Genomic DNA, 72,089 nt, shown 5'->3' with positions numbered 1-72,089 from the left:
TGGGGATAGGAAAATAAGAGAACAAAAACCAACTGAATTTAGCTTTATCTCCAGCGTTAAATCCCTTAAACTAATCATGGTCAGTTTTCTCTTCATAGACAATAATCAATCTAGCAGAAGTTATCTGTAATATAAAAGCTTTCAGAAAATTAGGACTGAAAGAAGTCATTAACATCATCTCTAGTACAATTTTTCTCTTGAGAAGTGATATCCAAAGGGTAAGGCCACACTGGTGACTGTGAGGTGCAATGAGGCTAACACCAGGTCTCCCTCCCTCTGCACTAACCTGGAGGAGGGGAGTGCTAATTCAAGAGCATGGCAAGTGATTCAGAGTGCTGATGATTATCCTGGTAGCAGTATCCTCGAGTGATAAGATTAAGGATGATTATTTCTGCTATCTGTACATTTCAATTTTTTAATTACCAAAAATTAATTATTAATTTTAATATTGGCAAAATACAATAGATTTTATTAAAAATTGATTTTAAAAATTTTTTGCTCTCTTTAATATTTAAAATTCATTTGAGAAAAAGTAATTTTTCCTTTTTAGGCTGTCATTTTTAGTCCACAAAAATAAATTAAGACAAATTTTCAGCAAGTTGTATAATTCTGATGTGACTTCATTGTTAGGCTCATTTGTTTTATATTCAGAATAATTGTTGAGAGAGAAAGTTTGTGTGTGTGTGTGTGTGTGTGTGTGTGTGTGTAAAGATAGCTCAGAATTTTTCATTTATTCAGCCTCAGGTTTTCATGTACTGTGTATCCATGTGGTAGAAATACCTGGTGGCATAGGGTCTTTCCTTTGGGGTTCTTTAGTCAATTCAACTAGCCATCATAACTCTAAGATTGATAGACAGATAGTGGTAGATAGATAGATAGATAGATAGATAGATAGATGGATAGATAGAAGTGTAGATTTGGACATTTCTCATTGGATCTTGTTTTCTGAAGATCCCCAACACAGCGGTTTATCTCATTTTCTCCAAATTTCCAAAACTGTGAAAGGTAGCTCTTAAAAACAATAATTTCCAAATTAAACTGTAAAACACATTTCTAGCTAGTCATAAAATTAGAAATTAGATTATAAATTTATTTCTAGCTAGAAATAAAATTATTGGCCTACAAAAGTTAGCAGAAGAGGTTAATATTAAAAAAATATTCAGTGTAAATAGAATATTCTCAGAATAGACAAAAACTGAATACACTAAAAAAGTACAAATCTTAAAATAAACAAGTATTTTTATTGAAATGGTATAAGTGAGTATAAACCAAGGAGTGGGATAGCTGGGTCAAATGGTTGTTTCAGTCCAAGTTTTTCAATGAACCTCCATACTGCTTTCCAGATTGGCTGCACCAATTTGCAGTGCCACCAGTAAGGTATGAGTGTGCCTTTTCCCCACATCCTCGCCAACTCTTATTGTAGTTTGTATTCTTAATAGCTGCCATTTTGACTAGAGTGAGATAAAAATCTTACAGTAGTTTTGATTTGCATTTCTCTAATTGCTAGAGATGTTGAACATTTTTTCAAATATTTGTTGATTGAGTGTATATCATCTTCTGAGAAGTATCTGATCAGTTCCTTGGCCCATTTATTGATTGATTTATTTTTTTGGTGTTAAGATTTTTTAGTTCTTTATATATCCTAGAGATTAGTGCTCTGATGTGCATGTGGTAAAAAAATTGTTCCCATTCTGTAGGCTCTCTTTTCACCTCCCTAATTGTTTCTTTTGCTGAGAAGAAGCTTTTTAGTTTGGATCTATCCCATTTATTGATTCTCCATTTTATTTCTTGCACTATAGGAGTCTTATTAAGGAAGTCAGGGCCTAATCTGACATGATGGAGATTTGGGCCTACATTTCTTACTATTAGGTGCAGGGTGTCTGGTTTAAATCCTAGGTTCTTCATCTACTTTGAGTTGAGTTTTGTGCATGGTGAGAGATAGGGGTTTAATTTCATTTTGTTGCATATGGATTTCCAGTTTCCCAGCACATTTATTGAAGAGGTTTTCTTTTCTTCAATGTATGTTTTTGGTGCTTTTGTCTAATATGAGGTAACTATAATCATGTGGATTTGTCTCTGTGTCCTCTATTCTGTACCATTGGTCTACAAATCTATTTTGGTGCTAATACCATGCTGTTTTTCTTAGTTGAAGCTTGAAAATGTCAAATGATTAGAAGACAAGTTGAGTGAATCTCCTAGAAAATAGAATAAAAACAAAGTGACATCAAGTAAAAGAAGAAGCTTGCCTCGATTGTGTCCTTTTTTTCTCCCTTCCCAGCTCTGTCCTTGTAACTCTGTGCATCTTTCATACTTGGCTCAAAGGCACTAATCCCACTTATGAGGACTTGTCCTTCAAAGTCCAGAAGCTTTCCCTTCAGCACCTTTCCAGTTCCCCTCAGAGTAGAATAGTGTTCTCTCTCCTTCCACATAGGCTGTTCATGCTCAGCAGTGCCCCTTAAGAGTGTTCTATTATGACCTGTTCATGTGTCTCACCCCCAATACAAAGGCCTTGAAAATAGAGAACGTGTCATATTTGCCACTGTATCATCCATCTATTACCTTGCCTGGTAAACAGGAGACACATAATATATCTGTCATATGAAGACATTAGGAAGTTTAAAGTTGTTCTTCTATCTTCATTGGAAAACATGGAGAGTAATACCAAAACTGTACACATTGTAAGGATTAAAGATAACATCACAAACTATCCAGCAAGGATTGGCCCATATAGTAAGTGCCCAATGAATTGCAGTTGGCTGAGTGATCATGCTAGTGGAACTGGCTATGACAGTGAAATTGAGCATAAAAAAATGTTGGTTAAATAAGATGTGTGTGTGTGTGTGTGTGTGTGTGTGTGTGTGTGTGTATAATCTTCATGCATGTATGTGTAAGAATGAAAATAGTGCCTGTCATGTGGTAAGTATATTCCTTAAGTGGGAGTTCTAGAAGAGAGACAATAAAAGAAAGGAAAATTATCATCTCCAAGTCTGCCTGTATTTCTTGAGTGTGTGGACCTGTTACTTGCAGATATAAATTATATTATATCCTTCCCACCAGACTCCCCAGTTACTCCTTTCTGGAGTCCATGATAACACATCTTGCTCTTACAATGATATATTGGCAGAGGAAACTGAGAAGCTGTGTTCTGTATCTAGTAAGAATCTACATTAAGCAGGTAACTCTTTCTAGTTTGTACTAATTTTTGGTGCTGGTTAAACTTTCATTATTTACCCTATTCTGCAACAGGTAACTAGACACACACACACACACACACACACACACACACACACACACACTGAATAATTGAATTACTCTTGATATTTTATCTAAGATAAATATTTTATCTATTTGACTTAGCTCAGATGCCTTCTCTATAAAATTGTGCCTACATTTAAATGTTGGTATTCTTTCTTCTAAATTCTTGGTCTCTGTCCTAATTTCTTTTCAGGGGGACTGGCCCATTTCCACCCTGTGTTCATGCATATGCCTTTGTTTGAAAACTCTCTTGTATCATAGTAAGGACTTTTTAAAGTAACACAGCTATCATTGTCATATAATTAAAGAAAGAACATGTTATCTCTATTATGGAAAAAGAAAACTATAACTAAATAAAAATTTTAAAGACCAGGGTGTTTTTTTTCCTCACTGGAATTGATTTAGCTTGTGAAATACTCTATTGATCTTAATTTTATTTTGAATTCATATTGAAATGTAAAACGTGGCTAATTCCTACAGTTTTGGGGAAGGCTATATGGCCTATAATTCCCACCTAGAATATTCTTTCAAAGTAATATGATAAATCTGACATCATGTGTGGTTTTTATAACATTTTAACTAATTTCTTTGTATTGAAAATGTTAATTTTTAATTTCTTATTTAAAAAATAAAGCTGTTTACTGACATCTGAAACAATCTGTCTAGTCAGCTGGTGACCACTGCTGCCTGTCTCATGGCTATATATAAAGAGAAACCTCCCATACATTTGAAATGTGTTGTCTATTCTCTGGGAATAGGAGGCAGGCCCCACAGGCAAAGTTGTGGGGAGGAAGTAGGCAGAGATAGATGCCTCTGTATGTGAGTACTCACAGTTCCATTACAAAATACCTCTGAATGGTCTCTTGAACAACACAAACTTGTTTTCTCACAGTTTTGGAGACTGGAAGTAAAAGATAAAGAAGCCATCAGGGGATCTCAAGCCTTAGCCCAGGACTGCCCTCGACACCTGTGAGGGAGCCCAGGCCCAGTTTGGGGCCAGGTCTGCCCCAACGTGGGAGCCCAGGCCTAACCTTCCTCCAACTTGGGACCCTGCAGCCATTGCCATAGCCCATTCCTCAACAGTAGCCTCCATCTTGGACAACAGACAAGGCCTAGAAGTTGCTACATCTGGGAACAAGCATCCTAAAGCCAGTGTGAGGCCCACTGTTTCAGCCCCATCTCAGAAAGAGGTTGCATCCATCTTGGGACATCACCACTGCTATCTCAAATTACCTCTGCTATTGCTGCCACCACCTTTAGTTGCAAATAGCATCCATCCTGGGACACTGGCAGGGTCTGGAAGCCCAACGCCAAGGTGAGGTACAGAAAATCTGCATGGATACTACAAGAATATAGGGTAAAACAGTAATGCCTCAGATCCAAACTACAAGAAATGAAGATACATAGACAACATGAAAAAAAAAAACAAGGGAGAAAAGTGCCCCAAACAAACAAGGGTACTACAATAATAGAATCCATGGAAAGTGTAGTTGATGAAATGTCAGAGAAGGAGTTCAGAATAAACATAATTAAAATGGTCTATTAATTAAATAATGACCTAAATGAGCAAATATAGGCAAGCATTTATCACACCAACAAAGAGATAAGGGAGCAAATACAGGTAGCAAAAGATTACTTCAAAAAAGAGATAGAGATTCTGAAAAAAACTCAATAGAAAGCATCACCAATGGACTAAATCATTTGGAAGACAGAACACTAGATAATGAAGACAAAGTACATAATCTGGAAAATAAAGTTGACCACACAGTGAAGATTGTAAGAAACCATGACCAGAACATCCAAGAATTATGGGATAGCATCAAAATACCAAATATAAAAGTTATTGGGATAGAGGAAGGCACAGAGATTCAAGCCAAAGGAATGCATAATCTCTTCAATGAGATAATAGCAGAAAATTTCCCAAACATGAAGAATTGGAAAATAAAATACATGAGGCTTACAGGACACCAAATGTACAAAATTACAACAAATCTACACCAAGATACATTATAATGAAAATGCATAGCATGCAGAATAAGGATAGAATCTTAAAGGCCACAAGAGAGAGGAATCAGATCACATACAGGGGGAGACCAATTCATATCTCAGCAGATTTTTCAATCCAAACAATTAAAGCCAGGATATCCTGGAACAACATATACCAAGCTCTAAAAGAAAATAGACTAACAAAGAATCTTATATTCAGCAAAATTAAGCTTCAGATTTGATGAGAAAATAAAAACCTTTCATGATAACCAAAAGTTAAAAGAATTTACAGTGAGAAAGCCTGGACTATAGAGCATGCTCAGCAAAATATTCCAGGAGGAGGAAATGAAAAACAACAATGAAAATCAGCAAAGGGAGAAACTAATCTAAAGGAAAGGCCAATCCAAGGAGAAATCAAGTCAAGTAAAAAAAGAAAAATAAAGCAAATATAAAGGAATACAAATCCTATTTCAATAATAACCCTGAATATGAATGGCCTAAATTCATCAATAAAAAGACATAGACTTAGAGACTGGATTTTAAAAAAAGAGACACAACAATATGTTGCCTTCAAGAGACTCATCTCAGGAAAAGATATCCACAGACTGAAGGTGAAAGGGTGAGGAAATAAGTCCCACTCACATGGACCATGTAAGCAAGCAGGGCTTTCCAACCTTATATCAGATAAAGTGGACTTCAAACCAAAAGGTAGTGAAAAGTGATGAAGAAGGATACTTCATACTACTTAAGAGGTTCATACATCAACAAGACATAACAACCATAAATATCTATGCTGCAAACAATGGGGCATCTACATGTCAAACAAACCCTTCTCAAATACAAGAACCAAATAGACCATAACACAATAATGCTGGGTGACTTTAATACACCTCTCTTACCACTGGATAGATCTTCCAAACAAAAACTAAACAAAGAAACTAGAGAACTCAATAATACAATCAATAATTTTGATTTAACAGACATGTATAGAATATTCTATCCATCAACAAGTGAATACACTTTCTTCTCAGCAGCACATGGAAACTTTTCCAAAATCGACCATATGTTTTGCCAAAAAGCAACTGTTAGCAAATACAAAAAAAACAGAGATACTATCCTGCATTCTATCAGACCATAATGGACTAAAATTAGAAATCAATAATAAAATTAAAAAGAGAAGCTGCACCAAAACCTGGAGACTAAACATTTTGCTATTGAATGACGCATGTATAACAGAAGATACCAGAGAGCAGAGAAAAAATTCTTAGATGTAAAATGAGAACTCCGATATAACTTGGAAGCATTCTGTCTAAAAACTAAAACAAGATAGAGATGCCCTCTTTCACCACTTGTATTCAACATAGTCCTTGAAACTATAGCCAGGGCAATTAGACAGATGAAAATTAAAGGGATATAAATAGGAAAAGAAATCAAACTATCATTATTTGCTGAAAACGTGATTCTACACTTAGAGTATCCAGAAAACTTCTAGAATTAATTAATAAATTCAGCAAAGTAGCAGGATATAAAATCAATACCCATGAATCAAATGCATTTCTATACATCAGTGATGAATCCTCTGAAAGAGAAATTAGGAAAACTACCACATTCACAATGGCCTCAAAAAAATGTGAATTAATTTAACAAAAGAAGTGAAAGACCTCTACAATGAAAACTACAGAACACTAAAGAAAGAAATTGAAAAAGATCTTAAAAGATGGAAGATCTCCCATGCTCTTGGATAGGCAAAATTAATATTGTCAAAATGGCCAAAGTACCCAAAGTGCTATCCACATTCAATGTGTCTATGAAAATCCCAACATCATTACTTATAGAAATAGAAAAGGTAATCATGAAATTTATTTGGAGAAAAGATAACTCTTCAACAAATGGTATTGGGAAAACTGGGAAATCCATATGCAGCAAAATAAAAATAAACCTCTATCTCTCACCATGCAGAAAAAAATCAACTCAAAGTGAATCAAGTCCAGAGACGCTGTGCCTAATAGAAGAAAAAGTAAGCGCAAATTTTCATCATGTTGGATTAGACCTCAAATTCCTTAACAAGACTACTAAAAGCACAAGAAATAAAATTAATAATCAATGAATGTGATGTATTTAAATTAAGAAGCTTCTTCTCAGCAAAAGAAACAATCAATGAGATGAACAGAGAGCCTACATTTTGGTAGCAAATTTTTGCCAGATATATGTCAGATAGAGCACTAATCTCCAGGATATATAAAGTACTCAAAAATATTAACACCAAAAAAAAACCCCAATCAATAAATGGGCTAAGGAGCTGAACAGACACTTCTCAGCAGAAAATATACATTTAATCAACAAATATATGAAAAAAATGTTCAACATATCTAGTAATTAGAGAAATGCAAATCAAAACTACTCTAAGATTTCATCTCACTCCAGTTAGAATGGCAGCTATGAAGAATAGAGAAAACAATAAATGTTAGCAAGGATATGAGGGGAAAGGCACAATCATACATTGCTGGTGAGACTGAAAGTTGGTACAACCAATCAAGAAAGCAGTGAAAACTTGGAATGGATCCACCATTTTATCAAACTATTCCACTCCTTGGTCTATACCCAAAGGACTTAAAATCAGCACACTATAGTAATGCAGTCACATCAATGTTCATAGCAGCTCAATTCACAATTGCTAAACTGTGGAAGCAACCTAGATGCCCTTCAATAGATGAATGTATAAAGAAACTGTAGTATATGTACACAATGGAATATTACTCAGCATTAAAATTGAATAAAATTATGGTGTTTGCTGGTAAATGGATGGAGTTGGAATATATCATGCTAAGTGAAATACCCAAAATCAAAGGCTGATTCTCCTCTCTGATAAGTGGATGCTGATCCATAATGGGGGGATGGGAATAATGGAGGAACTTTGATTGGGCAAAGGGGAGGAAGGGATGGAGAGGGCATATGGGGCAGGAAAGATAATGGAATGAGATGGACATCATTACCCTAGATATGGTGCGATGCTACATCATGTACAACCAGAGAAATGAAAAGTTGTGCTGTAATTGTGTACTACGAATTAAAATACATTCTGCTGTCATATACACCTCATTAAAATAAATAAATTTATTTTAAAAAAGAAGCCATCAGGGTCAGAGTCTGGTGAGGGCTCTCTCCTTGGGGTACAGATAGCCACCTTATTACTATGTTCTCAATAAGAGATAGTGAACTCTGGTGTCTCTTGTCACAAGGGTGCCAGCCTCATTTAGATTAGAGCCCCACACTTATAACCATTTAATACATATCATCTCAAAGACCCTACCTCTAAATGCAGTCACATTGGAGGTTAGTGCTTTAAAATGACTTTGTGGAGGGACAAAATTCAGAAAGGGTAAAATATCATACTGAAGACTTCTACAACAATAAATAAGACTATATGGTTTATGTAAAAAAAAAATCCTGTAAAAATAGTGAAACAATTCAGGTTTAGTCACTATTAGTTGAAAGAAAACTATTAAGTTATATAAAAGAATATAAAAGTTTCCCACTGTGGCTAAGATGCATATAAGCTGCAAATGACAACATGCTATATTTGAAAGATCCTGATGCCTAGCAATTTCCTCTTAGGGTTGCAAGGTAGTTTACAGGTTATAATTCACTATCCACTAGCCAGCTATTAATACAGAAAACACAAGACTACGTAGATCTGCATACATACAATCCTTCAGCACACATATCTTCATCTTGTAAGAGGGCTTAGAAGAGTAAAGAGCAAATGTGGGAGGAGGAAGAAAGGAGAAAATAGAGATATTACCTCCATGGTATCCTTTGACTCCCAGAACCCAAAACAATGTAATTTTCTAAAGGAGACAGAATTATTTAAGATTATTGACTGATGGAAAGGTGACCTTAGAGAATCAGAATACATCTATGGTGACATTTATTCAATACTGGTGAGAAAGATCTATGTATCTTAGCCAAATATGAAAGTCAGTTTCACTTTCTCCTTCCCCCATATTCTTTTCTTAAAGATGAAGACCTCAAAATCAACAACTCTGGGCTAATTTCCCTTTCTGAATATTCAAAGGCTTATCAATTTGCTGGGTTTTTATTTATATCTGCCCTTTAAAAAATGCCTCAATTTCCTTTCAATCTCATTCAATTTATTTATTTGTTCTAATCAGTTTTACATGATAGCAGAATGCTCTCCATTTCATTGTACACAAATGGAGCACAATTTTTCACTTCCTTGATTGTACATGAAGTAGAGTCATACCATTTGTGCAATCATACAGGTACCTAGGGTAATGATGACTGTCTCATTCCACAATTTTTCCTATCCACATTCCCCCTCCCATACCCTCTCCCATAGCCCCTCCCATGCCCCCCATCCTCTTTATCCCATCTAAAGTTCCTCCACACATCCTCCCCATTATGGATTAGTATTCACTTATCAGAGAAAACATTCTGCCTTTGTTTTTTTTAGTATTAGCTTAATTTGCTTAGCATAATATTCTCTAACTCCATTCATTTACCTGTGAATGCCATAATTTTATTCTCTTTTATTGCTGAGTAATATTTCATTGTGTATATATTCCACAGTTTCTTTAACCTTTTAACTATTGAAGGGCATCTAGCTAGGTTGTTTCCAAGGCTTGGCTATTGTGAATTGTGCTGCTATAAACATTGATGTGGCTGTGTCACTATAGTATGCTGTTTTTAAGTCCTTCGAGTATAGACCAAGGATTAGTCTCATTCTTATGGCAAAAGCAAGTAGAGGAAAATATCTTTTTTTCCTGTCCCAGGTTTTTGCTGGTCCATGAAATAGGAACCTCTGACTTCTTGTATGTAATGATTGGAAGCATAAGCATCCAAACTTTCTTCTATTTCTCCCTTGTTTTCCTACCTGAAATGTGGTTAGGCACATTGGGCAGTGTGGCATCTGTGCCCAAGAATGGAGGGTAGAATTTTTGAAGAAAAGGAAGCCACAAAGGGGCGGGGGGAGGGGCAGGGCAGTGGACTGAGGCTAAAGTGACAACTTAATACCAACATATTTTTTCCTAGGAAGAGATCTCATTTGAAACCATGATTCAAGCACAGGTTTCTCAGTCAGTTTCTAACATCCTCTCCTCTATAGCATAATATACCACTGTCTGCCTTTTTTTTTTTTTTTAATTTTTTTTATTGGTTGTTCAAAGCCCTACAAAGCTCTTGACATATCATATTTCATACATTAGCATACATTAGCTTCAAGTGAGTTATGAACTCCCTTTTTTACCCCAAGTACAGATTGCAGAATCACATGGGTTACACATCCACATTTTTACATAATACCATAATAGTAACTGTTGTATTCTGCTACCTTTCCTATCCTCTACTATCCCCCCTCCCCTCCCCTCCCATCTTCTCTCTCTACCCCCTCTACTGTAATTCATTTCTCACCTTGTTTATTTTCCCATTCCACTTACAACCTCTTATATGTAATTTAGTATAACAATGAGGGTCTCCCTCCGTTTCCATGCAATTCCCCTTTTCTCTCCCTTTCCCTCCCACCTCATGTCTCTGTTTAAAGTTAATCTTTTCTTCCTGCTCTTCCTCCCTGCTTTATTCTTAGTTGCTCTCATTATATCAAAGATGACATTTGGTATTTGTTTTTTAGAGATTGGCTAGCTTCACTAAGCATAATCTGCTCTAGTGCCATCCATTTCCCTGCAAATTCCAAGATTTTGTCATTTTTTAGTGCTGCGTAATACTCCATGGTGTATAGATGCCACATTTTTTTAATCCATTCATCCATTGAAGGGCATCTGGGTTGGTTCCACAATCTAGCTATTGTAAATTGTGCTGCTATGAACATCGATGTGGCAGTATCCCTGTAATACGCTCTTTTAAGGTCTTCAGGGAATAGTCCGAGAAGGGCAATAGCTGGGTCAAATGGTGGTTCCATTCCCAGCTTTCCCAGGAATCTCCATACTGCTTTCCAAATTGGCCGCACCAATTTGCAGCCCCACCAGCAATGTACAAGAGAACCCTTTTCCCCACATCCTCGCCAGCACTTGTTGTTGTTTGATTTCATAATGGCTGCCAATCTTACTGGAGTGAGATGGTATCTTAGGGTGGTTTTGATTTGCATTTCTCTGACTGCTAGAGATGATGAGCACTTTTTCATGTACTTGTTGATTGATTGTATGTCCTCCTCTGAGAAGTTTCTGTTCAGGTCCTTGGCCCATTTGTTGACTGGGTTATTTGTTATCTTATTGTCTAATTTTTTGAGTTCTTTGTATATTCTGGATATTAGGGCTCTATCTGATGTGTGAGGAGTAAATATTTGTTCCCATGATGTAGGCTCCCTATTTACTTCTCTTATTGTTTCTCTTGCTGTGAAAAAACTTTTTAGTTTAAGTAAGTCCCATTTGTTGATTCTTGCTATTAACTCTTGTGCTATGGGTGTCCTATTAAGGAATTTGGAGCCCGACCCCACTATATGTAGATCGTAGCCAACTCTTTCTTCTATCAGACGCAGAGTCTCTGATTTGATATCAAGGTCTTTGATCCATTTTGAGTTAACTTTTGTGCATGGTGAGAGGAGGGGGTTCAGTTTCATTTTGTTGCATATGGATTTCCAGTTTTCCCAACACCATTTGTTGAAGATGCTATCCTTCCTCCATTGCATGTTTTTAGCCCCTTTATCAAATATAAGATAGTTGTAACTTTGTGGATTGGTCTCTGTGTCCTCTATTCTGTACCATTGGTCCACCCGCCTGTTTTGGTACCAGTACCATGCTGTCTTTGTTACTATTGCTCTGTAGTATAGTTTGAAGTCTGGTATCGCTATACCGCCTGATTCACACTTCCTGCTTAGAATTGCTTTTGCTATTCTGGGTCTTTTATTTTTCCATATGAATTTCATGATTGCTTTATCTATTTCTACAAGCAATGCCTTTGGGATTTTGATTGGCATTGCATTAAACCTATATAGAACTTTTGGTAATATCGCCATTTTGATGATGTTAGTTCTGCCTATCCATGAACAGGGTATATTTTTCCATCTTCTAAGATCTTCTTCTACTTCTCTCTTTAGGGTTCTGTAGTTTTCATTGTATAAATCTTTCACCTCTTTTGTTAGGTTGATTCCCAAGTATTTTATTTTTTTTGAGGATATTGTGAATGGAGTGGTTTTCCTCATTTCCATTTCAGAAGTTTTGTTGCTGATATACAGGAATACCTTTGATTTATGTGTGTTGATTTTATAACCTGCTACTTTGCTGAATTCATTTATTAGTTCTAGTAGTTTTTTTGTAGACTCTTTTGGGTCTTCTAGGTATAAAATCATGTCATCCGCAAATAATGATAATTTAAGTTCTTCTTTTCCAATTTTTATGCCTTTAATTTCTTTTGTCTGTCTAATTGCTCTGGCCAGTGTTTCGAGAACTATGTTGAATAGAAGTGGTGATAGAGGGCATCCCTGTCTTGTTCCAGATTTTAGAGGGAATGCCTTCAATTTTTCTCCATTCAGAATGATGCTAGCCTGAGGCTTAGCATAGATAGCTTTTACAATGTTGAGGTAAGTTCCTGTTATCCCTAGTTTTTCTAATGTTTTGAACATAAAGGGATGCTGTATTTTGTCGAATGCTTTTTCTGCGTCTATCGAGATGATCATATGGTTCTTATCTTTAAGTCTATTGATGTGGTGAATAACATTTATTGATTTCCGTATATTGAACCATCCTTGCATCCCAGGGATGAATCCTACTTGATCATGGTGCACAATTTTTTTGATGTGCCTTTGTATTCGATTCGCCAGAATTTTATTGAGGATTTTTGCGTCTAGGTTCATCAGGGATATTGGTCTGTAATTTTCTTTCTTTGAGGTGTCTTTGTCTGGTTTCGGAATCAACGTGATGTTGGCCTCATAGAATGAATTTGGAAGAGCTCCCTCTTTTTCTATTTCCTGAAATAACTTGAAAAGTATTGGTATTAATTCTTCTTTAAAAGTTTTGTAAAACTCCGCTGTATACCCATCCGGTCCTGGGCTTTTCTTGGTGGGTAGTCTCTTGATTGCTTCTTCAATTTCCTCCATTGATATTGGTCTGTTCAAATTGTGTGTATCCTCCTGACTCAGTCTGGGCAAATCATATGTCTTAAGAAATTTATCGATGTCTTCACTATCTTCTATTTTATTGGAATATAGGTTTTCAAAATAATTTCTAATTGTCTTCTGTATTTCTGTAGCATCTGTTGTGATATTGCCTTTTTCATCCCGTATGTTAGTAATTTGAGTTCTCTCTCTTCTTCTCTTCGTTAGCATGGCTAAGGGTCTGTCAATCTTGTTTATTTTTTCGAAGAACCAACTTTTAGTTTTGTTGATTTTTTCAATAGTTTCTTTTGTTTCAATTTCGTTGATTTCCGCTCTGATTTTAATTATTTCTTGCCTTCTGCTGCATTTGCTGTTGTTTTGTTCTTCCTTTTCCAGGGCTTTGAGATGAAGTGTGAGCTCATTTATTTGTTGGTTTTTCTTTTTTTTGAGGAATGACCTCCAGGCGATGAATTTCCCTCTTAAAACTGCTTTCATTGTGTCCCATAGATTCCGATAAGTTGTGTCTGTATTTTCATTTATCTCTAAGAATTTTTTGATTTCCTCCTTTATGTCTTCTGTAACCCATTGATCATTCAGTAACATATTGTTCATTTTCCATGTGATATAGGATTTTTCCATCCTTCTTTTATCATTGATTTCCAGTTTCATTCCATTATGATCAGATAAAATGCATGGTATTATCTCCACCCCTTTATATTTACTGAGGTTTGCCCTATGGCATAATATATGGTCTATTTTTGAGAAGGATCCATGTGCTGCTGAGAAAAAAGTATATCCACTTGATGATGGTTGATATATTCTATATACATCAGTTAAGTCTAGGTTATTGATTGTGTTATTTAGATCTATAGTTTCTTTATTCAACTTTTGTTTGGAGGATCTGTCCAATGGTGAGAGAGGTGTGTTGAAGTCACCCATAATTATTGTATTGTGGTCTATTTGATTCTTGAACTTGAGGAGAATTTGTTTTATGAACGTCGCAGCACCATTATTTGGTGCATAAATATTGATAATTGTTATGTCTTGTTGGTGAATGGTTCCTTTTAACAGTATATAATGGCCTTCCTTATCCCTTTGGATTAACTTAGTCTTGAAGTCGGTTTTGTTCGATATGAGGATGGCCACACCTGCTTGTTTGCGAGGACCGTGTGCATGGTATATTTTTTCCCAACCTTTCACCTTCAGCCTGTGTATGTCTTTTCCTGTCAGATGTGTCTCCTGGAGGCAGCATATTGTTGGATTTGTTTTTTTAATCCATGTTACCAGTCTATGTCGCTTTATTGGAGAGTTTAAACCATTAATGTTTAGAGTTACTATTGCTATATGGTTTGTACTTCCATCCATGTTTGATTATTTGTCTCTCTCTTTTTTTTTTTTTTTAAATTTAGTTTATTTCTCCATGATTAGCTTTCCCCCCTCCGTCAGTCTTTACTGGGGCACTTCCCACTGTTGGCTTTGGTTATTGTTTCTCATTTCTTCCTCGTGTAGTGTTTTGCCCAAGATATTCTGCAATGCTGGTTTTCTGGCTGCAAATTCTTTTAGCTTTTGTTTATCATGAAAGATTTTTATTTCGTTGTCGTACCTGAAGCTTAATTTTGCTGGATACAGAATTCTTGGTTGGCATCCATTGTCTTTCAGTGTTTGAAATACATTGTTCCAGGATCTTCTCGCTTTCAGTGTCTGAGATGAAAAATCTGCTGTTAACCTTATTGGTTTACCCCTGAATGTAATCTGCCTCCTTTCTCTTGTAGCTTTTAATATTTTCTCTTTGTTCTGTATATTGGATATCTTCATAACAATGTGTCTTGGCGTTGGTCTACTTTGATTTTGTATGCTCGGTGTTCTGTATGCATCTACAATTTGTATATCTGTTTCCTTTTTTATTTCTGGAAAGTTTTCTGTAATTATTTCATGTAGTAGATTACACATTCCCTTGGTTTGAATCTCTGTGCCTTCCTCTATCCCGATCACTCTTAAATTTGGTTTTTTAATGTTATCACATATCTCTTGGATGCTTCTCTCATGATTTTTGACCAGCCTATCAGAGTTGGCTAGACTCTTTTCAAGATGATATATTTTGTCTTCATTATCTGACGTTCTGGCTTCTACTTGCTCCACTCTGTTAGTGATACTCTCATTTGAGTTTTTAATTTGGTTTATAAGTTCCTTCATTTCTAAGATTATTGTCTGATTCTTTTTTATAATCTCTATCTCCTGATAAAGATGCTTAACTTCTTCTTTTATCTGTTTTTGTAATTCGTTCTCAATGTGTTCTTTTGCTGCTTGAATTTGCTGTCTCGTATCCTCTTTAAGGTTCCATTCCATCTGTCTAAGGTATTCCTTGAGGTCTTTATATGACCATTTTTCTGATGAATCTATATTCTCCTGGGTATTTAGGCCTTCCTGCATTGTTTGTACTCCTTTCCTTCCTTGCTTTTTCATATTGCTTCTTGTTCTGTTTGACTACTGAGTTGTTGATTACTCCTATAAATTTATTTGCTGCTTGGGAGGAAAGGTATTATAGGGGGAGGGAATAAGTCACCAAGGAGAATGAGAGTAAGCAGGCAGAATTCAAGGAAGGGGGAATATGAGAATTGAAAATAAATGCAAAGACAGAAGAAAAGAAGAGGGAGAGAAAGGAAACAGAAAATTAAAAAGAATTAAAAAGAAATCATAATTGCAATAATAAAAATGAAAATTAGTATTAAAAAATAAGATAAAATGAATTAATAAAAATTTGGGGAAAACAACAACAAAAACAAAACAAAACCAAAAAAAAAAAATTTTAATACATGCAGTCTTTTAGACTCATCAATTCAGATTGTTAACTACAATTCTGGTATGAGAGAGATCATCCATAGTGTGAATAAAACAGGAGTCCAGAGAAAAGAAAAAAAAAAAAACTGCAGTCTTAGAGTTCGATTCACTATTCTTCCAGTAGGTGGAGCTGTGCCCACCGGGCCACGCTTCTCCTCTCAGTAGGCGGGAGCCAATTGCTGTGCATCAGCTCTTCCTCCTGGACTGGGCGGGTCTCTAATCCTGAGTGCACCGGTGAAGCTCACCACAATATTGGCTACACACCAAGTCTGCTGTTCCTGTGAGCCCTGTTTTCAAAAACGCCTGGGCACATTCTCCCTGTTTGCCATTCCCTTGGACCCTAAGTTTGTAGAGCTTGGGGCTGAGAACCCCCAGCGAATTTGCTTGCCCTCTGGTAGCCACGCCCCTGGAAGCTGGTGCAAGAGACCTCAGTTGTCAGCACTGGTGATAGCGGTAGCCGGAATTCCGCGCCGCGGGTCACGCGCCACTCCTGATTCCCCCGTGCAAGAGCCGGGCGGGCGGGGCCTTTAGCAGCGCCCAGCAGGCGGGGACTGTCCACACGAGCACGGGGTTGGGGGTTGGGGTGGTTGTTTCCAGTGCCGAACCGCCAAAGGCGGCTCACAGAGCTGGGAAGGCAGGACCCAGCCTTCCGTATGCTCGCTGCAATGTGTGAGCAGCGGTTTTTCGGCTGAGCCGGTGGGACCGCGCCCCAGTGGGAGCTGTTTACACGAGCGCGGCGGGGCAGGGGTGGGGGGTGGGGGTCGTTGTTCACAGCGCCGAGCCGGCGGGGGGGGGGGGGGGGGAGGGGGGAGGGGGTGATCGGAGGGGGTGGTCGTTTGCAGCGCCGAACCGCCTCTGCGCTAGGCCGGCTGGGGCCCAAGCAGGCTGTGGCCGTTTGTAAGTACGCTGCAAAGTGTGGGCGGCAGCAGGAGTTCGACGTTGGCCGTGAGTTTCTGCTGAGTTTCACTCGCTGAGATTCACTCGTCTGGGACAAAGTGACCCCTCTAATAGACTTACTAATTCCCGGCAGGTCTCCTTTCAGCGGAATTTTGCTAGAAGTCCCTCAGCAGGCTGTATGCAGGTGAATTAATGGTCCTCTCTGCTCCCGTTCCTGCAGAGGCATTGAAAGTGCTGCCTCCTTGCCGGCAGCCATGTTGGGTCCCCCACTGTCTGCCTTTAACACTTAATTGCCACTGCTTGTCTTCTGAATTTGCAGAAGTTGCTAATTCATCTTAAAAAACATGCATGATCTGTCCCAGACCTTCTGTGGAACGAGGAACATCCTGGAACATGAAGCATTTAAACTAAAGAGGCTGACAAGGATTATTGAGACCACTGAAAAATTGCCTAACAGTGAGCATCATAGGATTCTCTGCCTTGGTCCTGGATGAGGCCTCATGTAGAGGGTGTCACCACTTTCCCCTTACATTCCCACACATCCCAAAGTGAAGTGTTCAGCCTCCTTGCAGGATGTGCAGGAGAGGAGACCAAAAATTGGTTTTGCCATTCTTGCTCCCTGATGTATCTATCTCAAGGTTATTAAGAAGTTGAAATTGAAGACACCCTTAGAAGTGGGAGACTTTATTTGGATAAAATTGCTCTTGATTTGGGGGGATTGTCTTATTTTGCTTATCTTGATAGTCTCCAGCTCCATCCATTTACTGGCAAATGCCATAATTTCAATCTTCTTTAAAGTTGAGTAATATTCCATTGAATATATACCACATTTTCTTTATCCATTCATCTACTGAAGGATACCTAGGTTGGTTCTATAGTTTAGCTATTGTAAATTGGGCTGCTATGAATGTTGATATGGCTGCATTACTGTAGTATGCAGATTTTAAGTCCTTAGGGCATAAACCAAGGAGTGGGATAGCTGGGTCAAATGATGATTCCATTCCAAGTTTTCTGAGGAATCTCCATATTGCTTTCCAGATTGGTTGAACCAATTTGCAGTCCCACCAGCAATCCATGAACATGTCTTTTCCCCTGCATCCTCACCAACATTTATTGTTGTTTGTATTCTTAATCGCTGGCATTCTGATTCAAGTGAGATGAAATCTTAGAGTAGTTTTGATTCGCATTTCTCTAACTGCTAGAGATGTTGAACATTGAACATATTTCTTCTTCTATGAAGTATCTGTTCAATTCCTTGGCCCATTTATTAATTGGGTTATTTATAAGCCAATGCAAAAAATCCAAAGGCTGTATGTATTCTCTGATATGTGTATGCTGATTCACAACAAGGGGGGCACTAGAAAAGAATAGAGTTACCTTAGATTATGTAGAGGGGAGTGAAGGGAGAGGAGAGGAGGGGATGTGGGGACAGGATGGATAGTAGAATGAAGCAGACATTATTACCATATGTACATATATGACTGCATGACCAATGTGATTCCACAACATGTACAAGCAGAAAAATTTCGAAATTATACACCATCTAAGTATGATATATCAAAATGCATAAATGTATTCTACTGTCATATATAACTAATTAAAACAAATAAAAATTTTCTTAAAAAATTGTTCTGTGAGTCCTCTTGCCACCCCCCACCCCAGTGGAGGTATTGGGAATAGCCAAAGAGAGGAGGTAAAATGGTGTGATGGGAAGAGAAGCTAAATGTTGATGTTCTTCATTTCAGGCTCAGAGCCTGAACAAACTGAGGCTTGGAAAGAAGGAAAACTTCGCACATGAAGTTCAGTGATGAATATACTGGATTGCACAAACTTATTACTCAGCTGAGACAACCTGTAGGAGCAAAATGACTAGAGCATTTTTTTGTTACCTGAGTGGTTTCATTTATTGGCAGATTCAGAAGGTATGGGTTGGGACTGTTGTTCACCTCACTGCCTACTGACCATTGGCAGATGTTGATGTGGCCTGGTACTGAAGGTCCAAGTTCCTGTTAGGTAGCATTCTCCATAAAGCTACTCTCTCAAGGTAACTTCTCCCCCTTTTCTCCTCTGCCTTTTGTGTAGTAATGATTCTCCACTTGTTGCTAGCCCCACAATACTGCACCAGCTATTATTTGTCTCCTTATTTATCCGTATCATTGAAAATATCCTATCTATTAAATAGTCCTCAATTCCCAAATTTGAATGTGCCTTTTGCTTCCTCCAAAACATTGAACAGTTTAGTGGTAAAATTCAGTGTCTACAGAAACTTATGGTAGAATGTTTATATATACTAACACACACTAACTCTGCTGCTGAAGGGCAGGTAGATTTATGTGTGCACAAAAATTCCAGGAGACTTTCATCAAATAGAACTTTCAGAATCCTTTGGTGGGTTGCTATCAATATAAGGTAGCATTGTAAACAGGTTTGCAAACTTCTAAAATAAACTAAAATAAATATCCTCAAATTGTGCAGCATCAGAAAAATCTTTATTTTATTTTATTTTTTTTTATTAGCTACACATGACAGTATAATGATCTTGACAATTCATACATTTGGATCAAATGGGGTATAATTTCTCATTTTTCTGATTGTACAGGTTGCAGGATCACATTGGTTATACAGTCACCTATATACATACAGCAATGATAATGTCTATTTTATTCTGCTGTCCTTCCTAACCCCCCTTCCCCTCCTCTGCCCTCCCATCACTTCTCTCTACCCAACCTAATGTGACATACTTTTTTTTTCTCCTCACAACATCATACGTGTATTCTGTATAACGATGAGGTCTCCTTCCATCTTCCGTACAATTCCTCTTCTCCCTCCTTTTCCCTCCCATCTCTCTTCCCTATTTAGTGGTAATCTTCTTCTCATGCTCTTCCTCCCTATCCCATTTTGAGTCACCCCTCTTGTATCAGAGAAGACATTCAGCATTTGTTTTTTACGGATTGGCTAACTTCACTTAGCATAATCTGCTCTAATGCCATCCAATTCCCTGCAAATGCCATGATCTTACTATTTTTTAGAGCCGAGTAATATTCCATTGTGTATAAATGCCACATTTTTAATCAATTCATCTATTGAAGGGCATCTAGGTTGGTTCCACAGTCTAGATATTGAATTACAAAATCAGACAATGAAAGATCACTTTGACAATGAATTACATAAACAAATCCAAGAAGCAAAAGATCAACTCTACAGGAAAATAGAGGTTATTAAAAAAAAAAAAAAACAGAAATCCTGGAAATAAAGGAAATAATAAACCAAATTAAAAACTCAAATGAGAGTATTACCAGAAAAATCTTAAGTAGGGGGCATGCCATGGTCTTACCAGGAACAGGACTCAGTGAGAAAAATCTACCCACAACCAGGGCTGGTAGACAGAAGAAGTACCCCTAAGCATGTACAAACTAGGAAATAGCCCTGCTCCTTAGAAAATTCCCAAAGGAAGACACAAAATATACTATAAGTGGTCTAAACATGGGAGCCAGAAGGCCAGCAGCTAAAGCCTCTGAAACAGATACAAAATAAATCTTTCCTCCTCTACCTTGTTTCACTAGGGTATTTTGTTACAACAATGCAAAGTTGACCAACACAATTCATTTTCCCAATTTTTAAAAGCTTTTTGATTCTGAAGTCTGTGGTTTAGTGTACTAATTTAAAGTACCTAGTTTCAGTGGAAAGCTTTTATGTTCATAAAGATAGTTATTAGCAGAGCCTGGATTAGTAAAAGTGTTTTCTGACTCTTTGCTTTCAAATGATTTGTTACATAGAATATTGAGAGGTTAGTCTTAAAGTTTTTTACTTAGCCAATAATAGAAAGGGAACAAAACACATGCATGACAGTTGAGGTTAAAAAGAAGATACCAGTGTTTTGTTTTGTTTTGTTTTGTTTTGTTTCAGCACCAGCTGTCTAGAATCTGAATTCCTGCCGATGTCTGTAGAGTAGCAGCATTTTCAATCACAATGAACAAGTTGATCTCTGACATGGAGTGCTACTCTTCAAGCATTCCCAGAGACTAGCAATAGCAAGAGGAACAGATTCAAAAGAAATATTTATACTCACACCCAATCAGAGATTCTGGCTTTCTTACAGCCTGCAGAAACACTTACCTTCCCCTGACAACCATGAAAGCAGCAGAGAGCACACCCAATCTCTTCTCCAGCTACTTTGTAGATGCCCAAAGGGAGGCACTGAGCCCAGAGCATGCACATGCTGTACTCATAAACCCAAAGTGAGCACACCTGCAGCCATAGAGACCGCTTGGTTATCAATAGTCAAAGGCTCTCAGGCCCATTCTGAGGGAGCAGTCTTCAAATGCCTTTGTTTTCAGACTTGGCTTTTTTCAATTCAGTTGGGATGTTACTATTCATACTCCTTGGAATAAATCATGATCATCCATAAAATATTAATTTCCATTTTTTCCAAACATCACACTGAACAATGCCAGAGGAAGGTCAGTGAGCTGGACACGCAGACCCTGATATCTGTAAGCATTGAGTACTAAACAGACAATGTAGATGAGATCTGGAAAAGGGCAGACATCCTAACTCATCCTTCCAAGCTTCAGTCTCCTCTGCTTCCTCTCAAATAATGAGATGTTCCCCTTCCTGTACATGGGAAATCTTTTCTAGCTGCTTCTTGAGTTGCCGTTATTCCATTGTAATTGTAAAATATTTTGTTCCTTGTTATTTAGTCTTTTGAAAGCAGGAGATAAACTTCACTTGTTCTTTCCGCTACTTATTCAATACTATTCTTGAGCAGTATTCTGAGTCAGGCATAGGCCTAGGTTCTGGGTATACCATGGGGTAACATCGAAGGCCTCCTGGAGCTTACATTCTAGTAATGGACAAATACACAAGTAAATACACTAGTACAAGTACACAAATAAAAGTGAAGGGTTGAAGAGTGGTGGCCACATGTAATTTTAGAGAGGGTGGCCAAGGAAATTATTTCAGATGATATGATATTCTAGCAGAAACCTGTATAAAAATAGCACATAAATCAGATCTTTCTGGAAGAAGAACTTTCCAGGCAGGAGAAAGAGCAAGTGGCTGGTTCAACAAGCATTCACCAACAAAATATAGCTGCTTGTTACCTAATTTGTACCAAACACCATCAGGGGAAAGATGATAAGACCTGGATTCTGCAGACAAATATATGAGTCAAATATCTAAAGGCAAAAAATATATATATAGGCAAATGGAGAAGGCATTGATTACCCTGCCCAGAGGAGTACTACATTCCTGCTGCCTAGGACCTCTCATATCCACGGGGTTTTTTACACACTATATAGGTCTCATCACAAAGCATATAATACAATTCTTGCACTTTAAACATCTAAGCACATTTAAATTCAATCCAATGTACATATTTTAAGTCTCAGGACTGTCAAAATAGTAAAGCACTTCTCTATTTAACATAGTGACTTGCCTTAGTAAAATCATGTTGGAAGCCAAGAGGCAATCACTAACAAGATAGGACAACTTGCAGTCGAATTGGAAAAGTCAAAGAAGTCTGTCTCCCAGAATCTGTTCATGTTCAAACTAAGGCCAGAGAGTTATAGGGGGCTTTCAGGTGCTCAAGTTTTCAAGTCTGGGATAATCTTGGAGGAAAATCCAGAGGCCTCAAGGAATGGGAACAGGATATTTAATGATGATGAAGAAGCAAGAAGAATGATAATGAGAGAAGGATATTAAAATGCTTAATAATAATTAACAACAAATGAGTATTATTGATAAAAAAAATTGAAGGGGGCATTCTAAAAGAATTCTAAGAATAAGCCTAGCTGCTGAAAAAAAAAAAAAAAAAAAGAATGGGCCACTGGGTAGTTTTAAACTTATTATAAGGTCAATGGATTAAAAGGATATTGAGAGTCATAAATGTATTCACCTAAACCAAACCAGTTCTCTGCCATACGGCCACTGCTCACACCAAGTCCAGGCGACCACCTTCTCCCACCTGGTTATTGAAATAACCTTTCCAATTGGGTCCTCATTGCTACCTTTACCGACATTCCTCTGTTCACTATTGTCTGGGTTTCCATCTCACCCTGGAGCTAAATCAAAGCCCTAACAATGGCTGGCAGGGCCTTCTCTACGCAGTCTGCTTCCCCTACCCTACTTTCGGACTTCCCCATCTTTGACTCTTCCCTGTGATTACTCTATTCCTGCCACACAGCCTCACCTTCTGACTCTTCAACTTGCCACACATGTTTCCTCTCCTGAAAGTGTTACTTTCTTCACTCTTATTCTGTTTCAGACAGGTCAAATAACATTTGGCAGAATTTTTTACCACTTTTCATAAATAATAACTTACCTTTCAGCCAAGTACTCCCCATTGCCACCTCTGGCTTCCCTGGCTCCCTTGCCCTGGTTTTCCTCCACAATAATGAGGAACCATTAAATAATGAGGAACCCCCAACATTCTAAGTGTTAATATCCTGATTTCTTAATTATTAATCATCCCTCACAGACATACAAACTCCTTGCATCCAGACTTTATCTGTTTTGTTCTAGATAAAGAGTGATAAATGCATGAATGTCAGAAAGCAAGGAAATGAAAGCTAGAGTTTCCCAAGGTTATAGTTGAGAAGCGATTCTTAGCATAAACAGCATCAGAGAGTCAGAGATTATAATGATGAAGAGGAGGAAGAAGAGCAAGAGATGAGTAGGAGCAGCAGAGGATAGTGATGATGAGGAGGAGCAGAAGTATTATGATATAAGAAAGAGGAGCAGGAGGGTAGAGAGCAGGATGAAGAGGATAACAGTGAAAACTATTATTTGCTGATCTGCTACTAGGCACTGTCACCATTTATGATATCTCCCTAGGTCCTCCCTCAACAATAAGATATGGGTCCTATTGTTATCTCAACTTCCTAAATAACAAAACTGAGACTTTGAGGGGTGAGATAAGGACACATGTGATTTTTTCACTCATATCTTCTCCAGAGTCCGTACTGCTAATAGGTCATCTAACATCTCTAAGATGACTACAGTGTTGTGCTGTGTTCTGCCAAGACAAAACAGAACTGAAAGAATGCCTCAGGGGATAGTCCCAAGAATAAACCCTGATCTGCAGAGCTAGCCAACGGGCCTCTTTATTCTAATAACACAGAATCTTGATTCAATAAATAATGCTAATTAAGAGACAAGAAGTACAAGTAAAAAACTAAATATATATTTAATAAAATAATTCTCCCAGACTTGAATTATTTAATTCTCAGTCTACTTGTTATATTCTGAGGCCTTCGAATACTGACCATTTTATTTTTCCTTAATTTGCTCTTATTAAGTTGGCATGAACTTTTTTCTGCACATCAGTTTCTTCATGAAATATGTTGACTTGGTATCTGGCTCAGTTAGAATCCACAAGCAGTGCTATTTTTCTGCAGCTACTCTATGATTTCATCTTAAGCCAGGACTGTTGTTCTCTATAAAATAAGTTAGTGAGAATTACTTTGTTTATTTTCACACAGAGAAGGTTAGTGTGAAAAATCTAAAGGGACAATTAATCTAATGAAACTCTTTCTACCCAATAGAACAGCAGGTTTTCATCAAGGTGCTAGTACAAGTGAACACTTTTATGTACTATAACTAGAACTGTAAATTGGCATACCCTATCTATAAAAGCAGCTTGGCAAAATCTTGCCTATTGATCTAATAATTCCACTTTTGGAACTCTAGTCTGAGGATAATTTTCTTTTAATTTAAATTAAATTTATTTTAACTGATTATTTAAAACTTAAAAACTATTCCTATTAACAGGATACCACGTGGTGTTTTGATACATGTATATATTCTACAATGTTTAAATCAGGTTAAACATATCTGTCTTTCAATATTATTTTTATGGTGAAAATATTTCAAATCTTTTCTTATATCATATTAAAACACAGAGTGCACCACTGTTACCTATAGTCACCCTACTTTGCAAGACATAGAACTGCTTACTCCCAACTGCACCTTGGCACTCAGTGACCAGCCTTGCCACATCCCTCCTCCCCCTATATTCCCCAATTCTACAATTCTAGATTGAGGATAAAATTTTAAACAGGAAAATCAAAATGATGCATACAGATGTGACTGTATCTTATTCATCATAGAAAATATTAGCAATTTTCTTATTTCCCAGTAATAGGAGAATGGCTATGTAATTGTGTTACTTATGATACAATAATACACTCCCATTGGAAGATATAAGATTAAGACAAGTTTATATTCACATGAGGGAACTATTTTTGTTGCCCTACAAAATGGAAAAGAGAGTATACTAATTTTTATTTTAAAATTGGATTTTGACTATACAAAAGTATACCCAGAGAAGGACAGAAGAGAAATACCCTAACGGGATCATTTTTCATTCTACATTCTGTATTTCAAATGTAGTTTACAAAAAGCACAAACTGTTTCTCTGTTTTAAAACTTTTTAATTTTATTTGAGATGTGTTGATACAAAATGCAACATGACTAAAAGTCCAACAAACTATTTGATCATAAACTTTTTAATCATATTTTCTACTGAACTAAGAACAGTTCCAGTAGAAAACTCTCCCCTTCTATGACATTCTGATAAACAAGTAGATAATACATTGTCCTTTGACAAAGCCTCCTGTTTCTAAAATGAGACAGGGGGGCGGAGAGGGAGAGAGGAAAGGAGACAGAGTGAGAAAAGGAAGGAAAGAAGGAAGGAAGGAAGGAAGGAAGGAAGGAAGGAAGGAAGGGAAAATGACCAATGGGGGTGGAATTAAAGGAAGGGGATGATGGGGGAAACTGTAGATAGAAAGGCTAAAAGGCACACTTATCTTTTTTTCTTTAAAATAAATTTGTATTTCTGTTTAAACTCCATAGGCAGCAAAGTAGTCCTCTCATTTTCAAGTAGAGTTTTATGTTGGTTTATAGCCCCAAATAATATTTACGTTAGCATTTTAAAATTTAAGCTGACACTATTTTGTAGTAGAAATCTTCTGCAAGTGTCACAGGGCATACACATCACCAATTTTGTGGCCGGCCATACACACATGACCATTCAGGGTGTGAGATCATGTGAAGCAGTGGAAACAGTACTATATGAAGAGTCCTAACACCAGTTTGTTGCTTCCTCTGCCAGTAAATTTTATGTGTCTCTGGAGCAGTCTCTTCTCTCAGTCTCTTTGGACCTCAGTAAAATTGGGAATTAGAATGAATCATTTTTAATTCTAAAATTTCATTAATTTTGTAACAAATCCATTTTACAAACTGAATTAATTTTTCAAAATGAACAGTGGCAAGCTCCCAAGGTATACATTATAAACCTAACTAATATTGAGCAAATAATGAGGAAATAATAGATAATGATAAAATTAATAAGCTCACATTACACCTTAATATTTCCGGCTGCCTTGTTATCTTCAACCATACCCAAAAGTGTAATGACTAGCAAATTTGTTGTTAAAAAGTAAGATTGAAATATACATTACTTCCTCTCACTGTGTTACCTAGTCCCTGAGGGCCTGAGGGCCCTCCATTATATCCTCACAGACCACATGAACCAGAAGTTTCTGAGACTATCTAGATTTTTATGTCAGCTCTGCTGACACTAAACTCCACCTCTGCCCAACTACTTCTTAACAGTAGGATTACTTTTCCTTCCTCAAAATTCTACTTTTTCTGCATATTCTTAGAGACCCCTTCAATTTTCCATGAAAGACTTTTAAAAAATATTTTTCCTTAAGAATAGAAACCAATACTTTCACCATTTTGTAGCACTCATAGTATTTCATATATAGTAACAACAGTTAAAATACATTCACTGGCTAAACTTAGTTGATCAGAGCCAAAAATCTATCATTTTTTCTAATCCTATGGGATTTGGTTACAAATGCATACTCTGAGTGTCTCCAAACCTGTGTTTGTTGAGCTATTAGAACTGCATTGCTACGACATCACTGGTTTCTTCTGAGCTAGAGATCAACAATTAGGTTCAAACTGAATTTCCAGAGAAATCTTCCCTAGTTCTGACACTTATGCAAATCATTCCATAAGAAAATATCCAAAAAAGCTCCCAGTATATTAAAATTATATATATATATACATACACACACACACACACACACACACACACACACATATAAACTAGGTCAGAGTAATCTATAGAAAGTCGTCCAAGCTCTTGGGATATATTCTAACTCTAATAGCTTTAAATGAACCCATCAAATCTCATAAAGGGAAATTGCTTCATTATTTTTATTTAAAAAAGAAAATTTGTACAAAGACACATGACCTTATTCAAGTCATACATTTCAGCACACACACACATCACTGCTCAGCCATGATGCTCATGAAGTCATTGTGAAATTCAAAAGGACTTCAGAGCATTGTACAAAGCCCTTGGGATGGATATGATAAATGTTCATTGAGTAGAACAAATAGCACCAACTACAGAAACTCAAATAAAATAAGAGTTTGGATAATTCCATCTGAAAGGGATATGTGCATGTATGTGTGTGGGTGTGTGTATGTGCGTATACACACATAATATATTCTAGTTATTATAGAGACATGTATATAATAACTAGAAGGGGAGAAAAACTCTAAAAGTCTGGTATCTTATCCCCACATCTGTGTTCAATTTATAGACTATCTAATAGAAATATTGTGTCCATATACAACTAAAAAAAATGTTCTTTACATGGAGGAAAGAGCCAGGATCCAAGGCCACAACTTAGAAACTTGCCAAGACTGACTACATAGATATTTTAAATTTGTGCCTTTAGCCTACATTGTGTTCTTTATTAAATTCTTGAAAAATTATTAACTTTCCTCGCACTTTCCTGATGGAGAAGTTAACAGACCATTATTAGGCAGTGCGTGTTTTTGGTTTTTTTTGTTTGTTTGTTTTCTATAGTGTGCCAAACGAATCCTTCTTCAAGATTGAATTTCAGACTGCCAGAATTTCAATTTTAGACATTTAATAGAATCCATAGAAAAATAAACTCTAAACTGATGGATAAACTTATCCACATATCAGCATTCTAAGAAGAAATTGAGACCAATTAAAAGCATACATCTGTCCTTAAATATTAAAAACACAAAATTGCTTCACTTTTGTATCTCCAACCCAAATGCAGTTAATCAATATTCCATAGAACAGAGTATTGTTGGAGGTGACTACTGTCCTTTCTTCCCCCTGCATGTGGCATTCCTGGGCCACACTTAGGGAACAGCATCTTTTTCTGCAGAGCCTCGTGATACACTGAATTGACTCGGCAGGAGGCTCCAGTGGGCCTGAGGGACACCCCTCTCCACATTACACCTTAATATTTCTGGCTGTCTTGCTATCCCACGACCTTCTCGTTCCTGAACTCAGTTCTTATATTACGGAGCCATGCGGCACCCTGCAAAATAACACAGCACAGTGTAGTGTCAAAGAATGGGATTTATGTTTAGGTTGTGTTCTGCTCTGCAACTTTAAGACTGCCTGAGTGCAGGCCACTTCCTTATCTGTAAAAAGGAAGAGAAAGTAACTATACTGTAAAAATCAAAAATCATAATGTGTATGTGCAATAGACAGTAGGGACCGAGTGCCATTAGGGGGATTCCCCTCGTGGCAGAAACAGTATTGTCCCTACAAACAGACTGAACAAAACTCCTAGCAAGTCAAGTAAGCTAGAGTTTCAGTCTGGTGTTTGTGTAATGGTCCCTGTGTCCTGGTAGATTGGCTCCAGGAAACCCTGCAGATCCCAACATGTATACATGCAAAAGTTCCTTATGTAAAATGGCATAGTATTTGTGTATAACCAATACACATCCTCTAATAAACATTAAATCAGCTCTATTAATTATAATGCCTAATACAATGAAATGCTCTGTACAGATGCTTTTTTCCCCCATATATATTTTTATTTACACTTGGATGAATCCATGGATGTAGAACCTACATACACATGGCCAATTATACTTGTATCCTTCACCTCCTTACTGGCTTAGCCTCTTAGATCAGAAGGCCATAGACTCTACTCAATGTGTTTTAAACCATTTTCTATCTTATTTCTATCTTCTAGTTTTCTTTTAAGGTTTGTACATACACCCTTAGTTTATTTTCATGAAGTTGCAATTTTATGTATGTCAGTTCTTATTTTTGAAACTGAAGTCTATACAGCCTATAGTTGAATGCTAAGAGTCTTTTGCCTTTTTATAGTCACACTTCTTGTTTATGGGAAAGAAAGCCAATTAACCTTCTAGAGAAATAATATTACAATTAACTCTAATACATTTAGTGATAAACAATGTTCTTTACTTTTGAAATGCTACAAAATCTTTGGCTGGAAATTGATATGACAAATCCACAGGAAGGTTGAAGTTGAAAACAAGCTATTTCCTTCCTTTTTTAAAATGTATTTATACATAAAAATAGGATTCATTTTGACATAATTATAAAACCATGGAATGTATTTTTTTCTAATTCAGGGTCCAATTCCTCCCCTTCCTCTCCTCTCGCTCCCCTTCTCCCTTCTCTATTCTACTGATCTTTCTGCCATTTACTTATAGTTACTTTTATTTTTTTAATCCATATGGCATTTTAAATGGGCTCACTCTTAAAGGTTCAGAAGATAAGCGCATGTGACCATGCCAAATCAATAATAAGTAGAGACGATATAAGGTAATAATTGTGGATGCTGATTCCTATAGAAAGTATTATTATTTCCCCAAACTATGTAATGCATACAGCTTTTTTCTATATATTTTACTAAATTATGGATTCAATTCTGGTTTCTACTCTTGCTTTATGAGTACTTATTTCCCTGTAGTACCATTCCTCTCATACATGCAACTGCATTTGAAGATAAACAGAACTATCAACTAAATAGGAAACAATGAATTTTGTACTACTATCTGGGATCAGTGGAAAACAAGTTCATATTTTTTCATTGCTTTTCTTAGGCAATACAGTATGATAAAAAAGAGAGTAGGTTTAGAAAACCAGATTCAAATTTGAAAGTAGCTCTTCCTGTTGGTAATTATGACCTTGGTCAAGGTCCTGAATTTGGGCAAGTAATTTAACTCAACAATGGTACAAAAACTTTATCAACTTTGAGTCTTTAATATGTTAATGACACTAATTATAGCTATGTTTAAAGACACTTGGAGGATTAAATGAGAAAAGTTATTGATGCTCAATAATTTTTGCTTCCTTTTTCTCATTTCCTGTTTATATATACTTGTGAATAGAAAATAACTTAAGAAACCAAAAGCAGTACATTTTTACTGTCACAACACTTTCAGAGTTCTAGTTTCCCCACTTTTGTGGAAAGAACTATATTTTTTAATAGGCATTCAGACCACAAAAGAATTAAAAGACTAAAGAGTTTATAAGTTACATAATAATAAAGCTGGAGACTAGAGAGATATTACTTTTATCTTCAATTGGGAATTTTTTTAAAAAGCAACATTTTTGTATAAATTTTTTGCATAAACATAAAGAGAAATATTTTGACACTTAACTAATAAGAAGCATTAAACAAACATCAAGATTGTCTTTATCAGAATTCTTAATAAAGCAGGTTGCCTTCTAAGGAGGGTTCTTCCCCTGGGACCTCCTGTGCTTTCATTAAGCAAGTAATAATGTTTTATATACCTATCCTCAAAAATATTTAGCATACAATCTCATTTAAACTTGAAGAAAGAAATCGAGGAACAACCTACAGACTAAAAACTGGTTTTAAAAATCATAGATTCTCATCTATCACATTTGATCACCAAACCTAATCATGAAGACAATTTTAAAGGTAATAATCTAACTTTTTAGATGGGCTAGTTCTTTGTGAGTTCTGAATAGTAGATTCTTCTTTTTGCTGAACTGAAACCTGACTTACAACTATTTCTTCCAATTGATTCCAGTTTCCCCCACAAAGGAATATGGAAACCATAGGTTCCATCTTCCAATTTATAGTACTTATCCATTCTTTTTCTTTTCCTCAGAACTCAGAACTTGAGAATTTCCATGGATAATGACCCCTAACCAAATTTCAGAACATATGGATCTAGTTTTATTGATTGCTACTGTCTCCCAGGGTGGGCCTAAGACTCAAACATGGATTCATAGGACTTAGAGGAACATAGTTATCAATTCAGGAAAGAGTACAAAACTCAATTCAGGTCAGAACTTTTGCTCTAAATTGTTGAGAAATAAAAACATTCACTGTTTTAGCAGACTAGGAAGTGGAGAGTCTCAGGCTACCATCTTGCTGTCAGGAAATGGGGCCAATAAAGGAAGAACAGAAGAGTATCCGGGTTCTCAAATATGGAACCAAGTTGTTATGGGCCAGGCTATATGGACAATGACCAAACAGACTCCATTTTACCCTGAGACTATGTATCATGTAAGAAATGTTTTTCCCATGGGAAAGCCCCACCTCTGTACCCATTAATAGTTACCTAACATAACATACTTGGCAACACAACAGACCTATTCTTATACAATGTAAAATTGTTCTCTTTGCTTTCCATTTTTCTTGAGCAATGTACCTTGTCAGAAATTGATTATCTAGAAATTAGTAACCATTCTCTAACTTGCACTCAACTAGGGTCATTTTGACCCACTTCCCTTCTATTTGCTTGCTGCTATGCCAACCTGGAAAGTCCCGTGGGAAATACCAATGTACCCATTGTATTGTCTCATTAACTGCCCAATTCAGCTTCTGTACCTGCTTGCTTGCAGCTATGTCAACCTAGATGTGGTTTTTGCCTTTAAATATCCTAAAATGCTCAGGCTTGGGACTGTTCCTTGCAGAGACAGTTATGGGTCCTGTAGGGAATAGTCGCCGACTGGCTGGCTACATAAAGACTCTTCAATTTGGACAAAACTGGGACTTGGTGTGTTTTCTGAGCAACCTGCCCGCACCAAAGTATGAAGGCAGATCTTCTTCCTGCTTTTTTCAGTTATACAAATTTATGTATTCCTTTTTTTCTTAAATTTTCTTGAGTTGCAGCATCTACTCTCACCTGTAGTTAAAACAATCCTGACTAAAACACACATTATAATATCATTATAAATTTATTTGAAGACTGATTCTATTTTCTCCCCATAATCTTCTATTATTTTAGATAAACAGCCCCAGATCTTTTCTGTTCCTATTAAATAAGTTTACCGAAACCCTTTCAGTTATAAAGTAAAAATAAAGGTTTTGACACAAGCAGCATATAAAAAGAAAATATGCAAAGAAACTTTGAAACTACAAGATGAACCATTTCTTTTCAAACACTTCAGAAATGCTGCATCATATCAATTAATCTGGCAAATTCAATCATTGTTATCTTATCAAGAAATCAGATATTCAAAAGACTTATATTTGGTAAGACTTTATTAGCAACTCAAATTATCTTATATTTCAAAATAACCCAGATACATGGTATTTTCTAACATTTTATGACTGTAATTTTTACCTCCTTTAAAGAACTATCCTCAATTAATTCAATATTTTAACATTTCCTACTAAATTAAGTAAATGCACCTTTGTGTACTATGTGCAATTCCAACCACATAAAAAATAAATAACGCATAGTTTCTTAATCTAAGGATCTTATAGTTGCTGGATTTAAAAAAAAAAAACTTTATATCTCATCATAATAAGAATTATCACTATCAATCTAGAAGACTACCACTCATTCTGTCATTCCTAATTGTTTAAAATATGACAAACTTGGTGCCAACTATGTTTTGGATATAGTCTCATTTAGTCCTCTTAAATTAAGGATACAGGTTTGCTATCACCAGTTTATAGACAAGAAAACGAAGGGAGAAAGAAGTAACACGTCCAAAGTCACACAACTTAGAGAAGGCAAAGTCAGTAATCAAAAATAAATCTATTTCTACAGTTTATATATAATTACCCATGATGCAATTCTGCCCCAATCTCTATAATACTAAGTACGATACATGCAAACAATGTTCTCATGAGATAACCACAGGGAAATGAGCACTTCTGCTTGATAATAAGACTTTTTAAAGGGATGGCATTTTATGAGTTTAATTTCAAACTAGGAAGTAAGTGAACAGACTTAAGAAAAAATCAACACATCTAATATATACATGGAATTTATGCTGGAAATATGCTGCAAACATTTTGACAGTCAGAACTGTGGGAAAGTACTTTTGTTTCTAGATTACCCAAAACTGGTGAGGATAACTGCCCCTGAGCAGATTGTAAACATAGTTCTTTGTGCCTGGTTGCTCTTTCCTATATGTCCCTTGGTCTTCCAGACTGGCACAAGATTACTTTCTCATTACTTAATATACTGCATTTGTTTTTATTCTTTTATTCTAAAGACACTCCTTCTTTAATATCTCTCCTAAGGAAGAAATCCTGGTATTACAATGTATACTTTGGTCTGTGTTCCTGTCATTGTTACTATTCCCAAGTTAGACTTATGTTAAGCCTTATTTCTGGTTATGAAATGAAATTTTTAAAATTATTTTTAAAGCATCATCAGGCAGTAGGCAGAGACTTTTCAGTATAGAAAGAGATGGTGAGGGATGCCTCTAAAGGAGCACTGAACAAGCAATCAAACTACATACCTGCAGCTTAGCTGGGTACTGATGATAGATAGAGCCCCCCACACACACACACACACCAGATGGTTGTCAGAGGCTAATAATAGCCTTTTCCAAATCTTTTATCAAGGCTATCAACAAAAAAGAAAAGCATGAGAATTTTATCTCTACTTTTGCACTTTGCCACTCCCTCCCTGATAGAGGTGTTAATGAGCAATGAAATTACCAAAAAGGTACAAGGTACAGATAATTCACCAATTGAATAGAGACACTGAGTAAATGGCATTTGTGATAACAATCTTCAACTATTATCTTGTAAAGGAAGCAATTAGGGCATACAATTCATTACTGGGTATCTTAGAGTAATGAATATGTTAAAACTGGAAACACTACAAATTTAAATGGATGAATGCAATATCCCTGAAACCCTCCCTCATATACAGACACATTTTTATCAGATTATTTTATGTGTATGTGTGTGTGTGTGTGTGTGTGTGTGTATATATATATATATATATATATATATATATATATATATATATATATAAAAACATGGTGCTAAGGATTGAACCCAGTGCCTCACACATGATAGACAAGTGCTCTACCAATGATACAACCTTAGCCCCTATCACATTATTTTAAATTACATTTCTCTTTGATATTCCTTCCACACTATTTAGGGATATTCACAGGTAAATTCAAATACAAGAAGCAGAAAGAGCCATTTGGGATAGGGCATGCAACAAATGTAAATACCATACCTTTCAATTCTTGTCTTTGAAAGTTAATTTCCATTTGATATTGTACTAATGCTATAAACATAGTGTTTTTTTAATAAGGTATGAAAGATTATTATAAGACTTAAAGTAAAGAATTCACACTTTGGGGGTGAGGGGTACTGGGGATTGAACTCAGGGCATTGGAACATTAAGCCACATCCCCAGCCCTGTTTTTGTATTTTATTTAGAGAAAAGGTCTCACTGAGTTGCTTAGCAACTCACTCTTCCTGAGACTGGCTTTGAACTCCCAATCCTCCTGCCTTAGCCTCCCTAGCCACTGGGATTACAGCATGCACCACTGCCCTGGGCCCACATTTTTTTAAAATAAAAAGGTATCTTTTCAAGCATTATGTTACACTGTGACCTGGAAAATCTGAAGATGTTCTTAACAAGGTCTTGCTATTTGAAGATTTCCCTTCTGTTGTGACACTTTGAGAAACCACGAACCAAACAACACAGGCATCAAGCCCAGGCTGGCACTGCTTCCTGTCAAGCCAAGCACAAGTTCCACAAGATTTTGCTGTTGTATGTGCGTATGCTGCTTTTCATTTGGCAGGCCTTTTTTAATGTCTTAACAGACGGCTAAGGAATAAGTGTTCTTTTGTTTGTCAGACTTTAGGCATTCTGGGGGACATTTTAGAGCTCTGTGGGTTCAGTTTGCTCTATTCCAAATGAAAATATAACCTTTTTCAAAAATCTGTTCCCCTTGATCCATGTATTGACACTGTAAGGTTTTCCTTTTACATAGGACAGTGGGCTACCTGTGAATGAGCTAACCAGTAAAATCCTTAGCCTTCTTGGGAAGCATAATGGTTTCCACAGTGTGGACCAAATGTGAGAATTATTCCTTCAGAAGTCATTGAAGCCTAGAACATTGCCTCACACAGAACATGTGATCAGAGAGTATTTGCTGAGGTGGCCCATTGCTACCATAAATAGCCTGGGACAAAAAAAAATGCATTAGACATTGATCAGAGCAGAAAAAGGTAAATCCAGGCTAGAATCAGAACAGCGATAATGCTCCTTTGCCACAGAACTTTAGATTTCAGAAATCCCTGTGAAGAGAAATTAAACATTACTTTGAGCACCCTTCCGGTTGTCATGGATCAGTCATGTGCCTGTACAGTGCTGATTTTAATAGAATGTGATTTGTCTCAAATATTTTCATATTTGAATATGCAAAATCCTTTATAAGATTGAGCAGTACAGCTTATGTTCTCATTGTTTGCAAAGCCAGTGAAATAGCACAGTTAAGCGAATATTAACCAGTGCTCTCTACTCTTGAAGCATCACCAATGCTTTCCTCAGCTGATGCATTTGCATACACTACAGTGGTCTCAAGTTCTGCCATTATTTTGTTTTCCAATAAATACATGGGTGACAAAACCCAAGAAAAATAAATGGGTAAAAAATATAAGAAAATTTAAACATGGATGAGAGACTGTAAAACTTCCAAAGTGCAAATTCATACTGGATATTCAAAACCAAGTTTTTCAGTAGCTCCAGTCACATCCAAGCAATAGTCAAGGGAAGAAGGATAGCAATCAGTAGACAATTGTGAACTGATAAGTTATCTGACATGATGAACGGAAGCATAAACATCATTGCAGTCTTGGAAGCTGGCAATTACCATCATATGAACAAAATTGGAATAAATTGTAAATGAAAAACTATCAATGTTTCAAAAGATTTGAAGAGAATGGAGGAATAAGATGTGATTCTGAGAATGCATTTATATAAGAACTATGGTTAGAAAAAACTCTATATATCACTGATTGAGCTAGAATGTCAATTTAACAGGTACATTTCATCCTTACTCTCTCCAAAACAGCAAGAGGAGTGTAATTCTAATTCCATAGTATGAGATTCAAGGGCATCTCAAAAAATTCTTTCCTCAGTGAAAAAAAAAAAAAGCAGTCCTTCTAGGTATTGTTATACCATATTAAAACAATTGTGTGAAACTTGACTGACAAAAAGCTTCTGAAAATGCTAGTTGATTCATAGGCTCTATGCTATATCCTAGGCATCAATGCTACTCCACTGAGAGGAGGGTAATTATTTATTTTGATGCTCCCCTTGGTGAATATAAAATGCAAACCTTTACCATGTGCTTTCTATCTTCAAACACTTTCCTATTACCATTGAATTGCTTTTGCTTGGTTAGGGTATTATCTATCTGGTTTGATTCCCTTTAAGGGTTAAGAATAGTTCTCTAGGAATATATGAGTAGGTCTTGATGTCCCTCCTGGAGACATGATGTTATGACCCTGGTATTAACTCTTCTATCCATAGTCCAATGAGATGCCCAATCAGTGTTGCTTAGTGATCGTAATACACATTTTTTTGTTATTGTAGCATCCCATGCCATTTTTATCCCCTAAAATACCATATATCTTTTGGTGTGATGCCATTACTTCAGCCTTTTAAAGACCTGAAATTGCAACCATTTATATTCCCAGATGTACCCAGAGAGTTCTATGCTTCACTAGAATTCAAAGTTACATTTTTAAAAGTATTCTTCCATAACCTCTTTAATCTTTAATGGGAAGAGGTGAAAGTAATCCACAGAGTACAGCTTCTATTGCAAGAATAATTCTTACTCTGGGTCAAAGATTTCTCAACAAGTAGGGTATGAACATGACTGTACAAAAATGATATGGATAACTGCAAAAGAATCTATCTGTACATGAAAAAACAACAATGAGGTTGAACACAGATTGAAAATAATTCTTTTGGGGAAAAAAAACTACAGCTTGATTTTAATAAAAAGTTTTTAGCTTCCAAAAAAATCATCTAAAAAGATCTCAAAATCATCAAGTTGGAATTATTTGAAGATAAAATGTCATTTTGACATAAGTTTGCAATTCTCTTCAACCTTTCCTTACTTGCAGAAAGAAAGGGATGATTATACAGCTGGAAAAACACAAGAAAATACATTCTTGAGAAAATAATGTGCTTTGTTGTTCAAGATCATGTGTATTCAAAAATTCAAGAAATATATTCTATTATCAATTAGAATAGATATTCTCTATAATATCTATCAAATAATATATTCCAATATAAAGGAATAATTCCATAAATATATTCCAATATTTATGATTAAATATTTTTCATTTTTGGTAGTGTCTAATCATTTTTTTAATAATTGTATTTTTCAAAATTTCATCTGATACTAATGTTCATAAACCATCAACTAATAAATATCTAAATTTTATATTTCTTATATTTTTAACTTTTCACTTAACATTTTAATTGATTTATCCTTCTTATATTTGCAATATATCAAATGATATATCAATTATTTTTAAAGTACGAATTCTAGATACTATTAAAATAAACTGTCAATTTTTATATTTATACTTTAATATTAACACAAAATAAATGCTAAGACATTGTTGTTGTTGTTTCATTGTGGCATACATCCCTAGATGTATGACTCTTCTCTTGTCTTCAGTGATTTTTTTTTCCCCTTCTTCCTATGGTATAAGGGCTTTGAAAGACTAGGAAGCAGGTTTTCATCATTTGCTATCAGATACATTTATTCTACAGGGATGAAGGATGGCAGATTGTCAGATGGTCCAGGATAGGACAGTGGATAAGAAGTCATGAATCAGACCACACCTCTTCACTTGACTCCTCAGAATCCTATAACTTTCCTTCAAGAGCCACTGAGAAAAATGACCACTTAAGAGGCCACATTTATCAGAATGAAGTTTTCCTAGAAAATAAGATCTCCATGAGATGTTAACATCATATTTTATTTTCCAGAAAAAAAGAATCTATAGTTTAACTACTTCTGAGTTCTTAAGAATGATGTTGTATCAAGTGGGATTTTCCACTACAAGCAATAGACACTGATGCTGGTTATCTTAAAACAATAAAGAAGATAACTATTAGAAAACTATGGTTCAGCTGACATAACCTATGGAGGTCCTTCAAGACCAAGGCTCAAAAATCCAATCTTAATCAAAGGAAGGCAAGGAGCTTCAACTGCACCCCAGGAACTCTGGGATTAGGATGACCCAGAACATCACCACCCTGCTAGTGAATTACTTCACTGCCCTGCATGCAATTGTGAATGAATTCTAAGTCACCCTGTTATTTCTGTATCCTGTTTAAGTCCTGAGCAGAAATATCCAACTGATAAAATATAGATCATATTTCTTTACCACAATTAGGAAATTCTCTCAAATAGAAAAGGGTGTGGACGCATGAAAGCTAATCATCATCAAGAACAACAAATGCAAAGAACAATCTTTAGATTTCTATCCCATCATGCTTTGTCCATAAAATAAACATTAGAATTAAAATAATCTTTAATTTCTTAATATGGTATGTATTTCAAGGCGCAGATGCCAAAGTAGCCAGGAGTGTCCAGAGAATGTGGAAGCCACCTGCAAGGGAATTTTGGATTCTAGCAGTTAGACTGCATTGCTCTCAAAACATGTTGAATGCCAAATCCAACTTTCTCAAGACTTGAGACTTCTGTCCCAAGACTAAATACTGGAAGACTAAATAATGTCTTTTTAAAAGCAGAAAATAGAAGACAGAAAGAATTTAAAATTCATTATCAAATGATTATAACAAAGTATCGACAGTTATTTAAATTGTCTTCTAACGTTATTTGACTCACAAACTCATGCATAATAATTTTGATATAAAAAATACACATCACAAGAAATTTCTAAAGTTATTTCATCAATTTGTGTTGCAATAAAGATTTTAAAACTTTTATATCAATAAATCATTAAAGATTAAACTAACAGTTCATTTAACATATGTGAATAATATTCATGAAAAATACTCATTTTTTATATTTACTCTTTGAAAATAATATAATTTATGATTTAAGTAAATCTTAAAATTCCATACTTTTTTATGTTCATAAAGACCAAATGTACATACAAATATATATTGAAAATTAGTTAAAATTTTAGCATGAAAAGAGGGCAAAATCTGTTTTTATTATAAGATACTCTGAGTTCTTGGTTTCAGAATTACTTTTTGCAATTTTCATGCATAGTTACTAAAAGATAGCATGAGAAAATTTTCAGATTGCTGTTTACAAGACCTGCATACAATACAGTCCATTGAAGATATCAAAAGCATTCCTTCTTGCTAAGAAACAAGAGTGAAGATAAATATAATTTTTCTTTTCGACACTGATTTTTGTTTTCCTAAAGATAATCTTTAAGTAGTACATAAAAATTTAAATCAGATGGATACAATTTATGGATCTGATGAAAAGAACCACTGCTTTATGTTCTCTATTAACATGTATCTTTCCATTAGTGTTTTTGTAGTCTTTAACCAATCTTCTATAAGGAATGTAAATTTTAAAATAAATGAATAGAAATTAGAAATGATTAAACTGTACATATACTTGAAGGATGAAATCCAGCCCACCAAAGATTAGAGCCACTAACTCACTTAAAATTGTTTGCAAACAGATGTCATTCTCAACTGCTTAGATCAATAAAATCTTGTCTTGAAACAGAGAAAGAATTCTAGTCCCATTTCAAATTTTGTGGTCTTTATATTTTCTTTTTCTTTTTTCTTTTCTTTCTATAGGTTCTACAGGCAGTTGTAGAAACACTCAAAGTACAAATCCAGGTTGTTGCTCCATGTTAGAAGCGCAAGAAATTACCACCAGCTTCTTCATCCTTAATTATAGAATGATTCCTTGTTTCTTAGAAGCCTGAAATTTCAAAAGTAAAATGAACCTCTTGTTTTAAGTGAAACTTTCTCTTTCCTCAAGTTGCAGAGTTTTATGTTCCGGTGTTTTATAAACTGACTACCTCTGTTTCAACTCTGTTCTCCCTTTGTCATTCATTACTCACATAATTACTGATGTACAGTAAGTAGTGTCACTCCTCAAAGCCAGAGGAAATGCATTCAAGGTACAGTTTTCCCAGAGATTGCAATCATACACAAGTGCTCTTTCACACTTTCTCAAGGATTCAATCTAGTCTATTGAAATGACTTAAAATACTGATACTTCCAATTCCTGAAAAATTTACACGTGCGTGATTTATTTGTGCAGCCCATAGCATAAGTGAATCCTCTGTATTTACCAACAGAACTTTGGCTGCTGTTCAGATAATTAGCACAATATCATAACATAATGGTCTAGAAGATTTTATGATGCTTCCTTATTATTCCCTGTCTGCCTTTGATATCAGAACACATACTAAACTGATTGGCTGTAAAGCAAGAGTTAAAAAAATATATATAAGCAAATGAAATTTTTTAAAACCCAAGATTAGGGGCACAGGAAACCAGCACAAAATTTTGCTTATGTTCAGTTCTACTGCAGGACACTAATGGCCCTCCTGCTATGTTAAATGTTTTCTTTTTCCTCCCACTTCTCATGGGAAATGTGGTTTAGGTCACTACATATTTCAGCCAGAAAATGGTATAATTTTTTTAAAGTTATAAGATCTGTAGTTCATATCCCTTTAATGGATCCTGAAAGAAGGCAACAGATTTCTGTACCTCAGATACTAACATTGCTTATAAATATAACTATTCTATGCCACAGGACAAAAAAGCAGGTTAAATACTTTCACTACAATGTGCTTCTGTAACAACAAGCCCAACTAAGATAATTCTAAAATGAAACTTTCTACATTAAACTTGTAACAGTGTATTGTTATCATACAACCATTAACTCTGGCTTGCTTGATTTCTATTTTCTCTACACACTAAAAATCAACAGGAGATCATAGTTTTTTCTTTTTTACTCCATTCCCTATATCTAGATATTGTCTATGTCTTAAATGCAGGTATATCAATAAATATTTCAGTTTGAGTAACAAACTAATTCATGGACAAATTACCATTCTGTATATTGCTGTCACTATCCACTTTCTGTGATGACAGAAATGGTCAATGTCCAACCAGTAAGCAGAGTACTAACCACATGTGGTAACTATTGAGTATTGAAATGTGCCTACTGTGATTAACTGAATTTTAAAGTTTATCCTATTTTAATTGATTTAAGCTGAAATGTAATTAGCCACATGTGGCCAGTGGCTCCCATATTGGATTAAACAGTTCTACATAGAGATATGCTATAACCAGGACACAGTTTCTCCCTTCCAGGATCTCACTATTCAGAAAGAAAAGCTTAAAGTCACTGTAATATTTCACTAAAGAAAAATTTGAACTGGTATATATGATAAAATATGGAATTTAACCAATAGTGAAGATTCAGTATGTCAACTAAAATTTATACTTTGTGTATCCTCAACATAAATAGTACTGCTTGTTTCTTGTTCAACTTACATGTAACTACATAAAAACAGACTTATATTGAGGATTAAATGACAATATGGATAAAGAACTTAGGATATAGTAAGAATTAAGATATATAAATAGGATTATAGATTTATTAGATGTACATAGATCTATCTAAAGATAGATACTATATATATCTACAAAGATTGACTAATCATTATTGTTTAAAAATATTTTTCTGCCACTGAAACTTAGCTGGCTCATTATGAAAATTAAAAATAAAACCAAAATTATTTCACTGCTTAATACATATTTCCTGGGGTTTTTTGTTTGTTTGTTTGTTTTTGTTTTGTTTTGTTTTGCTAGTTTATTAGTACAGATTTCTTTAAATCTACCATTCCACAAAACAAAGCTTGCTACTTTCGTCATGAAAAGTACCCTGAATTCTCTGAGGAAAATAATGGTTTAAAGTTAAAACGTTATTGTTAGTTGTGTAAGTTAACTCAAACCAAAGGAAGAAATATTTTTGCTTATATATGGCATTATTGACATAGCTGGCTTTCAAGATAAGGAAAAAGATAAAGAGAAAATAAGTCAGTTCACATGATCAGGAATACCCAGCTAAAGAATCACTAAAAGTTGTAGCCTGGAATCACAGAAATAAATACCATGGACATGTTCCTTTGATTTCATTTCTCATGGCTTTAGATTATAAGAGAAGAGGTTAAATAGCTCCATCTAGAGATTCTTATGATAGATCTTAGAGATACACAAAGAAGAAATCATCCTGGACAAGGTTTCCTGTTAACTGTTCTGAAAGGACCCAAAACTAATGCAATTCATAGATCCTAGCGGTATCCACTGCAAATCTACAAGGAACCACTATAACCAATTATTAGAAATGGACAAAGTTTTTTAATACTAAAAGGAGAGGTTAAATGATTATAATCCCACTAAAATCAACCAACCTCAATGACAAGTCAGATGAATAGACAGAAAAAGCTTCAGAGCAGCTCACAAATAAGCTTAGTACTGCAGACAGATAGGTCCAGTGGAAACAGGCCCAATCTGATATTAAAGTAAAGCCAATTACAAGGCTTTAGGGTCAGCTTGATGCTAAGGCCTATACTTGGTTTTGGGAATGAGATGATATATAAAAACAATCACCATCTGACCTCAGGGCATTTGCAGTATAATGAAGGATAGAGGTGTGAATCAAATCATTATGGAATTTAAAAGTCATGATGTGATGAAAAACTATTGGTGGTAGTTAAGTGACAATATAAATAACACCGGAATACCCAATAAAACTTTCCTGAGGAAATGACATTTGAGCTAGAAATAATTGCTGAGTTGGAACCAACAGCATGAATAAGAGGAGGGTAGAATTTCATGCAGAGGAAGAAAGTGTAGAAAAATAGGCAGAAAAGAATAATACAAATTCAGGAAAATGAAAGTGGACATAGGTGGGTAGAAAGCGTGAGACAGAGGCAGAGGTGCTCTACTTTCTGGGTGGTCCCTCTGCTAGAATATATTTAGTGCTCCATAATATGTGAATATGTGTTGTTTCCTATTCTGCACTGACACTTTTACACACACACACACACACACACACACACACACATATATATACACATATATCTTTGGTTTCTTTCCTGGAATGAACAGAAATACCTGGATCTGTCTCAAAAAGGGATCTATGAAAATATCATAAGGGAAAATATGACATTCAGAATCAGTTGTTAGCAATTGAAGAATAAAAGCAGCAAGGACTCAGCTGCCTGGAAAATGATACTCTTCCCTACCACCAGGACTGAGAAAGGTGACCTTCAGAAATCTCAGGATGAAATATATTTGTCTACCACAGACTGATTTTTTAAAGATAGTTATCACAGTGTGAAAGTGGTAAAGCAAACACACAAGAAGCATATGTAACAGAAAAGGCTAAGTGGTAATATATACATATATATATGTTTTAATCTCATATGTAATATGGAAAAGTACATATGAAGGCAAAATCTATTTTCACTCATTATTTTGGCAAAATGTATACATTTCACTATCAAAATCAAGATCATTCTTGGAAAATGAAGGTAGTCATACATTTTCACATAGCAAGAGACCACATTTTGTCATTCTAACATAAAACAAATAATGATGTATTCTGAATCCATATAGAAGCTCCAATAAACATCCTTCAATATCACTAAATCACTCTTAAACATTATGTGATTAATTTCAAAGCTATCTACATAATATGAAAATTTATTATTATTATTTATCTATAAGTACTTAATTACCTATTATTTAATTCAGCATGTATGCTAATTGTGAGCAGTATTGAAAGATATTACAAAATACTCTTTCCTTCTCATTGCAACAAATATGTGCAGTAATGTAATTGAATGGTGAATAAGATGCTAAAGATCAAATAAAATAAAATGTTCCTTACCAAAATACATGGGTTTTTATTTAATAGTATTGACTTGTAGGAGAGTTTGTTTTTTAAATAGCTAAGACACAACTGCAACATTTGTGTATTTTTCCCTGAATTTTACTAACACAAGCCATAGTGTCTACCTTTTAGACCAGGTAATTGATTCAAATAGTTGTATTTAGGTTAAAAAAAAATTACAAGTTATTATGGGTAGTGACGTGTGGAGGCCCTGACCCAAGAAAAAGATTCAGGGTTCAGCAGATGGAAGAAGATCAAAAATGCAATTAGGATAGAAGGCATGCTTTATTCAGTGGTGGCCACAGCCATTAGGGAGCCCCCAACTTCAGCTTCAGCTCCCAGCTAGTTCCATTTTAGTCCCTACCCCCATTTCCATAAGCCCTTTTTATATGCAGACCAAACAAAGAAGGCACTATGCCAACAGATTACATAATGGTGGTGGTGGGGCACATGCTCACAAGTTAATGTTTATGACCTTGAGTCTATATGCTGAATTATAGTGTTTCTAGCCTCAACTAACCATAGCACAGTCAGTTTCCAGCCCTAACTACACACTAAAAACATAAAACAGCCCTCCAGAAATCTCAGTGAGAGAGCCTAACTAGTCATTTTGGGCCTACTGCAACAGGGAGAATCCAGACATGGAAGGCTAGTGGCACTTAACATTTTTTTTTAATGATAGCATTTTAATTTTTATGAAGGTGTGGTGAAGAGATGAATATGCATTTTTGGTGAAACTCTTATTGTTACAACCATTTGGGGAGCAAAATGGTGTCAGTATTGATTAAAATAATGAATATTCTTTGGTCCAATAAGTATTTCCCTTGATCCTATCATACTGAAAAATGTCACTATAAATAAGCACATATGTTAGTGATATTTTTAAGCAACTATCATAAGAGTAGAAAATTGAAAAACATCCTAATTAAACATCAGTAGCACTTGAATTACTTTGACTTTTTAATACAACTCTTATAGTAAGCCCCTTTATTCTCTCATCCCAACTCAGAAGAGTCTTCTGATTATCACTTTGCCTCTTACCTCCCAGATTTATCACCATCATCTGTTTCCTGCTCTGTAGCAAATTCAACTGTGTCTAAATACTAAGCATGCCAGAATCCAAGTTCACGTGCTTGAGAGAATTCCACAGCTATCAGGATAATTCCCACTGACACAGCCTGCAAGTCCTACAGGTCTTGCTTTGGAAACCCCATCTTAAGCCACCCTTCCCCCTCACTCATTCCCTTTCTCTGCTCCCCTGACAGAGCACTTCTTATAGTCATGTTCATATGCTCTGCTCCTGTGCACCTTATTTTCTCATTATTACATAGAATGCTTTTTCATTCAATTTTCACCTTGTAGATGATTGCATATTACTTCAGCTCAATAGCCATTTTTACAAAATCCTTTCTTGACCTCCTACTGATTGACTCCAGTCACACTATTATGATCTTTCATAATGTAAATTTGCATGTTAGGGCAGGTGATACTTAATAATATCTATAGTTCTTCTCCTCCCTCTTGAACATATTGAAAAATTTTTCAAATCCCTGGGTCCTGTACATGCTCATGTGATTTCTATGACCAGTGAACTATGTTCAAAGGGACTGACAATAGCATTTAAGACTCAAAGAACATTCCTCCATGTTCACTTCTGCAGTGGTGAATCCTGAAGCATCAATTCAAGATGGAGATGCTAAAGTGCCTACATCGCCTAGATTACTATGCTGCCACAGAGAAATAGTTGTCCTGGAGGCACCCAGATCAACAGAGGTCTATGTGCACACCTTACTCCATGGTGATTGGTGTGGCATAACATAACCTTCCCTACCCTGATGCATACTCCTCATGTGTGTTCATTTTCTGTTGTGCTCTGGGAGAGTCTGTAATGTCTGACTCTTGCACACACAGAAAACATCATGACAATAAACATTGACCTGATTATGCTCAACACTTTCATCCTAGCACCCAGAGCAAACCTAATACATAGCAGACACTATAAATATTTGTAGAATAAATAAATTTAAGGTTAAAGAAATGATAATATATTCATACTATGAACTATTATAAATACATTAAAAATAATGTAGCTTGATTTGTAATTATTCACCTGTAAACATCTGCTTAATATATTATTAAATAATTTTCAGAGACTAGTCCCATTTATATTTTGAAAATCATTATATATTCAAATAATTGCTTATGCTTAGGAAAACATGGAAGATAAATTATTCTCTATTTTTGATCATGTAGGGAGGAAGGTAGGACATGACAGAAGGAAAGAGGAGAATAATGCTTTTTTTAATTTATGTAATTTTATGTTATGCAAATGGTCAAAATGAACATGCATCATATTTTGACATAAAAATGTTGGTTAAAAAATTATAGAATAATTATTTTTAAGACTGAATTTAAAAAGTAAAATTCAGCTGGGCACCATGGCGCATGCTCATAATCCCAGTGGCTCAAAAGACTGAGGCAGGAGGATTGCAAGTTCAAAGCTAGCCTCAGCAAAAGTGAGGCACTAAGCAACTCAGTGAGACCCTGTTTCTAAATAAAATACAAAATAGGACTGGGTATGCGGCAGTTGTTGAGTGTCCCCGAGTTCAATCCCCAGTATCAAAAAATAAATAAATAAATAAATAAAAAGTAAAATTCAAGGATAAATCAACAAACAAGATTTAAAATCCTGAGAAATTACAGATGGAGTCACAATAATCCAGACAGATAATCGGACTATCTAGAAATTCAAATCTGAGGGGCAGTCTTTAATGAAAAACTAATAGAAGCCTAGAGATCTAATATGAAAATAAGGTCCAGAGGGTAATAAAATGTATTGTATTGGGGATTCATGCCAAATAAGTAAAATTTTAGCTGCTTAACCACAAAAATAATACCTAATTATCAGGGTAACCCTGAGATATGATGTAGATATGTTAATTTGCTTCACTATAATTACTTTTATACTGTCTCTATATATTCCGTAACATCATATTATACATCTGTTCAAATATACACTCAAATGTTATTTGTTAAATAAAATTTATAGGAAATACACTGGAGAAGAGGGACTGTATAGGGAGAGAACACAAACTAACCCTGTACAATTTTTAAGTTTTTGAGATAAATCCATTTGGTTTTCCATAAAGACTGCACAAATTCACATTCCCACCAAAGTATATGAGAGTTCCCCTTCCTCTGCATTTTACCAACATTTATTTTTTTTTTTTGTCTTTTTCTTCATAACTATCCTAATAGATGTGTGGTGATATCTTACTGGGGCTTCAATTTGTAATTCTCTGGTGATTAATGATATTGAGCAATAAAATAAAATACCTTTATTTTTTTTCATAAGCCTATCGATCATTTGCATGTATTCTTTTAAGAGTGTCTTATTTTTTAAATTTTTTTCACTTGTTAGTTGTAGTTGGACACAATGCCTGTATTTTATTTATTTATTTTTATGTGGTGCTAAGGATAGAACCCAGGGCCTCCCACATGCTAGGTGAGCGCTCTACCTCTGAGCCACATTCTTAACTCACCATTTTGCATAAGTCTTAAATGTTACATGTGGATTTCTGATCTCATGAATTCCAAATAGTTGCTGAGTTTATACATGCATAAATAACTACTAACACAAAGGTAAATATACACATTACTTTCTCCGAGGTTTTTGTTCCCCTTTTTAAGATAGCTCATTTTAACAGGTGACATGAAAACAAATGCTATAACACAACATGACTTAGAAAATGCAAGGCTAAAATATGTGTTGAATTTGTAACAAAGTAGTATGACTCATTCTGTTTCAAAGAATCAAGAAATATTTCAAAGAAAAATCTGTGAGCTGAATTTTGATGTAGGATGTAACTTATCAAATGATATGAAATGGAAGAATTTTCTAATCTGAGAACATCTAAGAAAGGGCAAAGTAAGAAAGTGGATGTGATTGGAGTGTTTGGTAGTAGTTCAGGCTATAGAGCAGGGTATTGTATGCTGTACTATGGAGTTTATATTTTCTAATATAGAAAATGTGGGATTATTAAAGAGTTTTAAGCACATAGGTGGTTTGGAGGAAGGTGAGACAAGAGGCTAATAATACTCAGGAGATTACAGCAGTACAGGAAAAAAAGATGATGAGCACAAGATAAACCAATAGCAATGAAAAGGGAGAACAGGGAGTTAGAAAAAAGTGATGTTAAGCACCTAAAGATGACACAGGTGACCGCACCAGAAGGTAGCTGAGGCATAAGGACAAATCTGAAATGACTTCTAGAATTCTGATTTGAGTTGATAGCATTGCCACTAATGATAATAAGAGATACAGAAAGAAGAGGTTAAAAGAAAAATTCATCTTGAGATGAGCTACATTTGAGGTTCTTAAAACACTATAGAAAAAGAAGCCTGATAAGCAGTTAAGTGGGCTGAACGTTTCTAATGTGAAATGCTTCATACCAGAAGAGTTTTAGTTTTGTTTTGCTTTTGTTAATTTTGGAATATTTTCAAGTACATAATGAAATGTCATGGGATTGGAACCCAAGTCTAAACACGAAATTCGTGCATGTTTCATGTACACCTTACATACAAAGCCTAAAGGTAATCTTATGCGATGTTTTTAGTACACCTGTGTTTGGAATGTTAATTCATCACAGAAGGTTGGTGTGGAATTTTTCCCTTGTGGTTTCAGGTTGGTACTGTTAAAAATTTGGATTTTGGAGCATTTCAGATTGTGGATTTTAAAGTAAGATATTTTCAACCCGTGTAAGAGTTGGAAGGCCATGCTGGGGCATATATATCTGGGAATTGTAGCAACAGAGAACATTGATGGGATTGCACAGGGTGACTGTGTTAGGATAATAAGATTCAAGGGGAGCCCTGGTGAATAGCTTTGGGAGGTAGGGTGGTGGAACAAGAAACTGGATCAGAGAAGGAATGTTTTAGTCTTGAAGCTTGTTTGATTACTTCTTCTGTATCATCAGGACCTCCTATCCAACAACTTGTTGAAATTGTTCTTAATCATACTCTCACTTCTGGTTTTCAATCCTCTCCTCTCCAACTTAGATCTTTTCATTCTGCTGTTCTTTTCCCTTGTCAGAACTCCCTGACGGAAACTCACTTGGATAAATGCAGTCATCACAACCCTTCCCTGGGTTCTGCTAAAAGAGATCCTTCCTAAGGACAGATCTGTACCATTACTACTGACTTCTGTCCTTCTTGCTTACTTTTTCACAACATCTCTATTCTCAAACATCTGTCTTCTCCTGATGACCTATATCTGTTGCTTCATGTTATTCTTTCTACCTATTCAAGTAGGAAACTTGCTTACCCACATCTAAGATTATGGAGTTTATTCCTTCTCACATTCTCAAGCACAACAGGCTACCAAATATCCCTTGTCCTGCCTGTATCTTCTGCCTCTCCCCTTTGTCTGGCTCCTTATCATCTCAAACATAGAGGTAAGTCTCCTGGTATTTTGAGGCTCCTTCCAAAGGGGAAGTTTTAGATACTGGTATTCTCTATATCAAGTCTAAGGTGTTATTCCTTCATGCCAGATACTATAATGTAATGATTCATATAGGGAACATGAACACTTAGGCTCAGGCATGTTTTATTACTGGCATAAACATCCTTATATCTCAGATCTTCAAGGAGTATGGATAGTTTTAATCCAGCTTTCAATACAAACATTTTAGCATATTGGTGTCTGCAAAAGATTGCAAGCATTAGTATTTGAGAACCAGTTATTCCCCAAAGGCCAGGCTCTTGATTTTGAGATGGGAAAAGATGGTCCCTTGGGCTAAGATTATTCATAGATAGTTCATGATGACCTAAATTCAAAGTCTTGTTTTTATGGTTTGGATAATATGAGATATTGTCTCAAAAACAAGGTTGTGATTATGCAGGATTGTTAAGGGATAAAATGATTAGAATATAAGGGCTATAACCTAATCAGTGAATTAATCTGTTTGATGGGTTAATAATTTGAACAAATTTTTGTGTGTTAACTGCAAGTAGGCAGGTATGGCTAGAGGAAGTAGGTCATTGGCTGTTTGTCCTCAGCGATTAAATATCTTGTCTCTGGATCCTCTCAATTATTCTCTCTGATTCCTGGCTGCCATGAGCTGAGAAATTTTCCTCTGACACACACTCTTCATGAAGTTTGGCCTCAGTCACCTCAGGTCCAAGGCAATGGAGCCCACTGACCATGGACTGAAAATCTGAAACCCTAGCCAGACACAGTGGTGCATGCCTATAATCCCAGCAGCTCAAGAGACTGAGGCAGGAAGATCACAAGTTCAAAGCCAGCCTCAGTAAGTTAGTGAGGCCCCAAGCAACTCAGTGAGACCTGGTTAAGTGTTCTTGGGTTTAATCCTTGGTGACAATAATAATAATAATAATAATAATAATAATAATAATAATAATAATAAAATCTGAAACCCTGAGGCCCAGATAAATTTTCCTCCTCTAAGTTGTTCTGTGTCAGGCATTTCAGTCACAGGAATGGAAAGTTGACTAAAGCACCCATCAAAGCACCCATTTGGGTCATAGCAAAGAGGACTGTCATACTAGAACTTTATGACATTAACTGAAGCCTTATGATTTAGTGACATTATCTGCAGAAGAGTTAATGTATGCATGTATGTAACTTTAAAATATATGCCAAAAGTGGGTTTATAATATATTTATAATATATATATATATATATATATATATATATATATATATATATATAGTTATTTTAAAGTATAATAATAAAAAAACAAATACCCACACTCCATGATTCTTGTATTCCCATGAGCCATCTTAAGAGTTAGAACATCCTGATACCTTGGAGGTGATCTTGTCTTTGCACAATTTTCCACTCTCCTATTCTCCAGAGAGAATCCCTACCCTGAAGTTTTGCATAATTGTGTTCATGTTTTTCTTGAGAGTTAATCATATATATATATATATATATATATATATATATATATATATATATATATACCATTTAGTTTTGCCTATTTAAAAATTTTATAAATTAGTAGTATATATATCGTTCAGTGTTTTGCTATTGGGTATTCACAGTAAATATAGAATGCTCATGGTGAGTATTCATTTGTAAGTATAACTATCTATAATTTGTTCATTCCACTGTTTTTAGAATTCTAAACAATCAGTATACCACAATATAATGTCAATATATTTACTATGGATAGAAAATATATTTTTAAATCATTTTGCCTTTTTTGGCTGATAATTGTGATTCTAACATGTTCTTATAATTGCCACCTATTGTACATATGAAAAAGTTTGTCTTGGGTATATACATAAAAATGGAATTGCTAGTTTATAGACTGTGTACATCTTCAACTGATCTACACAATGTCAAATTCTTTCCTGAAATTGTAGTATCACTCTATATTTCCACCAGCACTTCACGCCACATCAAATTTTTAACTTATTTATAATCTAGTATTTGTGACATGGCATCACATTGTGATTCTAGTTTCCAATTTCTTGGTATCTAATGACACAGAGTATCTATTTCTATGTGTATTGGTTATTTGTGTTTTTATCTCTTATGAAATATATATTCATATTTCCTTGCCCATTTTTCAATTTTAATTTGTATTTTTTTCTATTCATGAGATTTCACTTTATATTCTGTATTGTAATTTCTTTAGCTATGTGTCTTGCTCAGATCATCTCTCAGTTTTAATCTTTTCTTTTTATTCTCTTTTTAGTGTTTTAAAGAATCAAAAAATCTTAATAACTTTGAGATTATCATTTCCTTTATGACTTTTAATTTTAATTTAGTAAAAGTTACTAATTTGTTACTTTATGGTTTATGTTCTTCATGGCATATTTAAAAAATCATTTATATTCTAAGATCATTAAGATATTTTCATTTAAAAGACTAACATTTTGTATTTTATATTTGTCATTATTCCAAACTGATTGTGAGTTGTGAGACAGTATGAGTATTGAATTTTCTGTATAAATAACCAATTGTTCTGATACCATTAATCGAATAGTTTATACCTTCTCACTGATCTGCAATGATATCTCTGTCACATTTCAGATTTATTTGTATACCTGAGTCTGTTTTGGGTCTGTTTATTTTGTTCAGTCAGTCAGTTTTCCCACCTGCTTTGCCAATACATACCATTTCAATAGCATAATGTTAAAACCCAGTAGGGCAATTCTCCCTAATCCCACTACTACCTGGCACTACTTCAGAACTACCTTGGCTATGGTAGATTTTTTTCCTTTAAATATAAAATTTAGAACCTGTTTGTTATGTTTCATAGATAAAAAAGACTTTTAAGGACACATTGACTAAGATTGCATTGAAGCAATAGACTTGGGCAGAATTGACCTCTTTAAGATATCAAATCTTCTTACCATTGAAATTGATTTGCTTCTCTATTAAGAGTTATTTCAATATTTTAGAGTTTTCATTATAAATCTCCTCCAACATGTTTTGTACATTAATTCAAAGGTTATGATTTTCTTTTACTACAATGAGAATATTAATTCATTATTGTATTTTATGACTGTTGTCTACAGAATAGGTGATTGATTTCTACATATTGATCTCACAAACAACAACAATTCTGATAAGCTTTGTATTAATATCTTTTTTTATGCCAATACTTTTTTTATGTTTTGATACCATATACTATAAGATATTTCGAGTCAGGTAGTGTAATGGCTCCTGCTTTGCTCTTTTTGCTCAGCGTCTTGGCTATTTGGGTTTGTGTGTATGTGTGTGTGTTTCCATATAAATTTTAAAACAGTTTTTTCTTATGTGAAGAATATGATTATATTTTGGTAACAAGTCCATTTTTCTAGAGATTTTTTGTGTTTTCTTTGTGAATAAGCATATCATCTAAAAAGAATAATAATTTTAATACCTCCTTTGTACTCTTACATCAGTCACTTAATTTCTTTGCCATTTTGCAAAGCTAGAGTGAGTACAATATTGAATAAAATGACTATAATGGAAATACTTGCCTTCATCCTGAAATGAAACAAAATGCTTTTAACATTTTACAATTGAATAAAATATTTGCCTTATGGGTTTTTTTATTACTCTTATTCAATTTAATCAAAATTTGTCTTTGTTTGCTAGAAAGCAATTTTATCATTAATCATAATTAAATGTTCTCAAAGCTCTTTCTGCTTTCAATGAGGTGACCATATAGCTTTTCTCTCTTAATCTGTTCATGTGGGAGACTATATAAATAGATTATTTCATACAAAATCAATCTTATAGTCTTTAAATTTTTTTAAAAAATTGATCAAACCATGAATAATTTGAAGCAGTGTTGAATTTACAGATTTTGTTAGCATTTACACAACTATGCTTAGGAGATAAATTGGAGTATACTTTGTTTTTCCTGATATAGTTGTGCTATCAGGGTTATTCTAGCTTTATAAATTAAAATGAAAATAATTACTTGTCTTTAATTATGCTGAAAGTCATTTGTATAGAATTTACCTTTTCTGAGGCTGTTGTCTTTGATACCAATATTTTAAACTATGAATTAAATTTATGAATTCCAATTTTGTATAATTCTTGGTTCTGTTTCTTCTTGAGTTCATTTTTTAATTAATTTATGTACTTTCTAGATTTTTGAGTCTGAATTACATTTTCTTTATTCATTAGTTGATGGACAGTTAGGTTGTTTTCATTCCTTGGCTTTTGGGAATATTGCTGCAATAACCATGAGAATGCAGAGGTCTCTGTAACATATAAATTTTATTTTATTTGAATATATGTCTAGTAATGGAACTGGTAGATCAAACAGTAGTTCTATTTTTCATTTTTTGAGGAACTTCCATGGTGTTTTCCATAGTGATTGTACTAGTTTGTATTTCCACTACAGCCTGCATTTTTCTCCACCTCCTTGCCAACCCCTGTAATCCTTGTTTTTTTGTTGTTGTTGTTTTTTGTTTTGTTTTTGTTTTTTTGGAGTACTCATTCTTACAGGGACAAGGTGACATTTCTTCACAATATTGATTTGTATTTCCATAATAATACTGAGCACTTTTTCATATACCATTCTTCTTTTAAGAAATGTCTATTAGGAACCTAGTTTTTTTAATTGTTTTTATTATATTGAGTCTTTCTTGTTCCATATAGTATAAATTCTGGATACTAACCCCCTGTCAGAAGTATAGTTTGCCAATGCTTTATCAATGCTTTATCTTCACTCTGTTAATTATTTGCTTTGCTGTTTAGAAGTTTCACTTTGATATAATCCTGTTTCTCTATTTTTGGCCTTTGTTTTCTGTGCTTTGAGAGTTTTGCACACAAAAAAAACAAAACAACAACAACAACAACAACAAACAACCTTCTTCGTTCTAATGTCCTGAAGTATTTCCTTGATTTTCTTCTAGTAGTAGTTTTATAGTTTCAGGTTTTACATTTAAGTCTTTAATCCAGTTTAAATTAAGTTTTGAAACCAGTGAGAGATAAGGATCTAGTTTCATTTTCTGCATGTGGATACCCAGTTTTCCCAGTACCATTTATTGAAAAGACTGTCCATCCTCCATTATATTCTTGGTACATTTGTTGAAATGTCTACATCAGTTGGTTGTAGATGAGTAGGTTGACTCTTAGGCTTTCTAGTCTTTTCCATTGGCCTATATGTCCTTTTTTTATGCCAATACCATGTTGTTTTGACACCACACACTGTAAGATATTTCGAGTCAGGTAGTGTAATGGCTCCTGCTTTGCTCTTTTTGCTCAGTGTCTTTGGCAGCTTGGGTTTGTGTGTATGTGTGTGTGTTTCCATATAAATTTTAAAACAGTTTTTTCTTATGTGAAAAATATGATTATATTTTGGTAACAAGTTCATCTTTGTAGATCCATTGGGTAATATGGACATTTTAACAATATTGATTTTCCCTTGGAACTAGAGACCATTATGTTAAATAAAATAAGTCAAACTCAGGAGGTCAAGTATCCTATGTTTTCTCTCATATGCAGAAACTAGAGAGGAAAAGGGAAAAGAAAGGTGGTAGTAGATCTCATGAAAATTAAAGGGAGATCAGTGGAGGGAAGGGACAGTGGGCTGAAAGGGGGAGGAAGAGGAGAGTGCTGGGGAGTGATATTGGCCAGATGCTATTGTTGTGTGCATGTACAAATATATAATAACAAACCCCATCTTTGTGTACAACTATAATGCACCAATAAAAATATGGAAAAAAAATTGATCCTCCAATCCATGAACTCACAATGTCTTCTCATTTTTTTTTTTGTGTGTGTGTGTGTGTGTATTATCTTTAATTTTTAAATCAATGATTTGTAGTGTTCATAGTAGAAATTTTTCACCTCTTTGGTTAAATTTCTCCTTAGGTATTTCATTTTTTAAAAAAAATATTTTTAGTTGTAGAGAGAGACAATATCTTTATTTTGTTTATTTTTTATTTTTTTTAATGTAATGCTAGGGATCGAACCCAGTGCCTCATGTGCACTAGGCAAGTGTTCTACCACTGAGCCACCACCTCAGCCCTCAATTATTTTTGCAGTTATTTTAAATGAGATTGTTTTTTAGACTTCTATTTCACATAAGTCATTACTGATATGCAGCCACCCTACTTATTTCTTTACGTTTATTTTGTATCTTGCAACTTTGTTGGGTTTATTAGTTCTAATTGTGTGTGTGTGTGTGTGTGTGTGTGTGTGTGTGTGTGTGTGTAAAGCCTTTGGGATTTTCTATTCATAAAATTATATCATCTGCAAATAGTGGCCATTTGATTTCCTTTCTGATTTGGATGCCCTTTAATTCTTTCTCTTGCTCTATTGCTATCGTCTGAACTTTGTTTTGCTTCAGATCTTTGAAAGAAAACTTTCAGATTTTCCCTATTTGACATAATGTTTGCTGGTGGCATGTTATAAATGCTCTTATGTTATGGTACATTACTTCTGTACCTAATTTGTTCAGCATTTGTAATCATGAAGGGAGGTTAAATGTTATCAAATACCTTTTATGAATCTATTAAGATATATTGGTGTCTTAGTCTCTTCTTTCCCCCTACTAATTTAGGGTTTGTTTTGTTTTGATTTTTTTTTCTAGTTCCTGTAGTTACAATGATAGATTGTTTATTTGAAATCTTTCTGTCTTTTTGGTGTAGATATTGATTGTATGAGCTTCCTTCTTAGTACTCCTTCAGTGCCAGGGTTCCACTGGTTTTTATCACGTTTTGTCCCCATTATTATTTGCATTGAGAAATTTTAAAATGTCCTCCTTCAGCTACATGCCTACAACCCTAGCTGCTCTGGAAGTGGAGGCATGAGGATCATAAGCTTGAGGTCAGTCTAGGCAATTTAGCAAGACCCTGTCTCAAATTATAAATAAATAAATGAAAGGCTGGAGATGTAGCTTAGTTTTTAAGCCCACATGGATTCAATTTCCAGTAATGGGGCAGGGGTGCAAATTTTCCTTTGACTTTTTCCTTAATTCATTGGTTGTGAGTTTAATAATATACATTTTCTATGAATTTTTAAATCTTGCCTACTTTTCAAATATATTGAGATGATGTTGGTCACAATATCTGTTGTGTAGTCTGCTACATCAGCAATTACAGATCTGCTCCCTTTTCATATATTCACTTTTTGGTTCTTTCCCCTTTTATTTTTTATACAATTTTCTTAGTTTTTTTAATTTTTTATCAATATTATTAGATCACAAGGAACTAACTTTTTACCTGGCTGATTTTTTTCTGATCTTACTATTCTATTTTAATGATTATCAAGTCTATTTTTCTTATTCGCTTCCCTTTCATATCATTGATGCACCATATCTTACAGTCAGCACAACTCAAGCCCTCTGCACACAGTCCTTCTGGTGGTAAACCCTTTAAGAGCTAACTCCCCATGGCAAAAACTGTGACTTTTCAAAGTAAACACTCTTATAGTTAATTAAAGTCATTATTATTGAAAATTTAATTCCTCTTAACACACACATTATAACTTCAAATTGTAATTATTTGCGATTAAGTTACTTTCAAAAACTGAAAACATATCTGTGAAAATTTTTTTTTAAAATTTGCCTGATTTCATGGAGGAATTTTTAGCACTATCCCAGTATACATTTTGAAAAATCAAACAAATAAAGCTTCCTTGATTCTTTCTGCCCAGTTTATCCCATCTTTCAAAATAGTTATGTTCCTTCCTTTATTTTATCCCTTTCTTGCATTCAACCTAAAGTGGCTAAGTAATCCCATGGCATGTCTTTTAATCCTTGCCTTTCTAAATCTCTCAAAATTACAAGTAATACCAAGCCTTGAAAATTGAGGATATGTTTAAATACACAAAAGTTCTTGGAAGATTTTTTTTAAAGGAACCTTTTTTTTAAAAAAGTAAGCTTATTTATTTGTTTATTTGTATGTGGAGCTGAGGATCAAACCCAGTACCTTATATGTGCCAGGCAAGTGCTCTACCACTGAGCCACAACCTCAGTCTGACTTGGAAGATTTTAAATGCTACAATGATGTTTCCCTGGTCAGCAAGACAAGGAGAAGTCGCAACATTGGTGGTGAACATGAGATAAGAAACAGGAAGTTCTGATTATATTCATGGTCTAATGACCATAAGCATGCAAAATCAAGGACAGATTTTGGATTTAGTCAAGTACAGTATTGACTAAGCATAAACAAACATGCACTGCTCCATTTCTCATCATGGTTACAGAGCCCTCATTTAAGATTAATATAATGTGTAAAGGTATTAGTCAGATTTGCATTGTTGTGATCAAAATTCCTGGGGGAAAAAAAAGCTAATAGGAAGAAAAGTTTATTTGGGCTCATAGTTTCAGAGGTCTGTGGTCAGTTGACTTCATTGTCCAGGCCCCAGGTGAGGCAGAACATGGTAACAGAAGAAAAAGGCAAGAGAAAACTGCTTAGCTCACAGCAGCCTGGAAGCAGAGAGAAAAGCAGGACTCTAGGGACAAAGCATAAACCCCAAAGGCATATCCCTTGTGACCTGCTTCCTTTACTCACACCCTACCTGTGTACATTTACCACCTAGTATAGTAGTCTTTTCAAATGATGAGGTCACAGCTCTCATAACTAATCATTTCACCTCTGAACATTCCTGCATTGTCTCACACCTAATCTTTCAGAGGATACCTCATATCCAAACCATACTGCAAGGGAAAAAAATGAAATTAATATTAATTAGGGACCAAACAATATAAAGGCTATCTAGCTCCATCTTAAAAGATTACTACGGAAATCGTTTGGGATTAGTTATATGGTAAAGTATGAATTGTAGGATTATAAGTAAAATAACTTGTTATAGAAGTTGTGGGCACAAGAAAGACATTCTAGATGCTGCAAAGCTATACCTACCACCAATCCCAGAATTTGGTATAAATAAAATTCCTGTATCTGTGCTATTTCACCTGTTCTGCATAGTTGCCATTGCTACAAAGAAAGAGACTTCAGCACTAGGTTAAGAATTATTCAGGGGCTGGGGATGTGGCTCAAGTGGTAGCATGCTCGCCTGGCATGCGTGTGGCCCAGGTTCGATCCTCAGCACCACATACAAAGATGTTGTGTCCGCCAAAAACTAAAAAATAAATATTAAATAATTCTCTCTTCTCTCTCTCTCTCTCTCTCTCTCTCTCTCTCTCTCTCTCTCTCTCTTTCTCCCCCCTCTCTTTGTTTTTTTTAAAAAAAGAATTATTCATACTTTCCTAGTCTGGCAACTTGGAGAATTATTTGGGTTGTTGTGAATTATGACAGCGACCTTCTCTGTCTTCCTTGGCCTTTACTGCTACTAAACAAGACTGAGCTCATCTGCAAAGTTAGGTAAGAACAGGAGACTCTACACTAGACTTGCCTTATTTTGTAGAATGTTGTGTACTCATCTGCCTTGAGAAATTCTTTCACATTTTCTTCCTAGAATGATATGATCTCATTCACCTTAATCCCTTAGGTTGCATTCTGTATTTTCAAAGGTACTTCATTATTTTATACTTTTATAAATCCATGAACCAGGCAGGAGATGCCAATGTCCCCATTTTATGTAGTGTTAATGGAGTTAACAGGATAAGTGGATGATTAATGACCAACCTGAAACAAAAACCCAAATCTTCTCATTACAAATGTTCATTTTGCTGTTAGTAATAATACATCACTTCTCCACTCAAAAATCAAGAAAAACTCTTTACTGTTAACTGTAACAATACCAAATCTTTAGCATAGGTACATAGATACCTTACCTGAGACAGATGAATAGATATCCCCAATGTACATGACAGTTATTTACACATTAGTGGGCAGCCATGTCCACAGTACCTAGTAACTACTCAATACACATTTAGTATGTCAGAAGAATGAATACTGCAGATATACTAAGTGAATGGTTTGTTTCCTTTAGTCATTCAGGTCACTTAACTCTTTGATTCCTTGGGATTTACTCATAGTGTGTGCTCCCTTCCTAAAAACTACTCTTGCTTCACTGATTTTCTCAGTCTTATCCACTTTCTAAAAGATATTGTAAGTTTACTTCTTCATGAAGCCTTCCTGATGGGTTCAGTTCCAATCAGTTGTTTCCCTAAATATCCATCACATTTAGACTTATAAAGCCCAACATCTTTTTATTCTTCAATTTCTTCTTGCATATAATTTTTTATTCCCAGTTTGCAGAAAGGTTTCTGGGAGGAGGAGTCCATGTATTCTGCCACACTCATATAGAAACATTAAACAGGCTGAATAAATACTTACCAAGTTAGGATCAATGCAGTAACAGAATAGTTAATAGCGCACTCCTGAAAGAAAAGGATTAAGAAAGACAAATGCAAGTAAAAATTTCAGTTTCTTCACTTGCCCAAACTAAGTTCTATTGGACAAATTTTTCAGTCATTCTGTGCTTAATTTTTAAATCTCAGTATGTGCATATGAATAACACTTTCTCCATAAAACTATTATAAGTATTAAAGGGTTATGCTTTCAAAGCTCTTAGCACATGTGTGAAACATACTTTAGTAAACAGGAACTGTTATTATCACATCCTAATTAACTTTGGGGAGGAAGACAGAATTATATATAGTGTTTTCCGGAAGAGTAATTCTATTATACATTGATGTTAATTCAGAAGGCAGGAATACTTTAGCACTAAGCACCATGAAATGCTATATAGTGGTGCATTACATTCATGATTTTTTTATTTTTATTTGTTAGCAACATGTAGGGATTCTGACCCTGGAAATGTAGAAGCATTCCCCTGGAGAGAAAACTTCCTGGGTAGAGGTAACAGGCACCCTGTTTCCCACCCTTATAATGCCCTGTAATCTCTCTTAGGATCCAATAATATAGCTAATATATGTGCAATATCTAACCAGTATGGCAATGCCCTGATATGCTTCTGTTAGAGCCTCATCAAGTCTGGACCTTGATTGCAGGCACATAGCTCCTGGGAATAGAAGAACTTGTTTGCTAGATAACTACAATTTTTCACCAAGCTTGGGTGCTCCTGGAGCTGCTTGCCTAACAGTAACTTCAGACAACGGACTTTCTTAAGAAGGGCATAAAGCTCCTAACATTGCATATTGTAACTATGAAATGTAACTGCAAAATAAACAAACTTACTGATACTCTAAACAATAATGTGGTTGTGGTACTAATGACATAATATAACCTATTGATATAAATAAACATGGCCACTTGGACAAAGAGCCACTATGCCACCCACCCTGCCTCTATACTTTGTCTCTGTCTCCTCTTTATTATTATTCCTTATAGCAACAGATGTGAAATATGTAAAAAAAAATTGGTTTGGCAGATATTCTTTCTCTATGGTCAAAATTTCTCCTTTCCATTTTTCTCTTTTTTGAAAAAAGATTGATTTGTTGCAAGCCAATGATTAATTTGTGTATCCCAAGTGAGAACTAAGTTATGACATATGAAGATTTCTTTCCAACTATCTGACCCTTGACGAAAATACTTAAACTCTCTGGATCTCAATTCCCTTGTTTATAAATTATCTCTTGTGAGGACTGATAGAGATAACATTTGTAAGGCAGCCTTGATCACACCTGGCCCATAAAAACATGAGATATATAATAATCACCTCCACAGTTATCATCAACTATTATTAACTGGGGCTGTGTTACATCCTATAGAAGGGGAGGAATGGTTGAGTTGTGGCTCTTGCCACTTACAACTTTAAAATTCAATAACTAGCCCACTATATGCAGATATTAGACCCTCTGATATTATCTAGATAATTGATACTCTGGTGATACACACATGATTAAAATGTTTTGTTTTTCTTTGTCTTCATTCAATATAAATATACCACAAATTGTCAGTTTCTCTGAGAATTTGAGGCAGTTACAGATACAAATATTTTAACACCCAGAAAATTACCAAATACAGAAGAATAGAATCAGGGTACAGGATTAGAACAAATCTCAAATTTTCTCTTCCTGTAAATAGAAAAGAAAAAGAAAAGCTATAAATGAATAAGGGAGTTCCCAGGGAGCCATAGTTGAAGTTAGAAATTGCAAAAAGGTCTAGTTCAGATTTAATTTATAATGTCTACCTGCTTCTTTTTCAAAAACCCCAGCACCCCATGGCTACTCAGGAAAGTCTGCACGTAATAGACTTTCATTGAGTGATTATATAACAATTGGAAAAATATAAATTTCTCCATAAAGTTATGAAAAATATGGAACCTCAACATAATACACACCATCTTCATTGATAATAGCATAGAAAAGTTGCAATCTTGTGATTACCACTATATATAGCTAATGTGGCCCTTCAGGTATTTGCTGTTCTCTTAAGTCCATTTTTTCCACCCAGATGAGTACAAAATGCAGAATCATCTTCTTTCTCTGATATCACTTGAATTTAATGGCAGCCAGACTCCTTCATCTGCCATTAGGGTAATCATAACAGCCCTTCACCAATTTTCAGAAATTTTCTGTTACTTATATGCACACCCACATATGTATGTGTACACATACATACATAGTCCATTTTGCAGATTCTGAATTTGTGAGTTCATGAATTTGCTAAAATTTATTTGTAACTCCAAAAAATCAGTAGCTTTGGCACTTTCACAATCATTTACATCTATTTATGTGAATGCACAAGATGATGAAAAATTTGGGCTGACTGAAGAACCAATTCCAAGCTAAAGTACAGTAAAGGGATGCTCTGCCTTGTAGTTTCAGTTCTCATATGCAAACATGCTCCATTTTATGGAATTAAATATGAAAACATTAAACATTTTTTATGTTTTATTTGTTGGTGGTTTTTCTTTTTGAAATTACCCCTAAACACAGTGTCAAATTGCTATCTTGTGTTCTCAGTCACAAGAAGGATATGATATACCTTATGAACAAAATATGTATGCTAGATAATTTTGTCCAGACTCTATTTCTGGTAGATGACTGTGAATTTAATGGCAATAAATCAACAATATATGTTTCTATCTTGTAACAGAAAACTTTGAAAAACAATTTTATGTTTTCTGAATTGATAAAAATATTCTGACCAGAGTCGTTCAGGAGCCTAACCCTGCATTTTCCCTAGGGGAAAGCATTCAATGTTCTGGTGACTTTATAGAAAATTACTTATGTGAATAATGAGAATTTATTATACATGTATGAGTATAAATATTTTATCCCACATCTTAACAAACATAATAAATTTTGACAAATTATTAACCAAAATAAAAAACAGATCAAAAACCAAAATCACAGAAAAAAATTCAAGACAGGAGATGAAATGAAAAATGGGAGACCTTTAATATTCAGACTTTCTAGTTTCTTTACCTTCCGTCTTTCAGAGCTCTAGTTTCACCTGCCTTAGTAGGGTACCTCCAGTTATACCCCAGACTTAGTTATGACCAAATTGATTGGCATCAATTTCCATCCATCCCAATTAGTTCCTCAATTATTATCCTATTATGATTCTCAATCTAGTCACCATCTCTCATTCCCTTGATGTCTGCTGTCGTTTGAATGTATTCAAACTAAAGTTTGTGTAATAGAATTTTAAGCTTCATGCAAGAGAGTTGAAAAGTGGGGCCTAAAACATGGTGTTTAGGTCATGAGGATGCTACCCTTAGAGATGGATTAATATCACTATCAAAGGAATGGGTTTGTTATAAGAGCAAGTTGAGTTCCTTCTTGTTCTTTCTTGCTTTAGCTCTTTCTCACACTTCTGTCATCGACCATAGAATAATGCAGCAAGAAAGTCTTCAGCAGATGTTTGTTCCTTGACCTTGAACTTCACAGCTTCCAGAACTACAAGAAATAAATCTCTGTTCTTTACAAATTACCCAGTCTTGGGCATTCTATCATAGCAGCACAAAAGAGACTAAGATAATGTCTTTATTTTTCTCCTTATTTAGCTTAAACACAATTACACAATTGCATATATCCTAGTCTCACATGTATTCTGCACTTACTTGATAGTTTAGTCTGGTCTGCCTCCTAGGAGAATCTGAAAGAAAAGACTTATGCATGAATAATTTATTAGTTAAATAATCTGAAGGATTAGATTGAAGGATATTGCAGAAATAAAGGTGAAAAAGTCAATGAGAGGGTGTGCTATTGTGTTGGTGTCAACTAGGACTTGGTCCTACCAGAACCTTTTGAATCACATATAGAAAGCCTCCTAGAAATATCTGCCAAAGATTGACAGGGAAATGCTTTTATCCAAAAACTGAATCAAAGCCCACAAGAAACTGTTTGTTCTCACATTTCCTTAGTCTTTCCATTAACAATATAAGAGATAGCCAAGACCACTGGCAAAACCATGAACTTGCTTAGATCCAGCTTTCCAAGCAATTCACGCTCATACCCATTCAGATGAAATGGCTGGAAAAAAGTACTCACCCTCAACCTGGTATCACAATAAATTCAGGACTATGAACTTGAAGACCTTAACGTTGTTCCAATATACTCAAAGTCCCAGCTACACTAACAAGAGCCATCTTTGCCTATTGTATGGACTGAATATCCAAAGTAGCACATGAAACATGGAGCATTTCCATGAATATTTGCTGAGTACTTGGTGATCATCTAATGGTGATCCTGAAATCTACATTTTACTCTTTTTCTAGTCAGTGATTGAGCAATGGTCTTTTGTGGTTTATGAGCATATCAGTCAGTAATTGGTAGATTTGACAAGATGCAGTAATTTAGGAGACAAATCCAACAACTAGCCCTCAAGTTCAATCTTTATAGCCACTAGTAGCAAGAATTTCATTCTTTATTCTCTAGAAGCCAAATGAAAAGGAGACATCATCAGCTCCCCAAATGTTTTTTGTTATTATTTATTACAAAAAGAGATGGGGGCGGGAGAAGCAATATTTGTGGACTAGCAAAGTTTTAAAGACTTTCACTAAAAAGAAATTTCTCACCCAGTACACTTTAGGTAGGGTATAATACTATAAAAGCAATGTCCTCGATACCCCTTGTGTAACAAATACAGTAACCTATTTTATAGTAGTACTATAAAATCACCTATTAAAATCACCTCGGTAAAGAAATCTTTCAATGGGTGAAAAATAATACATTCTAAGTACCTATATCCTTCTCTTAGCAAGACTTGATCCCAGGGCAGAATTTGGTCATCTAGGAGGAATACATGCAATTCTTGACCTTTTGAACTAATTGGTTCTCTAGCTATGAGCTGTTAAAGTTCTCAGTGCTTAAAACCTGTATCCTAGAAATTCACTCAATATTGTCCTCCAACCAACCTGTTTGACCCTCTGTCCCTAGCTTCACTAACTACTTCTTTGACATTAGGACTGCTTGGATAAGAATTAAGATTGTGATCCTACCTAAGATGGCCACTGAAACCCTAATGCCCATATTAGCTGAGCCTGAATTACCATTCTTGCCCAGGGAGAATTGAACATGGGTCTCCCAAAATTATCTTTTCACAGTCAGACATTTTTATAAAAGTTGGAATATAGGAAGTTTAATGGAAGTCTGGTAAGGATATGGGAAGCAATTATTTGAGCTTTCATCAGTGGAGGATGGATCCATATGTTTTGGAAGTAATATGGTGATAAATTAATATTCTTAGATGGAAACTTAAGAAAACAAAAAATTCAAATGGCTAAATTGAATTTTAATTGCATTAAAGAGTCTTTATATCTTAGAAATTAATTTCATAATGCAAAGAAATAAAAATAAATTTATTTGTTTAATATAAAAGGTGTTGGGAGTTTCCCTAAGAACTCCCAGGGCCTTTCAGACATGGCAGCGGGCAAATTGCCAGTGGGCGGCTAAGAATTCCCTAGGCCTTTCAGATAAGGAGCCCCTAATGCAACATGGCAGCAGGCAAATTGCCAGTGGGCGGCTAACAAGTTGTTTTGAAAACCTTCTAATTGGCCCTCCCGTCTTCCACATCTTCCATGCTTGTGAACAGTTTGTGATCCCCATGAATCTTATGCAGGGTGGGCGTGGGTGCACCCTAGGTGTTGACCTGACCTTTACTGGAAGCTTCCTGATTTAAGATAACTGACTTTCACTTTCTATATAAAGTTGGCACCAGCTTGCAGTAAAGTGCTTCATCTTTGTCACTGCTATCTGTGTGTGTGTGTTTTAATCTCCGATGACGAACCTTGGCTTTTCAAAAGGTGATTATTTTTGCAAAGTAGAAAATCATTCCATACATGTTTTTGCAAAATTTCTTAAGCAATAAATATAGCAAATTATAAACACAGTTTAAATTAACTATTTTTATACTTCAATTAAAAAAAAGAATAAGGCAAATTTGCAAAGTATTAAATCCTCAAATATTCAACCACTACCTAGAAGTCAATACACTTTTATGGAAAGAAAAACTTGCAACTCAATTGGAGGAAAAAAACATACTCATTCTTCAGAAACACATCATACTTACCACAGGCCCATGGCCACTCAGCACACAGTCCTAAGTAGAAATTTCTAGAATACAATTTTTCTCAAGACTGTCTTAACCTAAGAGGTCACCTGAAACAAATAACATCAGCATTCTACGTAAAGTGTACTTAACTTTTTGCCCTTCTCAAGTAGGGTCAGTAGACTGAGAATCTAAAGTAGTATTGTCCAATAGAATTTTCTGATTAAAAAAAAAAAAAAGTTCTATATTTGCTTGGTGCTCCTAGCTACTTATAGCTATTGAGTTCTTAAAGTGTGGCCAGTGTGACTGAGATAATAATTTGTTTAATTTAAAAAACATTTAAATTTAGATAACATATGGCTGGTGGCTACCACACAACTGACCAGCACAGATCTAATAGATGGAACTTTAGCGAAATTAACGCAGTTTTTAAGTCATTACAGACTTCTTGCTATTTCCAAGTAATTTTTCTCACCTTCATATGAGAGGAAATATCCCTTGAATAATATAGGATCTAAATGGTAAAAATTAATAAACCAGTGTATTGAAAATAGTGCTGCATTTACCTTCTGTGTAAATAGAAAAAAGCAAAAGCCTTTATAAATTTATTACAGATATTTTATTGTTTAAAAAAGCATGAGTTACAGTGTACTTTCGATAGTTATTGGAGATGACTTCCATCCAGAATTTAAGTAATTAGAAAGCCCTTTATGGCCTTTTTAGTGGTTCCTCTACCCACATCCTAGACATATTCATTAAAGGGCACCAAGAAGAAAGAAAGCTTATTAAAGGAGATTATTAATTTTCAGCCTCATTATCTCAACAGTTATTTTTCTTTATTATGTCTCAATGAAATATGTGGACAAGTCTAGAAATGAAGAAGAACAAAAGCTAAGAAAAAAATAATGTGGGAGCCATCACAATCACATATCGGGACCAAAGCAGCACTGACAGCTTCTCTCAAGCTGATGACAGGTCACATTGAGTGAGGTTGAAAGGCTGCATAATGATATGTAAAAGGTCAGATGCAAAATGAAAAATTGTGCTTCTGAGAGCAGGGCTACAATACTAGAATACCCATTAATGACAAACATGTTGTATAAGACTTCAAAAGAGCATGAGTACAAAAGATTGTAGGGGAAAAAATCTTTTTAGTCTTGTAAGATTTTTTTTTAAGAAAGTTCCTGCTACTCTTAAGTCTCAAGTTGGATTGCAAAGCCATAAATTTCACATTCTTTGTTAATATCCAATATAGAGGCAAGTGTGAATATGAGTTATTGCTATCAAAATTTTGGAGGGGAACTGTTAGAAATAGATTCCTAAGAGTTGTCCCCAGATTCACCAAATCAGAGTCTCTAGGAATGGATGCCAGAAACATTTTTTTTTTTTACCAAGACCTCCAGATGATACCTATGCAAATCAAAATTAGAGAAATACAATTAAAAGGATTTGAAGGATTGGAAACCCACATAGTCCTTGGGTTAGTCAGCTTTTTATCACTGTGACCAAAATACATGACAAGAACAACTTAGACAATAAAACATTTATACCTTAGATGATAAAACATTTAATTTGGGTTCATGGTTTCAGAGGTCTAAATCCATGGTCAGCTGATTCCACTGCTCGGGGCCTGAGATAGGTAGAACATCATAGTAGAAGGGTGTTGTGGAAAAGTTCATAAATGACCTTTTGTCAGCTCATAAATGCCAGAAAACACAGATGGGTGGAGGATCCAGGGACAGATATAATCCATGTCTCTACCCCTACATTCTCTAGCTACCCGCTGTCTACCTAGAGTAACCACCCAGTACTCCATTTAGCTACCAATAGATTAATCCAACAAATGGATGATCTACTAATGAAGTCAGAGCCCTAGCCATTGCCTAAAATCTCCATCTCTGAACCTTGATGTATTGAAGACCATGTTTCCAACACATGAGCTTTTGGGGACAGTCAAGATTCACACCACAACAGCCCTTACCCACACGTTGAAAAACATAGGGAAAAGGTGTTAAACATTGTTCAGTAGGTAGAGTTCCAAACTTGCAACTATCATGACATACACTAAACAGAACAAATATCTAATATCTTAAAATAACTGTGAAGGATCTAATTCACTTGATAAAATTAGGGCACAAATTATTATTAGGAAGTATGATCCTAAATGCTCTAAGTGAAATGAATAACTATTTAAGCATCTATTGTTTATTCAACTTGAGCTTGCCTCTTTTTGCTGGCAGACACCAACACTCCTTAAATAAAGCAAGTGGGGGAGTTCATAACTTACTAAAGTGATTTGATTCCAGGCTGTATTGGTTTGAACCCACAACAGCACTCTATTAGAATCTGAACTGTAAGTTGGATTAAGTCAGAAATTTTCAAAGGCTCTAAAAGAGGGAGCATAGATGTGGGTTGTATTTAGGTAGGCAGTACAGGCCAGGTAACCCCATTCCTGTGCCAAAGTAGCTCCAGAATTAGGAGTTTATTCTTGTGAGAGTTTCATTTTAATGATAAGTCCATTGACTAAACTAAACTGTGAAAACCAGTGCATAGATGGTCCTAAAGATACCTTCAATTCTAAAATCCAATGATTTACTTAAAGGAAGTGATTTATCAACAACCAAACATGGAGTGCATAATGATTAACGAACTTCCATAAATTTCAGCAGTAATTTTTAGTGTTCTCTACAAGTAAGCCAATGAGTCTGGGATATTCTGGACTGTTAAGACCATTCTGAGCTACTGTGACCAGACATAGGCATTAGATCTTAGCAGATAATTAATAAGCAGCATAATCTAGAGAAGGATAATGAGAAAAGTAAGGGTAATGGAAGCCATAAAGTGCTGAAGCAAGTTATCCTTTAGAAATGAAAGATTGAAAACGATAATTCAGTGCCTCAAGATATTTTAATAATTGTCATCTAGAAAAAATTTTAAATAGAATTTAAATTTTAAAAGCTTAAATTTGAATAGCATTAAAAATCTAGTTCTCAGTCACGCTAGCCACATTCCAAATGCTAAGTAGTCCCATTTGGCTAGTAACTACCGTATTAGATGGTGCAGATTTAGAACATTTTTATTATTGTAGAAAGTTCTACAGACAGTGCTATTTTTGAGGGAAGAACTAGGATCAATAAGCACTAAGGAGTTAGAGGAAGCAGAGCACATCAATATAAGGAGGAACTCTAACAATTGGAGTTATCCTACAATGGAATGAGTTAGATCCAACAGGCGAATTGATTAAGCTGAGTCAAAACACATACATAATTCTAGCATCTGAGAGAGATTGGAAAGAAGATTTCTAAATGATAATCAAATTTATGGCTTTAATTATATGGCTTGCTTTATTGGAGACATTTTAATGTGGTCAAAGGATGCTTTTTTTTTGTTTCCCCACTTTCAGGCTGTTGTTCACACATAATGAAGAGTCCATTAAGCCTGAGAGCTTTAGTTTTTTCAATCATATTGGTCACTTAAACCGTGGGATATTTGCTTGTCTTTGAAAGTACATTTTCCTGCTCTTATTACAGACTATATGCAGAAATGGAAAATATTTCAAGATACAAACAGAAACCAACTCACTCAAATTACCTCTCAATCAGACTCAACAGTGTTTTACATTTGAAGGCAAGCTTTGGCTAAAATGTGAAACACCAAAATTAAGCAAAGGAGAAAGGACAGGTGTGACTTAGGGTCACATCTAGGATTAACTTTGAAAAGTTATCATCTTAATGGGCATGGTAGAATCTGTTTGATGGAAAGTGACCAATAATACAGAAGTAAAGTTCATGGGAACCAGCACCCAGCATGCCCACCTAATAATAAATAGTAGACAGTCAGTAGACATTTACTCATCTTCTCATAAATTCAAACAGCACCAAAGGGACAGATAAATAATTTAAGTATGAGCATTACCTTTGGTTATTTTCTTGATATCCTTGAAATTTATAAGTGGAAAATGGGAGAAAATTTTCTCAAGCAACTCATTAGGCTCATGGGCATTAATCAAAAGAAAATAAACATAAGCTCTTTTTTTGTATTGGACCTTATCAGTAGGTCCCAATTCTCATATTAACTATTAATGTCATCCTGATTAAAATTGCCCGTTTACTACTTTAAGAAGGAACATGTTTTCATTACAGTACTGGTAATAACCCTTCCCAAATAACTAGGGGGAGAATTCTATTTCCAAGAATATATCATTGGTTGAGCAGTCTCAATTTGCACCCACAACAAGGTACATAATGCTGAATGATACACTAGCTTCATGCCAGAGTCTGTAAAGATACACTAGAAAAAATGTTTCCACTAGCATAAGATGATATCAGGATACCAAGCCTGGTAAATGGGTAGGGGAAAAAGTCTTCCCTAAAAACTCCAAACCAGAATTTTACTCTATACTACTTCAGGATTCAATTTTCACACCATCGTCAGATGTCAGATAACCCAAAAATGATACTTAACAACTAGGAGAAAGAAGAAGAGTCCTAGTTCAACAAAACACATTGAATAAAAGTCAGTCATGCAGAAAAAAAATTACAAAATCATTCTGAGAATTAGCTGTTTTGAATAAAAGGTAACCCTGGGATTATAATACCACTGTTTCAGTTTGGATACCAATGAAACAGACTCCAAAATAATTATCTGAGTGAGTAGGAGAGTAAGAGAGGCTGGAAAGTAAAGGCAGTCCACACAGGGTACAAGTGAGTTAAACTTGAGGGGAAGTACCTCTTATTCCCATTGAAGAATTCTGGATGCTTCTAGAAGACAGTTCTCCTAACTTTTATCCAAGAAGCACCAGATCTGAGGTATTTAGACCCCAACTCCTGTCTGTAATCTGTTGAAGTAGGGATTACTAACTAGCTTGCACTTTGGGCCTTCTGTGGTAAGAGTGGGTAGCCAGAGAAAATTAGGCAAAGAGATATCAATGCTAGCAAATGGAAGTTAGTCTTGCCTGCACAGGAATGGTAAGGCCTGTGAGGATACTGGCAGAGTGCAAACAGAATCTGTATAATCCCTGAGGGACTGTTGGAATCACACCTAAAACCTTGATAAAGGAACAAATTTCAAATTAAGATGCACAGAATTATTGAGAGTAGACCACGCCAAACATGACATCCCAATTCAAAACCTGTAAGTAAACAAAAACACAAGTCAGTGAGAACTGAGTCAGCATTAAAAAAAGAAAAAAACAGACTAACAGTCTCGGAAGAATGTCATGTCTCAGTCTCTTTTGGCAGTTTATCATATTTGTTACAACCTCTTATTGGCAAAATATCATTCATCTTTTTCTTTTCTTTACATACACTCTCAACTATTGGTCTCATCCAAACTTGTGCCTTAAATGTGGCATGCATATTACAGCAATTCCTAATTTTATGTCTGTAGCCCACACCATTCCTCTGTAGATCCAAACATATATAAACATACATAAAATGGCTGTTAAGTAAGGAGCCCTAGAGAAGACAGTGTATCTAAGATATGATCTGTATCTGAACCAGAATAAACTCTAAAGAATTGTTATAATTTGCAAAATAAGCATAGATAGAAGCTGATACCCTCTGCTGTGGCACATAAAAGGAAAATGAGGTGTTTGACCAGAAATTTTCTTACTTTCCCTCATACCTATTATCTTCAATTGGATATCTTTTAACATTTAAAGCTCAGGGTTTTTTTTATTTAGTTTTGCATTTCAATTCTTAATACACCATTATACCACAGTTTATCATATCTCAGATTATATATAAGGTATGTTGACACCAAATTCACATCTTCATACATGCATTTTGTATGATGATGAGGGTCTTCTTTCACCATCCATGCCCTTCTCCCTCTCTTTCCCTCCCACCCCTATTCCCTATCTCGAGGTAATCATCTTCCCTTGCTCTCCCTCCCAACCCCATTTTGAGTCACCCCCCTTATATCAGAGAAGACATTCGGCCTTTGTTTTTTTGGTATTGGCTAACTTCACTTAGCATAATCTGCTCTAATGCTATCCATTTCCCTGCAAATGCTATGATCTTTTTTTTTTTATTGCTGAGTAATAGTCCATTGTGTATAAATGCCACATTTTTTTATACATTCATCCACTGAAGGACACCTAGGTTGGCTCCACAGTTTAGCTATTGTGAGTTGTGCTCTATAAACATTGATGTGGCTGTATTTTTTATTTTTTATCTCCAAATTGCTTCA

Source organism: Callospermophilus lateralis, chromosome 5 (genome assembly GCF_048772815.1).
Source record: "Callospermophilus lateralis isolate mCalLat2 chromosome 5, mCalLat2.hap1, whole genome shotgun sequence".
In the NCBI taxonomy this organism is placed as follows: domain Eukaryota; kingdom Metazoa; phylum Chordata; class Mammalia; order Rodentia; family Sciuridae; genus Callospermophilus; species Callospermophilus lateralis.
This window is presented reverse-complemented; position numbering follows the sequence as displayed.